The 72089-nt window shown below is 44.3% G+C and overlaps 1 long non-coding RNA gene, 1 other non-coding gene and 2 pseudogenes across 2 annotated transcripts in view; 3 read left to right on the forward strand and 1 right to left on the reverse strand.

Annotated features, from left to right (window-relative positions):
• The window catches only part of LOC142456329 (uncharacterized), a 14272-nt gene extending 3804 nt beyond the window's left edge, over positions 1-10468 (forward strand). The window contains exons 2-3 of the long non-coding RNA XR_012786064.1: positions 7782-8298; positions 9503-10468. This is a non-coding gene — a long non-coding RNA (uncharacterized LOC142456329). The remainder of the gene's footprint in view (positions 1-7781; positions 8299-9502) is intronic.
• LOC142456967 (AP-2 complex subunit beta pseudogene) lies at positions 987-5042 on the forward strand (annotated as a pseudogene).
• Positions 10469-14567: 4099 nt separating the features above from the next.
• On the reverse strand, positions 14568-15180 carry LOC142456330 (tubulin delta chain pseudogene; annotated as a pseudogene).
• Positions 15181-39641: 24461 nt separating this feature from the next.
• Positions 39642-39832, forward strand: LOC142457421 (U2 spliceosomal RNA). The gene has a single exon (XR_012786168.1). It is a non-coding gene; the product is annotated as a U2 spliceosomal RNA (small nuclear RNA).
• Positions 39833-72089: the final 32257 nt, after the last annotated feature.

Consider the following 72089-nt stretch of genomic DNA (forward strand, 5'->3'; position numbering starts at 1 on the left):
ATGCAAGGGGGTTTCTCCAGAAGCATGCTTCTCTTGGGGTCCCACTGCTACAACCCTCTCTGTAGGATGCTTCTGCAGGCAGATTCAGAGGGAGCCCCACAAAAGCATCCTGATGGGGTCCTACTCCTACACCCCCTCCCCAGAACATGCTTCTGGTGAGGGGTCCTAGGGGGGCTCCTCAGTAGCAGGCTTTTAGCAGGGTCCCACCCCAACATCCCTTCTCCAGATCCTGCTTCTGGCGGTGGGTGCTGGGGGGGAGCCCCCCAGATACATGCTTCTGGCAGGATTCCACTCCTACAATCCCCCTAGAGGATGTTTCTGGTGTGTGTGGGGCAACGAGAGCCCTCAGAAGCATTCTCCTGGTGCGGTTCCATTTATACCTTCTTCAGAGCCTGCTTCTGACTGGGACCGACTCTTATACCTGCCCCAACTATGTTTCTGGGGAAGGTGCCAGGGGAAGCTCCACAAAAGCAGGCTTCTGATGGGTTCCCATTCCCACATGGCCCACCAGAGACATATCTCTCATGAGGGGCTGCCAGGGAGAGCCCCCCAGAAGCATGCTTTGGTGGTGTACCCCTGCCACCACCCCCCAGAGCCTGCTTCTGGTAGGGGTTGGGGGCAGGAGGAGCCCCTCTCAGAAGCACGCTTCTGCCTGGGTGCCACTCCTACATACCCCCAGAGCCTGCTTGGTGGGGTGGGGGTGGGATGGGAGGGGGAGAAGGGGGGTATCCCTTCAGAAACATGCTTCTGTCAGGATACCACTCCTACACCTCCCTACAGACTGCTTTTGATGGGGGTGCCAGGGGGAGCTCCCCAGAGCTTGTTTCTGGTGGGGTTCCACTCCTACCCCACCCTGCTGAGCATGCTTTTTTCAGGAGGTGCTAGAGGGAGACCCCAGAATCATACTTCTGGTGGTGTCCAACTTCTACAGCCGCCCCCAAGCATGCTCCCAGTGGGGGGGGGGTGCCAGGGGTCCCCCAAGAAGCATGATTCTGGTGGGGCCCCACTCCTACAGCACCCCAGAGTATGCTACTGGCAGGGGTGGGGTAAGGGAGAGCCCCTAGAACAGACTTTCTCACAGGCCCAGATCTTCAAGAATTAACAGGTGTCAATTTACAATAGAATTTACTAATGAATTTACTGTAGAGCTGGTTTATCCTTATTGTTAGGTGCCATCAAGATGGTTCCAGCCCATAGCAACCCTATGCACAACAGAATGAAACATTACATTGTCCTGCGCCAACCTCACAATTGTTCCTATGTCTAAGCTCATCGTTGCAGCCACCGTATCAATACATCTCTCTGAGGCCTTCCTCTTTTTTGCTGCCCCCGCACTTTACCAAGCCCGATGCCCTTCTCCAGGAATTATCTCCTGACAATCTGTCCAGAGTGTGCAAGACAAAGTCTTGCCATCCTTGCCTCACAGAAGCACTCTGGCCTCACTCCTTCCAACACACACTGGTTTGTACTGTTAGGCCAGGGTATTTTCATGACCTTCTCCAGCACCACAATTCAAACGCAGTGGTTCTCTTTCGGTCTTCCTTATTCAGTGTCCAACTTTCACATGCAAATGAGGCAATGGGAAATGCCTTTTAACAAACTAAATCTCAATTAAATATGGTACATTTACAGAGTTGATCAACAGCCGACAGTCTTCCACTTCCCTCTATCAACATGGATTTAATTTGTTCCAACTGTCCCATTGAGTTGCAGACAGTAGTAGAGCTAATTTCCTAATTCTTTCTCATTTTGTACCAAAATGTGTTAGTCCAGGTGGACTAGAGAAACAAATCCAGAGACACTTATATGTGTATCAGAAAGAGCTTTATGTACAAGAGCAATTTTACATTAAGAAAGCAGCCCAGTCCAGTCCAAATCCGTGTGTCTGATATTAGCCCATATGTCCAGTACCAGTCTATAAATTTCTCTTCAGACTCACGCAACACATGCAATGATGCTGAATGTAGGAAGACCACAGGCTGGTGGGGGGAAAGTCTTGTGGATCCAGTGGTGGAGGAGGCATCTCAGTGCTGGCAGGGTTCTCCACGTTGTTCCTTCACCTCTGAGGCTTTGACTTCCATCAGTCAGTCTCCATGTGGCTTGTCAACAAGAATGTCTCTCTGGGAGTGGCCTGTTTCCTGCCTCCAAAATGTGGTCATCAAACTGCATCATGCTTGACAGGCTAAACTCCACTCCCTCACTCTTAATTCTCTCAAATTGACAACAGATTATGTTACTACCACCCCGAATCATCATGTCACCACGTCTCTGAGTTCAGTGGGTATTTCTGATCCATGGCACAGTGCTACTTCCACTAACTTTCTGCTTCTTGTCACCAGTCTCCCAGTCTCCAAGTGATATGATGTGACTTGGAACTTTGCTTCTGATTTTTTCTCCCTATAATTCTGAAAACCTCCAATATCATTGGTAATTCAAATGCCTTGTAATTACAGGAAAGAGTAAAGTTTTAAAATTAATATCTCATGGACCATTTATTAATGTGAGAAAAGCATCGTGATACATTTTCAGGGGACAAGAACATACAATTCCATAGATGTATAGATTTTTACTTCACTACACCTGTGGATTTGTTTAGGTAAGATGTATGTTTGGTGTGTGTTGGACATGTAAAAAGAGAAAATAGTATTAGAACGATGTTTTCTGTGCATGAAAAGGGAATCAACGAATTCTAGAAAGTTCGGCAACCGAGGACTCTGGTAACCCTGAACTTTGCAACTGGGGCTACATTCACTGGTACCTTCTGTCAACAGATTCCGTCACTGCCAAAGAAGTAGTCTTGTCTGAGAAACCACTGATCTCCAAGGAAACAGACCTTATTGAGCCAACCTTGTTAGATGAACTAATCTGTCACACTGACTCTGTAGCCTCTGTGTACCATCAGCTTCCCAATGCGTTTGTAGAAGGAAGTCTTAGGATCCATAACAAACACCCATTCAATATGGAAGCACTGATTCTGGTGACAACCCTGTTGGCACGATCACTGCAACCAACTTGGAACAACCTCAGCTTCTTTACTCAGGCAACCTTTTGATTCCTCAAGGAGATCTTTTGAATCTTGATCTTAGTCTCCCAGTCAATGAGCCACAGGTGTCTTCCATGCAAATGGGAGCAGTGGATCTCTTGGCAGGGGAACTAGATAGTCTGGCTGGGCAGTCCTGCATCCCATCTTCAGTGCCTGCAAAATTTGCTCTTCCACCTACTACTGCTGACCACCTACTACTGCTGAATGACCTTTTTGAATTTTCCACAGAAACAGGAGAATATGTGACTGCAGCAAAGTTTAAAGGCTTGGAGATTTCAGGAACATTCACTTACCATCAAGGCGACATCTATATGGAAATGAACTTCACCCACACAGGTTTGCAGCACATGACAGACTTTGCCATCCAGTTAAACAAGAATAACTTTGGTGCCATGCCCAGCACACCTCTGACCATCTATACACCACTGATGCCAAACCAGAGCATTGACATCTCCCTTCTTCTCAACACCTTAGACCCAGTCATGAAGATGGAACTTCTGCAGGTGGTTGTGAAAAATAATATGGATGTCGTGGTAGTTATATAACAGTCAATTTAAGGATTAAGCGTGTAGGGGTGGAGTCCAGCCTGTCAATCAGGTCATAACCAATGAGGCTTCTGTGTGGGCATAGCCTTCCCCTAAGGATTCTGGGAATTCCACTATTTCCTCCTTGGAGGTGGGAGACTCTGCTCACACCCTGGGAGACAAGCAGCTGCCACAACACATGGACCCACCCTGATGCAGCCCTAGGTGCTGGAGAAGCCATGCAGAGACCTCCCAGCACTGAGATGTTTCCAATGCCACTGGATCCAAAGACTTTCTACCCACTCGCCTGTGATCTTCTACATTCGGTGCCATTGCATGTGTTTCGTGAGTCTGAAGAGGACTTTATAGATTGGTTTTGGACATATGGGCTAATATTGGACTTATGGACTTGATCTTGACTGGGCTGGGATGTTTTCTCAATGTCCAATTGCTCATACATAAATCTCTTTCTTATACCCATATGTGTGTCCATGGATTTGTTTCTCTAGTCTACCCAGACTAACACAGATGTTTTCTACTTCAGCTACCTCATTCCATTCAATATGCTTTTTGTAGAAGATGGCAAAATGGAATGCCAGATCTTCTTTGCAACATGGAAGGATATTCCTAATGAAAATGAACTTCAGTTTCAGATGAAGAAATGTCATTTAAATGCCAACACTGTTTCCGGAAAATTGCAAAACAGCAATGTTTATATTGTTGCCAAGCAAAATATGGAAGAGCAGAACATACTGTACCAATCGCTGAAGCTCATGGGAAATGGATTTTGGCCAAACTTTTTATCCAGTCAGGAAACCCAATTATATATTGTCACTGAAGTGCAGAGCTTCTGAAGTCTCTCAGTACATCTATCAGATTTATGACAGCATCTTAAGAAACTAATGGACGGGTCCAGTGCCCTCCAGCAACCCTGTGTTTCGTGTAAGCCATGAGCTCTTCACTGGAGGAAATTGCTTTGATGTACAGAATCTAAACACAAACACACTGAGGGTACCCACTAAAGTAGTGACTGATGTAACCTGTACTAACAGTAGGGCATCACCTGCCGCATATTTTGAGCTTCGTGTGAACCTGTATAACCACTGCTTCAATCGCTTCCCATTTGTCACCTGCTGCTGCTATCTGGTCCTTACTTGTGGCCTTCTCCATGCTATGCCAATGATTGGTGTTGTCTACATCTGCTTTTGAGTGTCATTTGATATTTTGAAACCAACCACTCCTTTCAAAAGCAGAAAAGAGGGAAAAGTAAAGTAAGGAAGTGTTCCTGAAAAAAAAAGTTTCATTTTGTACTTTAAGTTTTATTTCATCGGTCGATATGGGGTCCCTGCTGAATCAAATGAATAAGCCCTGCTCTTCTCTTTTAACACAAGAGAAGCAGTTTTACTCTGAGCCAGAATCACCTCTACACAAACTAAAACAACACCTGGTTGGTTTTTATTCTGTTTTTTAATACAGTGAGGATACAGAAATCCTGGTGGCACTGTGATTAGAGCACTGGCCATCGAAACTCCAGTTTCTAAGGAGAACTATTACATTACCTGTCCATAAAGATCTACAGTCCAGAAAACCCTATATAAAGTCCCTGTGAGTTGGAATAGACTCAATGACAGAGTATGATTGTATGATTGGAGTCAGAAAGCATGTTCTCTCCCATTTTGTGGAATGAGTTTAATGGCCCAGAACTGAAAGTAGTTAACAGGAAGTGAAAGTTTCCTGTTTTACAAAGTTGTATTCAGCAAGTCAATTCAAGTCTGCAAACAAATTGCCCCAGTCCCTGCCCCCGTCCAGCACAGCCACCTTCTGCTGTGGGTCTCGGACATTTTCAGGATGCGACTTTTCTCTGTTTCTTGCATGGTCATCGGTGTCAGTGTCCTCAGACGGCAGGCTCTTAATCTGAAAACAGGCTGTGCTGACTGAAAGGACCATGGAAAGGAAAGACATTTCCTTTGCGAAGTCCTCAGGAGATCGATTGATGCAGTGGCTGTTGGAACACTGGGCTCCAATATAGCAAATATTGTTAAGACAGTGTGGTGGTGTTAGGTGCCTTGGAGTCAGTCCTGACTCCTTGAGAGCCTGCATGCAGTAGAAGGAAATACTGCCTGGCCCTGTACCCTCCTCACAGTGCTGATATTGGAGCCCAATTTTCCCAGCCATGTGTCACTTTATCTCCATGACAGTCTTCTCTCTTCTCCTCTTCCCTCTCCTCCTCCTTTGGTTTAAAGGACAGTGTAGGATTAAGCAGTGTTTCCTTCTGCTGTCCAACACAATGGGATACTTAGATTTTATAGATCTGCAGTGAGGTTGAGTGCATATATCACTGGAAATTTTGTAAATTACATGGTAGCATTTTTCACTTTGGAGGTCTTACAAAGAATTTATGTGTTTTCCTTTTAAGATACTCCTTGTTATACAGCTTGGAAATAATCAAATTACTTTTCATAATTATTTCATGATTATTTTCTTGGTTTAGTTTCATTATGGTTTAGATTCTGCATAATCAGACAGGCTTACAATATACTATACATATCCGGTAACACTCTCATCCTTTCCATTACTGACCCAAATAAAATTTATCATCTGAAAAAATTCATTGATTAAATTACTCATTGATTTTAATCCCTCAAGTTATTTTACTGAATGCTTTTAGAAAATTATAAGGTCCATCTGAGCGAAGGGGCAGCTCTCAGCCATAGCCAGCGTCTCTAACCCTTTCTCCACCCCCATGAGGTAGCTCCATACTGTGACACCTCGTCTTCTCAAAATAGTCTCACAGAGACCTTGCCCCCTCTCTTCACCATTCCCCTGGTGCCACAGGCAATGTGGGGAATAGTAGACTCCTTTTAGACATAATGATTTATTTCTGCCCCCAAAGATTATTAACATGGGATTCCTTTGTTCTCTCTCTCTCTGACTTTCTGCACCTTCTCCTGTGGCCGCAAGTCCCTCAGTCTCTTCCTCTCTCTAGCTCTCCCTTCTTCCTGTCAGATATTCTCTCTCTACTGTCTTCCAAACTTCCTTTAACCTGCCCTCTTTACTCTCATTCCAATCTAAACACCCTGGCAGTTCGTTAACTCTACTAAAACCTGTTAATTAAAATCTATTATCTGGCTCTGCTTTTCCTTTATTCCCGTTCCAACATAATGGTGCTGAAACTCTAGAGAGGTATTTGTGGCCAGGACTGTTGAGACATTAGCCTCTCTAATACTGATTCTCTGGTGGCCTCTTCCCGGACCCATCACAGCAGTCTTGTATGTCTGCGGTTAGAGACATTCCAATTCGAAAGGATCTGTGAGTGTAAAATCCAAAGCTCCCCACTCCAGGGTCATCTGCAGTCAGATGTCCTTCTCAGCCAGTGGCTCCTCTCACGAGCTCAATTTTTCACTCATTCAGCCTTTGATTATAGGATGTACTGTGAATGCAACCTGGAACTGCTGGGTATCCAACTGATTATAGAAAATCTAGCGACTACAAATTAATCCTCACAATTTGAAATGTCCACTAGATGGCACTCCTGACTTAAAAATTCTAATGATTACTGCAAATCAAATTCTTTTTTTCAACAACCATACTTGCAAGCATTCTATAGTCTCCGCTCTCATCCCCATCTCTATCAGGATTGCCTTCCTCCTCAATTCCTGCAAGCCCAGGGTAAAATTGCCCTTCTAGTTTTTCAGATCACGTTAAGCCTCAGTCAGCCTCTTCCTTTAGTGCTGTTTCACCCCCTCCTCAAGAACGTCTTCTTCCTTTGTTCTAAACCCCTCCCACTCCCACCTCCACCACCTTCTCCTCCACCACCTTCTGACATTCTGTAATCCCATCTCCTCCACCTCCATCTCCTCCACCACCTTCTGACATTCTGTAAACCCATACCCCCTACCCTGTTATCTATACAACTTCTGCAGTCATTTCTCCCTCCCCACACCACAAGTTTCTCCCCTCACTCCTTCTGTGTCAGAGTGCCCTCCCATCAGCACCATCTTCTGAGCAATCTGACATCTCTCCCCTGCTGCTGGCATCATTCCTTCCTCTCACCAGTTTTTGTTCAACTCTTCCCTGCACAGAAGCAGCTTCTTTGAATCCAGAGTCCATCCTCAAACCCTGCCTCCTTCCTTCCTCTCCGAGAAGTCATGGGAGCAGAAGGGCTGGTAAAAATGCATATTCTTTTCTCAAATTTATGGTTTATTTTTTTCTAGGAAGATGTCTGGAAACTTTTGCCTCTGACGTAGACATTTATGCCAGAAAGTTTAAAATATCACTCAGTCTTATAATCTTACCTGGAAAGATATTCATATTATTCATATAACTACTCTGGCTCCTAAAGCTTGAAGATAAACAAGCGGCCACCTAGCTGAGAACCATCAAAGCCTACATGGAAGAAGCAAACCAGCCTGTCTGACCCCAAGGTGCAGAAGGGACCAGTTATCAGATATCAAAGAGCTAAAAACCATATCAGTGGGTGCCCAGCTCCCTGATATGATCAATGAAGCCAAACGTGTGCATAAGCAAATGTGGTGAAGAAAGCTGATGGTGCCAGGCTATCAAAAGAGATAGTGTCTGGTGTCTTAAAGGCTCGAAGATAAACAAGCGGCCATATAGCTCAGAAGCAACAAAGCCCACATGGAAGAACACAACAGCCTGTGTGACCATGAGCTGTCGAAGGGATGAGGTATCAAGCATCAAGGAACAAAACACCATTCATTGAAAATGTGGGTGAGTGCAGAGTGGAGACCCAAAGCCCAATGGTAGCCAACTGGACACCCCTTGCTGAGGGGTTGGGGGGAGGAGATGAACCAGGCAGGGTGCAGGGTAGCAATGATGAAACATATAAATTTCCTCTAGTTCTTAAATACTTCCTCCTCCCCACTCTCATGATCCCAATTCTACCTTGCAAAACTGGCTAGAACAGAAGGTGTACATTGGTACAGAGAGCAACTGGAAACACAGGGAATCCAGGACAGATGACTCCTCCAGAAACAGTGATGAGAGTAGTGATGCCTGGAGGGTGGAGAGACTGTGGGGTAGAAAGGGGGAACTGATTACAGGAATCTACATATAGCCTCCTCCCTGGGGGAGGGACAGCAGAGAAGAGGGCAGGGGGAGATGTCAGACAGTGTAATATATGACAAAATAGTAATATATGAATGACGAAGGGTGCACGAGGTAGGGGAGAAGTGGGGAGGGAGGGGGAAAATGAGCAGCAGATATTAAGGCTCAAGTAGAAGGCAAATGTTTTGAGAATGATGATGGCAACCAATGTACATATGTTCTTGACAATGGATGTATGTATGGACTGTGATAAGAATTGTATGAGATATAAACAATACCCTCCCCTTGGGTGGATTAATGCCCCATGACCCCACTACCCTTTTCTTCCTTGTATTCATCCTTTTGTTTTCCTTTCCCCGCTTCCTCCACCATTGTCTACCATGTACATCCCTGGTTTTGGTCTGGTCTCTTCCATACTACACAGTCTTCACCCCTAAAATGTTTGTATATATGGCGGGAAAAAATGTTTGTATACAGTAGTTTTTTTCCCTATGCCACTTTTGCTTTTTTAAAAATGTTTTAATTCTTACCTCAGCGGGCTCATGTTGTACTTGTCCTTTTGTGCCTGACTTACCTCGCTTAGCATGATTTCCTCTAGTTCTTCCCATGCCGCTATGTGCCTCATACGTTCATCACTGCTTTTTAGTGATGCCTAGTACTCCATTGTATGTATATACCACAGTTTTTTAATCCAATCGTCAGTTGATGGAAATTTGGGTTGCTTCCAACTCCTTGCAATTCTGAACTGTGCCGCAATGAACACTGGAGCACAGATGTCTGGTCTTGGTTTGTTTCTTGCCTCTTCTGGGTATATGCCCAGTAGGGGGATTGCTGGGTCATATGGTAACTCTATTTCCATCTGTTTTAGGTATCGCTAGATTGATTTCCATAGTGGCTGTACGTACTTACAGTCCCACCAGCAGTGGATGAGAGTTCCTGTCTCCCCTCAGCCCCTCCAACACTTGTTGCTTTCTGATTTTTTGAATTGGGCTACCTTTGAGGGTGTCAGGTGGTACCTCATTGTTGTTTTAATTTGCATTTCTCTTATGGCTAAAGATCGGGAACATTTTCTCATATGTTTGTTGGCCATTCGGATTTCTGCGCCTGTGAAACTTCTGTTCAAGTACTTTGCCCACCTTTCAAGTGGGCTATTGGTTTTTTCTTTTTGGAAGCTAGCAAAGTGGGTGAACAAGTAAATGTGGTGAAGAAAGCTGATGGTGCCCGGCTATCAAAAGAGATAGTGACTGGGGTCTTAAAGGCTTGAAGATAAACAAGCGGCCATCTAGCTCAGAAGCAACAAAGTCCACATGGAAGAACACACCAGCCTGTGTGATCGAGTGGTCCTGAAGGGATCAGTTACCAGGCATCAAAGAACAAAAAATCATATCATTGACTGCACACCTCCATGATAGGATCGCTGAAGACAAATGGGTGCATAAGCAAATGTGGTGAAGAAAGCTGATGGTGCCCAGCTATCAAAAGAGATAGTGTCTGGGGTCTTAAAGGCTTGAAGGTGAACAAGCGGCCATCTAGCTCAGAAGCAAAAAAGCCCACATGGAAGAAGCACACCGGCCAGTGCTATCACGAGGTGCCAAGGGACCAGGTATAAGGCATCATGCAAAAAAAACAACAACGATATAAGTGTGTGTATATATGTGTATATGTATATGTATATATATACACCATATTAAATGAAGGGGGAAGTGCAGAGTGGAGACCCAAGGCCCAAGTGTCGGCCAATGGAGATCCCCTCATAGAGGGGTTTAGGAGAGGAGATGGGTTAATTAGGGTGCGAGGTAGTACCGATGAAGAACACAGCTTTCCCCCAGATCCTGGATGCTTCCTCCCCCCAACTACCATGATCCGAATTCTAGCTTGCAGGGCTGGATAGGACAGAGGCTGTACACTGGTACATATGAGGGCTGGAGGTACAGGGAATCCAGGGTGGATGATACCTTCAGGACCAAGGGTGTGAGGGACGATGCTGGGAGAGTGGAGGGTGAGTGGGTTGGAAGGGGGGAACTGATTACAAGGATCCACATGTGACCTCTTCCCTGGGAGAGGGACAGCAGAGAAGGGGGGAAGGGAGACTCCGGATAGGGCAAGATATGACACAATAACGATGTATAAATTACCAAGGGCACATGAGGGAGGGGGGAAAGGGGAGGGAAGGGGAAAAAAAAAGAGGACCTGATGCAAGGGGCTTAAGTGGAGAGCAAATGCTTTGAGAATGATTGGGGCAGGGAATGTATGGATGTGCTTTATACAATTGATGTATGTATATGTATGGATTGTGATAAGAGTTGTATGAGTCCCTAATAAAATGTAAAAAAAAAAAGAGGAGAAAAAAATGATTAGGGCAAAGACTGTACAGATGTGCTTTATACAATTGATGTATGTATATGTATGAACTGTGATAAGAATTGTATGAGCCCCAATAAATTGTTAAAAAAAAAAGAATTGTATGAGCCCCCAGTAAAATGATTAAACAAAAAAGACAGGAAGAGTGTCTGGGTAGCAGCATGGTTTGTCTGGGTAGACTAGAAAAACAAATCCAGGGAGACTCATATGTGAATAAGAAAGAGCTTTACATGCAAGAGTAATTGAATATTGAGAAAATGTCCCAGTCTAGTCCAGATCAAATCCATAAGTCCGATATTAGCCATATATCTGATTCCAGTGTATAAATTCCTCTTCAGACTCACACAACACATGCAATGATGCCAAATGCAGAAATATCACAGGCCAGTGTGGGTGCAAAGTCTTATGGATCCAGTGGTGTGTAAGCATCTCAGCACTGGCAGGGGTCTCTACATGGCTCCTCAAGCTCAGGGCATTAGTTTAGCTCCATATGTCTTCTCAGGTGGAATGTCTTTCAGGGAGTCATACTATGTCCTGCCTCCAGTGAGCTATTTATCTCCTTAGCACCTCCAAATAAGGTCATTAAGCTGTGACCTGATTGACAGGCTACACCCCACCCCCTGGCTCTTAATCCTCTCAAATGGACAACAGATTATGTAACTAATATATGGCATTACAGAGAAGCAATAGAAATTCATATCTAGAACCCATGAGAAAATTCAGCACAGTTTTTATATAGCAGTGGTTCTCAACCTTTTTAATGCCGTAACCCTTTAATACAGTTCCTCATGTTGTGGTGACCCCCCCAAGCATAAAATTATTTTCTTTTTTTTTTGCATAAAATTATTTTCATTGCTACTTCATCACTGTAATTTTTCTACTGTTATGAATCAGGCAGCCCCTTTGAAAGGGTCGTTTGATCCCCAAAGGGGTCGTGACCCACAGGTTAAGAACCACTGTCATATAGCCTCTCAAAGACTTTTCATAAATTCACCAGGTTTACTCTTTCAACACTAGGTGGCACTACATTACCTCATCCACATCTTATCTCACATCTCCCAAGGTGAGGAAAGAGCTTATACATTTGCTGGCCTTTACCCTTCAAAGCACAATGGGTATATCTGAACCAGTTAACACTCAACCACAAGTGGGTAAGCCACTTGGACCCTGATTTCCGCCAGAACCTGTCCTAGAATACAATCAAAAGGGGACTCTAGGATGCTGATTGCCTTTTCTGCCAGAAAGTGGGAAGGATCACCTCTTCCATAATGTCTCTGGAGCAACCTCCTCAAAATGCCTCACCATCAGGGCTCGTAGGCTCAGCAATCAAGAACTGGGTCCAGGGTCTGAGGCCCACGGAGACCACCCACCTCATGCCCAGGGTAACTACTGTCATCTCTGGTAAGCCCATTTCTTTCCTCTCTGCATAGTCTACATTACTTACACACGTAGGACACACTTCTTTAGCACCAGCCACTATTCCAGCAGTCACAAGTGTAGTATCAGAGTCACTCATTACACGAACACTTTCATATCACTGGTATAATGTGCAGTTCTCACACAAGCTTCTACCCATTCCATATTGCCCATCCCCGTACTCAATTCAAAACAGGAATATCTATACAATTGACAGAAGCCTCACAGCCTCCCAACCTATTACTTCTCTTACAATGCTACCTGCCTTCACTTCCTCCCAAAATAGCTCTAGTGTCCTGGTACCTCCCTGTCAATTCCCTCCTTTACTACCTGCTCTGGTTAACCCACGGGTGAGGTATATCATTTAAATGCTGTTACTTTGCGTCACTAACCTGTTTACATCAGGTTAAATGACACCTTGACATTTCCTAATGTGCCTCAGTCCCCTATCACTTTTGACACTTAAAAGCCTGAAACCTATAATGTCAAAACCCCTGAAGGAGGGCCTATTAAGGCCCACTCACTCTCCATACAACTTACCAATTCTGCCAGTCATTAAACCAGTAGCAACTACAGACTAGTTCAAGATCTTAAAGCATCATCAACTTTGCTGTCTTGCCGATTCATCCCATTGTTCCCAACCCTTACACTCTGTTCTCCACTATTCTGCCCAATACGCAATTGGGCAGGTTTAAAAGTTATGTTAACTGCAAAAATCATAGATGCCAAGAAGTGAAGTTCCAATGCCAGCTAGGGGAAAAGATTCGGTAAGCTGAAGAAGGAAGAAGAACGTGAATTTTACGTCTGTGCCAGAAGATGAAAGAGGGCAAAGCGCAGCTTGAGAGTATGCAGTAAGTTGGAGAAGGATTGAGGAAAGGTGAACTGTATTTGTCAGGGTTTGCAATACCTGCAAACAATGAGGATGTAAGAAGGTTAAAGAAAGTAGCTTTGGGGGGACAGGCTACAGAAAAGTGGCTGAAGGGAGATATTGGACAGTGTAAAACATGAAAAAAGTAATTTCTAAATTATCAAGGTTTCCTGAAGGAGGGATGGTGGGGGAGGGAGGGGAAATGAGCTGATACCAAGGGCACAAGTAGAAAGGAAATGTTTTGAGAATGATGATGGCAACAAATGTACAAATGTGCTTGACACAATGGATGGATGGATTCCGATAAGAGTTGTATGAGCCCTCAATAAAAATGATTACAAAAACAAAAACACAAAAAGAGGAGCTTGTCTTAGGATGTCTGGGTGTACCAGAGGATGGACAGTAGGCTAAACTTGAAGGTATACAGTACATTGTAGAAGGTTTGAGGAAAGTGGATTTTATTTGCCTTGGTTTCTTTAAAAGAAAAGAACATTAAAAACTATTTTGAAATCTTGAGCCCCATGGCTCCTACCACTTCTGGGACTTCTTAGTTTAATATGTATAATTATGTACTTTGGACCCTGCTTCTTTCGCTGTTAAAAAGGCACAACAAGGCATTGAGTGAGATGGAGAAGAAAAGAGGAATCTACGTAGCCCTCCTGATACCCAATTCAGTTTCCACCAGAGAGGACAGCCCTAAGAAATACATGATGTATATTTATTATAAAAATCCTGACATTCATTTCTTAAATAGTTGCTTAAGTGGGAAAAAAATCTTACTTTAAAAAAAACAAAACTTATTTTTATGACTTTTTACTTTTAAATGTTCGTTGTAGCTTTTGACAACAGCTCCCTCTGCTGGCTCAAAGCGTGCACTTCAAAGATAAATACATTTGTATTTACGTACGCAACTGGAATTTCTTAGCTTAACATTTTGCAGCAGAGGTTTACTTTATATTGAATGAATTTTCTTTTTCAGAAAAGACGGAAGATTTAGGAATATGAGGGCAAGTGGAATATTCTTTTTCCTTGGCTACTCCAGACACGAGTCTCAACAGCTCAGCAAGGGTTTCTAATATTCTTTGTAAAAGAACCAATTTTTCCCCTAAAAATGAAAAGTAAGTAGAAGATGTTTTCATTGAAAACATTATTTTGTAATATAAAGATGTCCCTCCTTTCCTTTGGGTCTAGTGTGCACAACGAAACCAGCATTCCACTGTTACTTTAACAAATAAGACGTTGAAACCCTTACAGAAATGATATTAACAATAATTATTTTAGTCCCAAAACACTCTTGTTCAAGATCAGAGGTTACAGTGACTGGAAATGACCTGCTCTAACAAAGAGAAAGTGTCCAAGAAGTCCTCTTCTTCAATTCCAAATTTTGTGTATTGATGGATGTAGGCTTTTGAAGCAAACACATTCCACGCTTTGCCGACAATCAGATCAAGTGGCTTGACTACGAACTGGCTGTTGCTGACCAATGTGGCAGACTTCTCATACTTGTTGAAGGCTCGTTGAGTTTTCCATACATTAAAAGCATCAACAGGTGCTAACCAGGAAGTATAGAGGGCTGGATCTTTCAATCCCCCCAGATCTGCACTTTGCACATCTTTGCCACGAAGGATGACCAAGTTAGCAATAGAAGTGTTCAAATGAAGCTCCCTGGTGAAAGGTGTTTTGCCAAGAGGAGGCAGTCCTGATACAGGTGGCCGTACTTGCCAGTTGATACCTTCTTCCACGTTTGCATTAGAAATGAGCATCTGTCTCAAATGCTTGAGGAGGCCTGCCCAAGTAAATGTGCTGTATGCCAGTGGGTTCTCAGACATCTGAGGAATGGTCCGCACACCCAGCATCTTGAATTCAGGGTGGGGAACAAGATTCTCCATTAAGTCTCCCATTTTTTTTTCCGGCTGACAGATGTTTATTACCGCCTTGGCACAGTCACTGATGGACGGGGACACACAGACAAGGCGGGCAAGGGCACCCGACCCTCCCCCCCCCCTCAGCCCCCAGGGTGCTTGCACTCAGGCTGAGTGGGGGTGGGGACTCACAGGAGGGACAGCCCTCTGAGGGACCCAATCAACCAAGGAAGTCGTTGGCAGGGTCAGAACACCCACACAGTCAGATGAGGCACAGTTTACAGAGCAGCAAGTTCAAAGCCAACCAGCGCAAAGAGGAGTCCCTCTCTGATCCTGGCTTAGCCACCACAAACATTTGCTGGCCAGGCGCCTCTCCACACAGCGGCAGCAGCGGCTCACCTCGCCTCCAGACTGTCCCTGGCCACCAGGTGTGGCTCAAGAACTGATGCCTCGGCCAGCTGGGGTAGGACAATCTCACAGCAGGTGACCGGGCAGGTCACCTGGGAGACTTGTGTAAGTGGAGAGCTGAACTTGGTCTGCACCCTCACGGACTCCCGGGTGGACACACTGAGTAGCAAGCACCAAGGTGACAGCACAAGAATTCCCTGGGGGCTTTGGGGGTGTGGACATCGCAGCACTAGGGAATATCCCAGGCCAGCTGTCATCTCGGGAACAGGTGAAGTGGGGGAGGGGAAGGGGACCAGCCATCAGGGCTCTTGCTGGACCAGGGGATCTGATATAGGATGAACCACCGCCGTCGGTAGCCATCAGAGGCAGGCAGAGGGAGCTGGAGGTGCCAATTGTCTGAGGGGCCCTGATCTAATCGCTATGACAATTTAATTCTCTACCAGAAGAGGGGCTCTGTAGTGAAGCGTTTGGCTACCAACCAAAAGGGGGCTGGCTGGAGCCCACCCAGCGGCAATCAGCTTCCATAAAGATTTGAGCCAAGAAAACCCTAGGGGGCAACTCTGTCCCAAGGGGCCACTAGGGGTCAGAATCATCTGGACAGCATCTAAGAACAGGAACACGATGGACAGGGGTGTACCTGCATGTTAATTCCTATAAACGAACAGGAAACAGTAAAGCTTGATGAACACCTTCCTGGCCTGTAGAGCACCCAGCATGACATCCTTTCAACAAAACTCTAATTGGGTGACCGAATATCCCTTGTTATCGGATGTATACATAACCTTCTCCCTGGGGAACGGACAACAGAAAAGTGGGTGAAGGGAGACATCAGACAGTGTAAGACATGACAAAATAATAATTTATAAATTATCAAGGGTTCATGGGGGAGGGGGGATGGGCAGGGAGGGGAAAATGAGCTGATGCCAGGGGCTTAGCAAATGTTTTGAGAATGATGAGGGTAATGAACGTACAGATGTGCTTGACACAACTGATATATAGATGGATTATGATAAGAGTTGTATGAACCCCTAATAAAATGATTTTTAAAAAGAAAGGAAGAAAGGTTTGAAATCGCCAGTCACTGCGAGGGAGACAGAGGAAGCCTTCTATGCCCGTAAAGAGTCTTGTCTTACAGGGTCGCGGCGAGTCAGAGTTGACCAGATAGCAGTTACTGAGACTGGGTGCAAGAACAAGCTGGCTGGGAGAAAGTGACAAATCCTGAAAAAAGAATCCCTGCCTGGTCCATGTTGGAAAACATTTCCTTCTATTGAGATAGAAGAGAAGGGGCGGGGGGTGGGGGGTGGGGAGGAATCAGCCTAAAATGAAACACATTGATCTAATTCCACCATGTGAAATTTTAAAATGTGAAGTGTAAAATAAACTTTCTCAAAATATGTACCCCTGGACACATTGTCTGATCAAATACATTTGGAATTTCTGGATTAAAAAAGACTTAATTGATCCATGGGTCCTGCTGCTCCTAGGATGCCTCATTTTAATATGTATGTATATTTTGTTTCATTGTTTTCCTTTTTTTTCTTGCAGAAAAGTATACATATCTTCACCAAGCATCCAGCAGGAAGAAATTACAGAAGACAAAGAGCTTTGCCCATATTCCATATTATTAAAAGGCAGGAATTTAAGGTTTATTGAGTGAAGGGGTCTTGATGCCAGCCTCTGTAACTTCTTCTCAGTACCTGCTGAGCATAACGTAACCCCTCACCTTCTCAAAACCTCTCACAGACACCTTTCCTTTTATTCCCGTTGTAACAAAAATCCTCCTTTATAAAATACAGTTAGCCTAAGGGCGCTTCCTTAGGGTCTCTATGAAACTTTTGTAACTTGCTACATTGCTCAGAAGTAGGCAGGTTGCACGTGGATGGCCAAGTAAAAGGGTCCATAATACTGGGAGTTTTCTCTTAGTTACCAGACTATGAGTGATTAAAATGTAGACCCTGCTACCTAGTTAGTCAATGAAGACTTCCCAAGACTGGCCCAGGGCTCACAGGACCCTCTTGCTCTGTATGTTTTCTCCTGGGCAACAGTTGTTTCACGTGAATGACCTGAAACCCCAGGCAATATAAAGTATCTACATGCGACTCCTCAAAGTGTAAATTCCAAAGCCAAAAGTATGTATGAGGGGTATCCCCAAGAAAAAACCAACAGTACACATCCCATTAACCCCCTCGTCTCCCAACCCCCTCCCTCTGGCTCCTGTGAGCAACTCCTTCTGAATTAGTACAGGCACTGGCCTCACCTGGGAAGGTTCTCACTGGTCACAGTGAATTTTTTCTCTAAAAGCAGTTTCACTTGAACTTCATTTTTTTGTGATGGCCAATTTAAGAGAACAGCATGCAGCTCTGAAATCCCCTCCCCCCCCCCCCCCCCGCTGAGGAAAAATGCCACAGAAACTGTTGTGATGTTGAACACAGCTTACAAGGACAGCGCTATGGGTGTGTGTGTGAAGTGTACAAGTGGTTTTCTCATTTCAAAAAAGATGAAATGTCCATTGATAACAAACCTTGTTTGGAAGGCCTGTCACCTTCCCCAACGGACAAAAATGTAGACTCCTGGTGCATTTGGAGTTCATTCCACCAGGTCAGACTGTTAATTAAGCTTTCTATGGGGGAAAAGATTGTGTAACAGTGCAACAAAAAAAGTCCTGATTTGTGACAGACGGGGGCTGGTTTTGCAACCATGACAATGCACCTGCTCAGGTAGCTATCTCAGTGCACCAGTTTGTGGAAAAAGCCAGCATGCCTCTCTTGCCCCACGGACCTTAATCACCTGACCTTGCTCTGTGTGACTTCTTTTTGTTTCCATGAATGAAGACGAACATGAAAAGCCAGTGACTTGATGAACGTAGACATGAAGAGAAAAACGAGGGAGGTGCTGTTAGCCATCTAAACAGTTGAGTTTGAAAAATGTTTCCAAGAATGGAATTGCAGATTTGACAAATGTATTAAGTGTAAGCTTGTTTTGTTAAAAAATTTAAATACAGAGTTTGAAAATAATTTTTTGTTTTGTTTTTGCATACCCTCTTATATTCTCTCTGTATTCTGATTTCAAGCATAATACCACAAAGACATTCTATTTTGGACTGCTGTGGTTTCCTCACTGGGATACATTTGAAATCAAAACTTTCCTTTCTTCCTTTGACTTGGAGAGGGTAAATTGGCTGCACCCCTGCAGGAGAAAAACAACAACAACAACAACACACCAGCATTTCCGGTTGCATTCCTTTGACTGCTGTAAGACAGAAAAGTTTTTCCTATTATAATACAACTTTTGAATTCCCAGATATCAGGAGTAAACAGAATTAAGAAAATAGAACTACCTTAGGGAAGCTGTGAGATATATATGAATCAGAAACCACAAAATGAAACCTGCTCTGAAGCCATCTGCACCTGCTTCAGTATCTAAATCCTGGGTGGTCCTGTGCACCCCTTGCTGCCCAGCCATCCTCCCTGCAGGGTGGGTTGGTGTCTGGCTCTCAGACTTCCTCTCACTATGTACCTTGCACAGTAACACATGACCATGTCCTCAGCAGTCATGGAGCTCAGCTTCAGGAATAACTGAGTATTTGATGTGTCTGTAGTGATGGAGAGTTGGTTTTTGAAGGGCAGGTTATAATTTGTATTACCATCATAGCATATGAGTCCCACCCACTGAAGTCCCTTCCCAAAAGTGGCAGATGCAGGGCCAGCAGTGACTACTGGTGATGGAGAACCCAGAGACACTGCAGGTGGATTTGTACCCTAGTGCCTGAAGAATAAGTTGCATGTGAGTGATCCTTGCCATTATAAATAGAGAGGGACTGAAGTCAATCTCCCTGGTTTCTTCTGAGGCCACTGTAGAGTAATTATTTTGAATTTATCTGCCTGTTAGTCTGTGATGGAGAAAACCTGATCTCAGCGGTGTGAGGAAAATGTAAAAGGAAAGCAAAGTATGTCTAAGCCCAAAGTTCTCTTGTGTCAGCCCTTCATTGCTCTTTACCTGTCTTGGGCTCCAGAATATTCTGTTGTCTGTAAGTTAACAGGATGTAATTCTCTGAAAGGATCAGGGAATTTTCATTCCCTCACACTTTCCAAAATTCTTTTTTTCCTTTATCTTCAGACACCCTTTAAGCTACATCCTTAAATTCCTTGTGTTGCACGGTGGTAACAGAGAGGCCCCATATTGCACTGTCACTGTTGCCAGGTTACAGAAACAGGTGGATTCGAAAGATTCTAAATTTTATTTTCACATATGTGGGAAAGGAGACTGCGGGAGATAGTCATGGGGGTGTCTCTCTAAATGTTAGCCTCCTTGTCCCTTTGTGTATATAACATATATACACATGCTGGTGGGATAGCTCTTCAGTCAGACACAAATCATAGAATGACGGGCACAAACTGAGTGTGATAGTTAGGTTTATTGTGCAGACTAGGCCTCTGTAGGAACATGTGGATGGAGTTTAATCAGGTCACAGCTTGATTGGAGGGCGACCGAGATAAATACTTTCCAAGGCTGGCCTCCCGTTTCTCTTTCTCCCTGGTTATTGGACCAGCATGCTGTTGCTTGGGCTAATCCTTTGCCTCAACCATGTGCTGCACTACCTGTGGGCTGAGCCAACCTGTGGATTGTGTCTGTCGCCTGGCTGTGCATTGCTAGAACTTGAGGCTCCTTCGAGACCAGCTTTGCCATTCTACTGGTGGTGTTGCTGTTCAGAAATTCCTGGAGCTTGAGACCCCATTGGGGCCTGCTTCACCATGTTCCCACGCTACTACCTGTGGCGGCCCCACCCTACTGTCTGCTGTCAGTGGGCAAACTCTACCTGTCTTGCCTGAGAGCAGATGCCGCTGTTTGCTTCCTTGACCTTGGACCTGCAGCCCTTGTGAATTGTAGGGCTATCAGTATATTAACTGTTCAAAGAAAGTGAGTTGAACTGAGCCCTCTGTACTGCTGTGTGGGCTAACTAGCTGTTATACTCCCTCTCACTACATAGATCGATCTATCTATCTATCTATCTATCTATCTAATCACAAGTGTCCTGATTTTGTTTCTCTAGAGATCCCTGCCTAACACACTGGGGTAAATAAAATTTTGGTTTAACATGGATCTTGTGTTACAGAGCTGCCATTACATAGGAACCCTACATTTCAGAGGAGACAGGCTTGATTTGTAGGTCCTGGTTCTTAGAGAGAGTGTAATGTGATCACATGAGTTTATATAATCTCCGGCATGCAAACCATGGTAAACACATCCATAGCAGGAAGGGATCGTACTGGAGACATACACGTAATGGGGATGGGGATGAGCTAGGTGTATACACACAATAGGAAAGGGAGGGACTAGAGGTATACATGTGACAGGAAGATACATAGACGGTACATATGTAACAAGATGGATGGACTGTAGTCAAGGTGGCAGCCTAAACTTGGTCGTCTCTGAGCTGGCTTGACCTTAGGTGTCTTTGAGTTTTCCTCCAGGGGAATCATCTATGATCCTTATCAGAAGGGAGTGGGCTGTACTTAGGGTGGGGCAGACAATAGGGTCTGATTGCTCTTGATGACAGACACCCTTCAGGCAGATAGCCTTCAAGCAGTTGACCTGCAAGCACCTAGTAAGTGACCATGTGTTTGCAAACATCTCCTTAAATTTGGCATTATTATGGGAGGACATTGAGGGGAATGACTTACTTTTTAGGAGAATGTTATTGGAACATATCTCCAGTTTACGATTGTGAAGGTTCCCTTCTCAGAAGCCCTGGCCTCGAAGACCCCTTAACATATGAATGTTGAGAATTTGTCCGCATGCACTCTTTCCCAGGTTCTGTTTCCCACACAAGTTCACCTGTGTGGATTCAAAACTTAAATGTCCCTAACACTCATCATAACCCTAGGTCTAAACCGAGCCCTACCATTACCCTTAAACCTAAAGCTACCAGTAACCCTAACCCTAAACTCAAGCAAAGGTCTAATCTTTTTTAAAAAAATCTTTTTATTGGGGCTCATAAGGCTCTTATCACAATCCACACATACATCAATTGTATAAAGCACATCTGTACATTCTTTGCCCTAATCATTTTCAAACCATTTGCTCTCCACTTAAGCCCTTTGCATCAAGTCCTCTTTTTGACCCTCCTTCCCTGCTCCCCCCTCCCTCATGAGCCCTTGATAATTTATAAATTATTATTTTGTCATATCTTGCCCTGTTCGACGTCTCCCTTCACCCCCTTTTCTGTTGTCCGTCCCCCAGGGAGGAGGTCACATGTAGATCCTTGTAATCGGTTCCCTCTTTCCAACCCACTCACCCTCTACCCTCCCCGTATTGCCACTCACACCCCTGGTCTTGAAGGGATCATCCGCTCTGGATTCCCTGTGCCTCCAGCTCCTATCTGCACCAGTGTACAACCTCTGCTCTATCCAGACTTGCAAGGTAGAATTCGGATCATGGTAGTTGGGGGTGAGGAAGCATTTAGGAACTGGAGGAAAGCTGTATTCTTCATCAGTGCTACATCGCACCCTGACTGCCTCATCTCCTCCCCTAGACCCTTCTGTGAGGTGATATCCAGTGACTGACAAATGGGCTTTGGGCCTCCACTCTGCGCTTCCTCCTTCATTCACTGTGGTAAGATTTTTTTTTTTCTGATGATGCCTTATACCTGATCCCTTCCACACCTCGTGATTGCACAGGCTGGTGTGCTTCTTCCATGTGGGCTTTGTTGCTTCTGAGCTAGATGGCTGCTTGTTTACCTTCAAGCCTTTAAGACCCCAGACGCTATCTCTTTTGATAGCCAGGCACCATCAGCTTTCTTCACCACATTTGCTTGTTCACTTGCTTTGGCTTCCGTGGTTGTGTCGGGAGGGTGAGCATCATAGAATGCCAATTTAATAGAAGAAAGTATTCATGCATTGAGGGATGCTTGAGTAGAGGCCCAAGGTCCTTCCACCACTTTAATACTAAACCTATAAATATAGGCACATAGATCTATTTCCCCACCCTCATATATATATTTGCATATGTACATATCTTTGTCTAGACCTCTATAAATGCCCTTTGCCTCCAAGCTCTTTCCTCTACTTCCCTTGACTTTCCTCCTGCCCCACTATCATGCTCCATCTCCACCTGGGTTATAGCTATATCTCTTCGTTGCCTTACCCTTGATCATTCCTTACCAGGCCTCCCCCTCCCACCTCACCACCAATTTGGACCCTTTGTTGTTCCCTTGTCCCTGGGTTTGTTAACCCCACTTCCTTACTCCCACGTCCCCCTATCCCAAGTCCCCCCGGAACTGTCGGTCCTGTTGTTTTTCCTCCTGATACTTCATCCTGCCTATCTTATTTAGACAGACCTGTGGAGATAATAACATGCACAGAAACAGAGGAAAGACAGAGGAAAGCCAAGCAACAGTATACAACAAAACAACAACAACAAACCACTGACAAAGAACAAAACAAAAGACATCAAGAAAGAAAAGCTTGTAGTTAGTTCAAGGATTGCTTGTTGGCCTTTAGGAGTGTTCTCCAGTCCAGTCTGTTGGGGCACCATGCCCTGGCCCCAAAGTCCATTTTCAGCATTCCCTGGGGACCTTGTCGCTCCATTCCCTTGTTGTTCTGCTGCACTCCCCCAGTGCTTTGTCTCGGTGTGGTGGGATCAGTTTTGGCACAATTCCCACACTGTGTCTCCAATGCTATCCCCTGCAGGGCCATGGGTCAGTGAGGGACATCATATCTCATAGTGGGGCTGGCCATGTGGTTGTTCAGTTCTTTTGCTTCATCATTTCTCCTACCGCTTTTGCTTCTTTTGTTCTAAAGCAAGTTTCAGAGATTCTTCTGACATCTGCTTTGATCTTTTCTTTCTTTTTAATGACTTTTCCAGTTCTGTATGTGTGATGGCCTTGATGCCATCTCACAAGTTGTGTGGTCTTCTGTCATTAGTATCCAATGTGTTGAATCCATTCTTGAAATAGTCTTTGATTTAAATAGAATGGATTCAATACTATAATTTGGCTTTCCTGACTTGTTTTGATTTTGTTTAAGTTCAGTGTAAACTTCCATGAATTGTCCATATGGAAGTTCCAACCTAAATTTAGAGACTGTTTCAGGAATAAGTTTGATGTAGTTGGCCCCTGATTTTATTCAGACAGATGATATTGAGCCCTTCCATTGTCTCTTTCCACAGATGTAGTCTACTTGATTCTTGTTTATTCCATCTGGAAGAACCCGCATGCATAGCTGTCATTTATGTTGTTGAACAAAAGTAATCGCAGTGAATAAGTGATTGATCTTATAAAGTTTTATCATGTGCTCTCTGGCATAATTTCTATCATCAAGGCCTTATTTTTAAACCAGACTTGGTGGTGTAGTGGTTATGTGTTGGGGTGCAGTCCACAAGGTTAGCAGTTCAAAACCACTAGCTGTCCCAAACAGCAGCTTTAGGCCTTTCTCTTCTTGTAGAAAGAGTTATAATTTCAGAAACCCACAAGGAGAACTCTACCCTATCCTAAGGGTTACTATGAGTTGGCATTGACTAGATAGAAGTGAGTTTTGAGTTATCCTTCATCTTTGCTTGCCACATTTACATTCCAATAATCAATAATTACCAACATATCTTGATTGCAACTTGGATTAATGTCAGATTTATTAAACCCTTCAGGCATACTTCCTGGTTTCCTGGAGCCCAAACCCCAGTGCTTTCTGAATACCTGCACAGTAAGTTAAAAATTACATAGCTCTTTAACAAATGGAAGCGCACATAAATTCACCCAATCCCTTGTCTTACCTCACCATTTTTTGTGAATATGTATAAATTACCTCTCTGTTTCCCTGTAATTCTGAAAATATCTAGGTATTTAAAGAGCCTAGGAATCTTCTTGGATCCTTGCTCAGGGCTTCTCAACAAAGTTATTTTCTTTCTTTCTTAAAAAAGATAGTATATCTAGAGATTGGATTTCTGTGCACATTATGGGTAGGGACACTTTTTGGTTAATTTACAGCTCAGTAAAACCAACTGACAGACAAGTAGTCTAGTGAGGGTGATAGTGTTGTTATTGTTGGGAGGTGCCATTGAATTGGCTCCTACCCATAGTGACCCTATTCAAAACAGAATTAAATGCTGCATGGCCCTGTACTGTCCTCACAATTGATCCTACGCCTGAGCGCATTGAGACAACTACTGTGACAATACCTTTCCTTGAGGACCTTGCTCTTTTTTGCCATCCCTCCACGTCACTCAACATGATGTCCTTCTCTAGAGCCTGGTCTCTCCTGATAATATGTCCAAAATATGTAAGATGAAGTCCTGCTATCCTTGCTTCTAATGAGCACTCTGGCCTTATTTCTAAGACAGGCCCGTTTTACCTTTTTTTGGCCATAGTGCTTTCAATATTAGTTTCTAGCACCACAATTCAAGTTCATCTATTCTTCTTAGTCCTTCCTTATTCAGTGTCCAACTTCCACATGCATATGATGCAGTGGAGGGTACCATGGCTTGGGTCAGGCACCTTAGTCCTTAAAGAAACATCCTTGCTCTTCAGTACTGTAGCAAGGTTTTGTGCAGCTGATTTAACTACTGTAATACATCGCATTTATCTCTTGCTGCTGCTTCCACGAGCATTTATTGTTGTTCCAAGTAAGACAAAATCCTTGACAATTTCAACCTTTACTCCATTTATCAAGATGTCACCTCCTGGTACAGTTGTGAGGATTTTGGCCTTCTTTACACTGAGTTGCAATCCATACTGAAGGCTGCAATCCTTGATCTTCATCAGCAAGTGCTTCAGTTCCTCCTCACTTTCAGCAAGTAAACGTGTGTCATCTGCTTATCCAGGTTCTTAGTAAGCCTTCCCCCAATTGTGATGCTGCACTCTTCTTCATAAAGGTCAGCTCTCCGGATATTTGCTCAGCATGTAGATTGAACAAGTACGGTGAGAAGAGGCAACCCCGCTGCACAACTGTCCCGATTTTAAACCATGCAATATCCCCTTGACCTGTTTTCACACTGCCTCTTGATCCACGTACAAGTTCCACATGAGCCCAATGAAGTGTTTTAGAATTCCCATTGTTTTCAAGGTTTTCCGCAGCTTATTATGATCCATGAAGTCAAATGCCTTTTCATAGTCAATGGAATGCAAGTAAGCATCTTTCTGGTATTCTCTGCTTTGAGCCAAGATGACCTGACATGAGCAATGTGATCAATATAGAATAATAGTGTACTGAAAATTAAGAAGGATATCCATGCATTACATTGAATAATGTTATGTACATGCAACATGCTTAGTAAGTATGAAATAGTATTTAGGGGCAATGCAAAGCCTGGACAAGTGAAGTTATTCTACGTTTGACAGTGTCCTTTTAAAAACAAATGTCACAGGTTGATGGTCAGCTAGATAAAAATCTAGTGTCAACTGACGTGCTTTATTTGATCCAAAATATTTGAACCAGGCACTTTTATTTGATCTCAACCATAAAATAAAAGATAATCTAGACCAGTCTTGATTTTCAATTTAAAATCTTTGGAGAGTAGACATGAGCTGTGACAGTGCTAGGCTGGAGCCGAGCAGCTATGAACGAATCCACATGCCACAGCCCTTGCACTTGGCATGGCTGCCTCTGAGCGCGTGTCGCTATTGATGCTACTGGTCTGGCCCCTGTGGGCTTTGCGGTTTACAACCTCTGTCTCAAAGCACTGTGTCTAGTTTGGACCTGGGATGTAAAGGAGTTGGAACAGACCAACAATAAGAAAAGACTAAAGGGATCGATACATTTAAATTTAATGGCCTGTTTTTTAAAAATCATTTTATTAGGGGCTCATACAACTCTTATCACAATCCATACCTATACATATATCAGTTGTATAAAGCACATCTGTACATTCTTTGCCCTAATCATTTTCTTCTTTTTTTTTTTTTTACATTTTATTAGGGACTCATACAACTCTCATCACAATCCATACATATACATACATCAATTGTATAAAGCACATCCGTACATTCCCTGCCCCAATCATTCTCAAAGCATTTGCTCTCCACTTAAGCCCTTTGCATCAGGTCCTCTCTTTTTTCCCCTCCCTCCTGCTCCCCCCTCCCTCATGAGCCCTTGATAATTTATAGATTGTTATTTTGTCATATCTTGCCCTATATGGAGTCTCCCTTCCCCCCTTCTCTGCCGTCCATCTCCTAGGGAAGAGGTCACATGTGGATCCTTGTAATCAGTTCCCCCTTTCCAACCCACTCACCCTCCACTCTCCCAGCCTCGCCCCTCACACCCCTGGTCCTGAAGGTATCGTCCACCCTGGAGTCCCTCTGCCTCCAGCTCCCATATGCACCAGTGTACAACCTCTGCCCTATCCAGTCCTGCAAGGTAGCATTCGGATCATGGTAGTTGGGGGAAGGAAGCATCCAGGATCTAGGGGAAAGCTGTGTTCTTCATCAGACTACATCGCAGCCTGACGGACCCATCTCCTCTCCTAAACTCCTCTATGAGGGGATCTCCAGTGTAATGACCTGTTTTAGATAGAAGTAAATGTGATCAGTGGGCTTTGGCTGTGTGCCTTGTTTCCTGGCTGGAGCAACCCTGGAAATAGCTCAGGCTACGAGTGTGCTCACAAAGCCCTGGCTCCTGCTTCTGCTCCCACTGTCAGCTCTGCAGGCCGAGGGTCCCTGTGCATGGCAGGGAGAGAAGGAGGGCTGGCTTCTCTTGGGCACCACATGGGCCCACGCATGGAAGACGCCCGGGCTTCTCCAGGGGCTGCCCAAGGAGCTGGGTAGCATGAGCTGCACCTGTGGGGCAGTTAGCAAGCCAACAGGAGAGACAAAGGCACCAGCAAGTGACATCGTTCCCGGTGGCCATTCTGGATATGTTCCAAGTCAAAGCTTCTTAAGCTGTGGGCTGCAACCCCATCTGGGGATCCCCTAACTGGATGCGGGGTTGTGAACAATTTGGCGAGAGTAAAAGGCTTCTGAATATGCCACGACCAAAAATTAATTCAAAATCAAACTTGTAATGAAGGTGAGGGGTTTCTGGCAGTGCGTGGCAGCCAGCGTTGCAAATTTCTCGGGTGAGAAGCAGTTAAGAGTGAGGAAAGTGTGCGAGTAATCAGGCACGTTTTCTGGTGAAGCTGGGAACAGCTCACACCATTTGGGATATGTTTATGGGGCCCTGGCGGTGCAGCTACGCTGTAGGAGAATGATGTGCTGTTTGCTTTTGTAAATATGGTTGTCTGGAAAGCCCTGTGGGGAAGTGCTAGGCTATTCTCTGGGGTCTCTATGAGCCGATCAATTTTTTAAACAGTTTTATTGGCAAATAATTAAAAAATCACACAATTCAATAATTTACTCATATCAAGAAGAGTTGTACAATCATCACTACAGTCAGTTCTAGAACATTTTCTTCATTTAAAAATCATTTTATTTGGGGCCCATACAGCTCATCATAATCCATACATCCATTGTTTAAAGCACATTTGTACATTCGGTGACCTCATCATTCTCAAAATATTTGCTCTCCACTTAAGCCCCTGGCATCAGCTCCTAATTTTTCCTCCTCCCTCCCAGCTCCCCACTCCCTCATGAACCCTTGATAATTTATTATTTTGTCATATCTTACATTGTCCAACATCGCCCTTCACCCATTTTTCTGTTTTCTATCCCCCAGGGAGGAGGTTATATGTAGATCCTTGTAATCAGTTCCCCCTTTCTATCCCACCTTCGCTCCACCCTCCTGGTATCGCCACTCTCACCACTGATCCTGAGGGGTCCAGAGTGCCCTGGATTCCCTGTGTTTTCAGTTGCTATCTGTACCAGTGTACATGCTCTGGTCTGGCCGGATTTGTAAGGTAGAACTGGGATCATGATAGTTTGGGGGGAGGTGCATTGTCTTCATTCTGGCACTCACCGTTATTAGCTTTCCATTTCCACCCAACCTTCCCTGCCACAGCCTCCAACTGATGGCAATGGGTCTGGATTTCTACACGCACTTTCGCTTTCCCGGGAATGCTCCTCCAGTCAAGTGCGAAGAAACAAACTTTTGCTGCACTCTTTTTTTCTAGGGACACTGACCAAGCGCATATCTTCACTGACAACAAGTGGTAAAATCCCCCAAAACAGAGAACACAATAAAATAAGATCACTCACACTCCTACCGCACAGGGCTCACCACTGTGATTTCAAGGGAGTGTTAGCTGATGAAGCTGCTCCCTCGCTCTCCTGTCTCCTCTCCTCCTTCCTCCCCGCAGCCTTTCTTCTTGGCAGGGGGAGGATTGGGTGAACTGAAACTGAGAAGTCACTTGGGAAGATATGACTGAAAGATGGCTGAAAAGAAGGAGCTTTTGTAATGAAGATGTGGAGTAAGAAGAAAACAAATTAAACCGCAGCAGCACAGGAGAAGTTAGGTACACGAAAAGCTTCAAGGTTGCCTGGAGGGGTCTGCCCTGGGGGCGCCCCACTGGCCTGCAGAAAGCTTGGGCGGAGGGCAGGAAGAACAAGGACCACCGTGGAAGGCCCCTTTCTGGGGAAAGAGACATTAGCTAGGAAATGCAAAGCACCTGGCCATCCCCTCACAGAGAGGTCCCAGGGAAGACATGAGCCAGTACAGCACGGATGAAATACAAACTTTCCTCTGTCTCTTTAATGCTTCCTTCCTCCCACTATCATGACCTCAATTCTACTTTACAAATCAGATTAGACCAGAGAATGCACACTGCTACAGATACGAGCCTGAAACACAGGGAATCCAGGACAGATAAACCCCTCAGGACAAACAAGGAGAGCAGAGATACCAAGAGGATTAGGGGAGGGTGGGGGGAGAAAGGGGGAATTGATCACAAGGATCAATCTAGAACCCCCTCCCAGGGGGATGAATAACAGAAAAGTAGATGAGGGGCTATGGAGGACAATGTAAGATATGAAAATAATAATCCGTAACTTATCAAGGGTTCGTGAGGGAGTGTGGGTCGGGTAGGGAGAGGGAATAAATGGGGGGGATTGATATCAGGGGCTCAAGTGGGAAGAGAATGCTTTGAAAATGATGATGGTGGCATATATGCAAATGTGTTTGACACGCTGGATGAATGTATGGATTGTGATAAGAGATCTAAGAGCCCCCTATAAAAGTATTTAAAAAAAAGAAGAGGGAGAAATAAAAGGGGAGAGAATGCAAATTGAATTGACTGGGTTTACAAAAACTCCTATATGGTTAATTGTACTTTCCATTTTGGTTTGGCAGTGGAAGGAAAGGAATTGTAAATCAATATGAACAATATGTAAATGTGTTTGTAATAATACACCTGTGAGTGTCAAATGATGCCCCTGGTCTGAGGGCATAGTGCTCTATAAGGGGTAAGTGATAAAAGCAAAACAATTCACTGCTAGGCTAAACACTAACTTGTTGGTATGGTTTGTTAATTATTTCTGGAGGTGACTTAGGATGAATGACAATAAAAGTTTGGGAGAATAAGTTTTTGATTGACCCCAAAATGATTTTGCTGCAAAATTCAAATGTGGTGAGCATAATGTGGAGTTTATCCTCCTCTAGAGAACTCTAGGTTTTCCTATCCCATTTGCATCAATAGCAAGATAATTTATCTTGATTACAGGGAGTACTGAAGGGAGTAATTGTCATGTGCTGCTTATTATAGTGCTTCTAAGTAAATCAAAAACTCCAAAGATACAGAGGTTTGAAAGTCAGCCATAGGGCATGCACACTTGCATGTGTTTCGATGATCAATAGTAAATGATCCATGGACTAGAAATGCTTTCTTAGAGTGACCGTAATTGTTTTTATTCCTCTCTTTTCCAGCTCATTTACAATCAGCTTTTAAAAACAAGTCTGAACCTGGGCGCCTTTTCCCCAAAAAGAGGCTCTGGATCCTGACACTGGGCCCAAGGTACCAGGAATCCCTTTGGGAATGAGTCCAGTCTCACAGGTGACCCCATGGTGGCCTCTACATCCAGCTCTCAGGTGCAAACACACACACCTTGCATAGGGTTTGTTTGTTTTATAATTGGAATTCATTGCCAGCATTCAAAAACCAGGAGCTATCACATGAATGAACAGATCTCTCAGGTCTTTTTTAAAAATCAGAAAGCTGGTCACATTGGGTCTTCACTGCCATGTATAGGTAGGAGGGGATAAGAAGCAGAAATGGAGGACAGGTGCCCTCTCTTTCAGTTTGGAGGGCCGGGTCTCTCCCTTAGGTGAAGCACGCATGCACACGTCCTCGCCCCCTGTCCAGTTCCACAGCTTGCTCTCTTTCGGCAGGTGCTCTCCTTGGGTCCCAGCACTTCTCGCTGGGGTTCTGGGCCTCCTCTTAACCAGCCATTTTCCCACGTGGTTTTTCAAACTCCTCCAAAGCGGCCATTTTCAGTTGTGAACTCTCCCCGCACACCATGAGGCCTTCCATACTTTCTAGAGATAGCATGTGTATCTGCATGTAGCACATTCAGATTGTAGTGTATTACCTGAAACTTCCCTTTCCCTCCTAAAAGTTACTTAGATTTACAAAAATGCTTCTGCCCCGTGAATTCTTTCAGCATTGAGAAGCAGGAACAGGGGGAACCCCTCTGAGAAACCTACACCATGACCCTCTCTCCTAAATGGGGTGGGCTCCACAGGCATATTGGTCCCCTCCCTTCTGTCTCATCTCTTCTATCTTCCAGGACACATAGCATTTCAACTTAGGACCTTTACTCTATCCTCCATCATTTTAGTTCCTTGCACTTCCATCTGTCACTATGCTCAGAAAAAATGAAGGCTTCTCTTCATGATCCAGTCATCTGAGAAAGGGCGAGGTTGTCACAAACTTCATCACTGTCATCAGAAACCTCATCCTCATCTAGCCTTGTCTCCCAACCTGTGGCCCTTCCTAAATTCGCTGATGTGCTTTTTGACAGACCATCTACTGAACAACTTCGTATCTTCATCAGCTCTGTTCAACAGGTAGAGAACTTGGAGGGCTTGGGTTAGGATGTCTGCTTTCTGAAGCACTGCCTCTTCTTTTGTGTCCCTCTGGCTGAGAAGAAAGGCTAGAATAAGATGCGGGTAGGTAGTGTGCAGTTACTAAAAGCAGGAACATTCACAGGGACTCTAGTCCTCTGACTCAACCCTCCCAAGAGATCAAACGCAGCCCTCTGGAGGGTCATGAGGCCTGCTGCACATGAGACGATGCATTGTCTAAGTTTATAGACATGGTATTTACCTTCTTAAGACTCTGTTTCCTGATCTGTTTGGGTGGGTAAAGCTTTCAGGAAGGCCGAAAGAATGTGTGGTAGAGACCAAGGTGTCTAATACTTCCACCATATGAACAAGCAACTGGATCACTCTCTAGTTCTCTGTTCCAACTTTCTCTGCACTGTCTAGTGGAAAGGAGTAGCCTGGAGTCCCGTTCGAGGAATCTTCATATGGCTTGAGGGTTCAAGAAGGACCATAGGCCTAGATGCAAAACTGTTCCAAGTAGCAACCTGTGTACCCATTTCCTTCAGTGACATTGGGGAAACTTTACTGCACTCAGTCCAGGAGCAGTAGTAAGAGGTGGTACCGAGAAAGCACCTGCTGTGTAGGCTTACAGTTGATGCATCTGCTGTGTTGGATACCTCTGGCTCCCCTTTGGATCCAAGCATCACTCCCACAAACCTTTCTAGAGGCTTTGACCTGTGTCACATGATAATACCTTTTTTGGAAAAACTCCTCTTCAATGAAGGCTTACGAGAGACACAGGGGGTGGTGACATTGTCTGGGGCTTGTAAGGCTCTGCGGTGCCCTGGTGACCCTGCTCAATTGCCCCTTCTTCCTCCACCAATCCAGGATTCTCATTCAGACTCATTTGGTTTGGCTCCCTTCCAAACCTCATTTCCTTTAGCAGAGCACATTGCCTCGCCTCCTTTGTCTGGTCATGAATCGTATTTGACAGGGGTCCGCAGTCATGCTTTCACTTTTGGTGTCCAAGATCTGGGAGCCAATTCAATGTCTTCCTGTCTTTCTTTGGCACCACACTACAGAAAGGATATGGGTGCGGTTATGGTCATTGTGCTAATTTCAATGTAGTAGTGGGTATAAATGATATCGCACTAAATTTGCAGCAACTGTAATGTGACTCGAAAACACCTGTGGTTTCTATTGATGGCAAAGTCACAGAGACAACTTCATTTCAGTTAGACGTTAGAGAACATCATGACCATTTTCTTCAGCACAGTGAATTATTTAACACGGCATTTCTAGCCATGGTCTTTGTTATTCCCACCAAACCTCTTCCTGATGGGTCTCAGTCAGGGTAGAGACCAAGGGACCATGTGTGGGGAGATGCTGATAGGATTCAGTTATGAGTGACTGCTGATTGTGACTGCCATCTTGTTGGGTATAAAATGAACCATCTCAGAATAAGAAGGTGTTGGGGGAGGATCTTATTAACCTCTGTCCATTGAAAAGAGCCAGAAACGAGTCCTTTGGACCTTGAGATCCCTGTGTATTGAAACTCCTTGATCCAGGAGGGGCAGTCAATGAGTGACAGAGGAATGATGCAGCAGAATCAAGAGTCAAAGAATGAGACATGGCAGTGGACTTCCCAGCCCATGGAGGAAATCAAGCTGAGTGCCATTGGTTGCCTAGTGGAATGAGATTTCGCCAAGCATATAATTAGAGGAGCTAGGTTTGCTGATTCTCAGAGCTAGAGCTGAGTGGCTTTGAACTGAGGCTTGCAGTGGAGTGGCATGCCCTTTTGCATTTATTGTCATCCCTGAAGAACTTTGTCACATTGCATGAGCAGGGTAGAGGCTAAGGGACCCTGTAGCTGAGAGACCAAAGACCAGAGAGAGGCCTGCCTGCAGGCAGTCCCTGCTAAATAATTGTATCCTGAGCATTTGTAGCCTATTAACAACTCCCATAATCTTGAATGTTGTCTGTGAGCTCTGTGTGGCCATGACAGGGAATGACCAGCACAGAGGCTAGAGAGTGCTGTGGGAGGGATGGCTGGTATTCGAAATGACAAGGACAGTTGGAGGGCGGAGGCATGTCAGACCCCGGCCTCCTAGAAGCCGGCTTATAGCAGGTGATGCGGATGGCGGTGATTCTCCATCCCCTCTGTGAAGCCACCAGAGAGGGATGAAACGTTCTACTTCCATAAAGATGTACAGTCTCAGAAATGAACAGGGCCAGTTCTACTTTGTCCCACAGCATTGCCTTCAGTCGGAATTGACAGGATGGCAGTGAGTTGTGAAGCCAGAGGGGTCTTGGTGGTGTAGTGGGTTATATTTTGGGCTGCTAAGCACAAGATCAGCAGTTCAAACCCACCAGTTAGTCCAAGGGAAAATCATGAGGCTTTTTACTCCTATGAAGATTTATAGCCTTGAAGTACAGAGAGCTGAATGAAGGTCGAACATGATAGTGAGACAGGAGGAAAGTAAAAGGAAATAGAGGAAAGAACTAGCAGGCAAAAGATATTTATAGAGGTATAAACATAGGCATGTACATGTATAAATTTATTAATATATAACGACAGGGGTATAGGTCTATGTACATATATTTATAGGTTAGGTATTAGTTGTCCTTCAATGCAAGAACACTTTGTCCTAATCACCTGGCATTCTGTGATGCTCACCTTTCCAACATGATTGATGAAGACAAAATGGGGGTATGAGCTAATGTGGTGAAGAAAGTTATGGTGCCTGGCTATTACAAGATATAGCATTGGGGTCGTAGAGACTTGAACTTAAACAAGCGGCCATCTATCAGGGAATCAACAAAGCCACATGGAAGAAACACATCAGCCTGTTTGATCACAAGGTATTGATGGGATTAGGTATCAGGCATCAGAAGACCCCAAATAAACAACCATTTCTATGTGAATGAGGGGAGTTGGACTGGAGATTCAAAGCCCATCTGTAGACAATTGGACATCCCCTCACAGAAGGGTCACATGGAAGGGATGAGCCAGCCAGGATGCAGTACAGCACCAGCAAAATATACAACATGCCTCTAATTCTTTAATGCTTCCTCCCCCCACTATCATGACCCCAGATCTACCTTACAAATCTGGCTAGACCAGAGAATGTACACCGGTACAGATAAGAGCTCCGAATACATAGAATCCAGGACAGATAAATCGCTCAGGTCAAAAAATAAAAGTAGCGATACAATGAGGGCAGGGGGAAGCTGGGAGAGAAGGGGAGAAAGGAGGAATTGATCACAATGATGGACATACAACAACTGCCCCCTGCCCCGCCCAGCAGGATGAACAACAGAAACATGGGTGAAGGGAGACAGTGGATGGTATAAAATATGAACATGAAAATAATTTGTAAGTTATCAAGGATTCAAGAGGGTGGGAGGGATCGGGGGAGGAAGCAGTCAAAAAAGGAGTTGATACCAAGGGCTCAAGTAGAAAGAAAATGTTTGGAAATGATGATGGGAACCTATGTACAAATGTGCTTGACACAATTGATGCATGGAATGTTATAAGAGCTGTAAGAGCCCTCAATAAAATGATTTATTAAAATTTAAGAAAATAATAAAAATAAAAGATTTACAGCCTCAGAAATAGGGAGACGTTCTACAGGGTTGCTATGGTTGGGATCAACTTGATGGCAATGAGTTCAGACTTGAGTTGTGAAGCCAGAGAACTGACACATCACTTCTTAAAAATTCCCATGGAAGGTTACAGACTCAATGGCTTCTTTCCATGAAAGCCATTCTCGGTGGGGTCTTTGAATTCCAGCTTACCCTCCTTAGTCAGGCTCTACCACCTTCCCATTCCATCTCTTGCCACCCTTCCTCATGGCCTCTGCCCCAGCAGAGTCCTTCTGGCAGTGCCTCCTTGGACATGTCAAACTCTTGCTATGTCAAAGTCTTTATACCTCTTTCCCTAGTGCGTAGAATGTTCATCCCACTCTTTACATCTCAGTTCAAGTGCCACTTCTTCACAATGACCTTTTCTGATGTTTCAGGCTAGATCAGATCTTTCCTGTTATTCTTGCTGTGAAATATAGTTCCTTGATTTGATAATACTTAGCAAAATTTTTAATTAGTCACCAAACAAATAAAAACACAATCACACATCTACCCACACAAACTTTCAGCATCATGGGTATAGGTCCGCATCTGGTTTGTTCTTCACTGTAAACCCAGAACATGGCCGTGTTTGTCACCCAGGAGAAGACCAGTAAATTAATGATTATAAAATGAATGACTCACAGGCTGACAGATCGTCTAATTCATCTTTGTTTGTCAGTGTTTAACGCCATGCTTGGTAGATAGGCAGTGCTCATCTAATGGGAACCGAATGAATTCAAGGCTACCTGATGGGGTAGAAGTTTTTCAGAAGACAGTGATGGAGCTATCAGGGCCTAGCCTAGCCCTGGACCATCTCCCAGAGTTCAACTGCTTAATTCCCTCAATGTTTCTTTTTCTTTAAAAAATTCTGTCCGGGGGGACTTGGGGTGGGGGGGTAGGGGGGTAAGGAAGTGGTGTTAACAAACCCAGGGACAAGGGAAAAACATGGGACCCCAAATGGTAGAGAAGGGGGAGTGGCAGGCATGGTGGGAAATGATCAAGGGTAAGGTTGCTTAGAGAAGAGGTATACTCTAGCCCAGGTGGCAATGAAGCATGGTAGTAGGGCAGGAGGAAAGTCAAGGGAGATGGAGGAAAGAGCTAGGAGTCAAAGGGCATTCATGGAGGTCTAGACAAAGACATGTACATGCAAATATATATAGGAAGATGGGGAAATAGATCTATGTGTCTATATTTATAGGTCAAGTATTAAGGTGGCGGAAGGACCTTGGGCCTCTACTCAAACACTCCCTCAATGCATGAATACCTTCTTTTATTAAATTGGAATTCTATGATGCTCACTCTCCCGACACAACGGCTGGAGCCAAAGTGTGTGAACAAGTAAATGTGGTGAAGAAAGCTGATGGTGCCCGGCTATCAAAAGAGATAGTGACTGGGGTCTTAAAGGCTTGAAGATAAACAAGCGGCCATCTAGCTCAGAAGCAACAAAGTCCACATGGAAGAACACACCAGCCTGTGTGATCGAGTGGTCCCAAAGGGATCAGTTACCAGGCATCAAAGAACAAAAAATCATATCATTGACTGCACACCTCCATGATAGGATCGCTGAAGACAAATGGGTGCATAAGCAAATGTGGTGAAGAAAGCTGATGGTGCCCGGCTATCAAAAGAGATAGTGTCTGGGGTCTTAAAGGCTTGAAGGTGAACAAGCGGCCATCTAGCTCAGAAGCAAAAAAGCCCACATGGAAGAAGCACACCGGCCAGTGCTATCACAAGGTGCCAAGGGACCAGGTATAAGGCATCATGCAAAAAAAAACCAACAACGATATAAGTGTGTGTATATATGTGTATATGTATATGTATATATATACACCATATTAAATGAAGGGGGAAGTGCAGAGTGGAGACCCAAGGCCCAAGTGTCGGCCAATGGAGATCCCCTCATAGAGGGGTTTAGGAGAGGAGATGGGTTAATTAGGGTGCGAGGTAGTACCGATGAAGAACACAGCTTTCCCCCAGATCCTGGATGCTTCCTCCCCCCAACTACCATGATCCGAATTCTACCTTGCAGGACTGGATAGGGCAGAGGCTGTACACTGGTCCATATGAGGGCTGGAGGTACAGGGAATCCAGGGTGGATGATACCTTCAGGACCAAGGGTGTGAGGGGCGATGCTGGGAGAGTGGAGGGTGAGTGGGTTGGAAGGGGGGAACTGATTACAAGGATCCACATGTGACCTCTTCCCTGGGAGAGGGACAGCAGAGAAGGGGGGAAGGGAGACTCCGGATAGGGCAAGATATGACAAAATAACGAGGTATAAATTACCAAGGGCACATGAGGGAGTGGGGAAAGGGGAGGGAGGGGAAAAAAAAGAGGACCTGATGCAAGGGGCTTAAGTGGAGAGCAAATGCTTTGAGAATGATTGGGGCAGGGTATGTATGGATGTGCTTTATACAATTGATGTATGTATATGTATGGATGGTGATAAGAGTTGTATGGGTCCCTAATAAAATGTACAAAAAGAAAAGAGGAGAAAAAAATGATTAGGGCAGGGACTGTACAGATGTGCTTTATACAATCGATGTATGTATATGTATGAACTGTGATAAGAATTGTATGAGCCCCTAATAAATTGTTAAATTAAAAAAAATTCTGTCTCCTTTTCTATCTGTTGAAGGTGCCTGATTTAGGGGGAAGATTTGAGTGTCTGTTAGTTGTAAGAAAACATTCTTGGAGCCATCTTGGCAACAGAGACATCTCTCAGTGGGTTTGGTGTCTTTAGGAACTGCAGCTGGGCTGCCAAGCAGGGCCCTTTGGACAATGCACCACTTCCTTATCGTTTTTTATTCTCCAGTCATCGTGCCATTGGCACATCTTTGCTGTGTCATTCAGTAAGAATCACTTACTGCTCTCTGGGTGGGGCAAAGAGCCCTGACCTGCTCAGTACATGGTCAGTAATTTGCACCCACCAGGTGCTCTGTGGGAGAAAAATGAGGCTGTCTGTTCATGGAAAGATGTAAAGTCTTGGAAATCCCAAAGGGGCAGTTCTACTCGGACCTACAGAGTCGCTATGAGTTAGAATCGACTCCATGGTGATGAGTTTGTTAGTGTGTCTTACAGTTGTTGGCAGATGACACTCGGCTCTTAATGGAAAGTGTGATTTGAGTCCATCCAGAGACTCCTGGGGAGAAAGGGCTGGTGATCTACTTTTAAAAGAAGCTGCCAAAGCAAACCTTGTGGAGCACAGGTCTACTTCGACACACAATGGAGCCACCGGGACTTGAGGTTGACTTGGTAGCTTTTGTCTTGGACAATGAGACTGGGAGGCGAGGTGTTAGCGAGTTTCATTGAGAACCTAGGAGACTGTCAGGGTAAAGAGGTAGATGAAAGATCTAATTCACCTCCTCCATGATAACATCTTTCTGCCCGGAACAGGAGTTTGTTCTGCTGCTTGCTAGTGGCATGAACATGATTGAGTCTTGACTTTTCCCTGCCAAGAAAAAAGTCACGGTAGTGAAATTAAGACAGAAATCTAATATTCATGAAGTACTGGTTACCCACAGATAGGACAGTGTCTTCAAGTATATGGTGTCAGATTTGCAAAGGGTTGTGATAAATATGTATGTTTATGTGCCCAAACAGCATAAAGTCTACTTACTGAATAATTGCACCCGAAGATCAGAAATAGAGCCTGCCACAAGAGCCTGCCACAGCCCATTTGTCATCAGGCATGGAGCTTGGGAGAGCTGTGATTACTCAACATAATTACACATGGCATGCAGCATTCATGAAACCCAGCAGACATCCTTGCCAACTAGGGATAGGGAAGGGCTTTGCTTTGAAGTATGGCAAATCCCCCAATTATTATTTCACTTTTTGTAGTTCAAGTTTGGGCCACTTTTCATAGGTGCTAATTAAGGTGTTCAGAGTACCTTCTGAGGGCTGATTGGGAGTACTGCTGGAATGAAAAGCTTTCCACCCAAATGGCAAATGAACTAAATATTGTTCAATAAAACATTGCAATCTGGGAGTCGGTCAACACTCACACTTAGCTAGCTTTGAGCTTCTCATCTTCCTTAGGTCTTTTGCACCAAGCAAATACTCACATCTTGAACAAATCTAGACTCAGATACTTTCCCCTAGTGAAACCAAAGGTATTCTACCAGTCTGTTCCATTAATTAAAATTAAATCTTCGATGACTGATGGGGAATTTAATCCACAAACATTGGATGAATTTCCTCTGCAGATACCTGTGTGTGATGTTTTTTAAAGCAGCCATCTCATCTGTTCTCAAACACTTTCCTTTGTGTGCTTTTGGCCAAGGGCAAGGAGATTCGTAGTTCCATTCTGAGCCCCACAAACCAATCTGGAAACTGGTGATGTTTAGATTCTTTCACTATTGCTGAAAGGGAGCTCGTTAAATTTGCAGAAATTGAAGGTGAAAACACTTCTCTATCCCCCAAGCCCTGCTACCTACAGTCCAGCAGGGAACTGAAGTGGTCAGGGCATTCCAATTTAATCCCTTCTCACAGACTCCAGCATCTCTCTCCCTTCTATCCTCCACAGAGCTGCCAGATGGAATTCTTTCTTTTTAAAAAAAGCCTTTTTAAATCGCTTCTCAGCCTTTTGGCTAAGATCAAGTGTAGTATCTGTTCTTATCTGTTTAATATCTGATACGTCCTCTATCTGAGGACAATAGATTAAATGGATTTTTGGAGCAGGGAGTTGGAATAGGAGCTTGCTCCGTCCACTCCACGCATCGACCTGGCATTGCAGTACTTTCAGGAACGGTACACCCCTTCGGGGGATTTTAAAAAAGAAAGCTTTTGCTGTGTCATTTTCCCTGCTTAAAATAAAATCCTTCCAAGAGTCTGAATTCCAAAAGTTAGCAACCCTTTCTTTATGTTCCTCTGGAAAATCCCAGTGCTTTCCTCTATAGAAACAGGCCCAGGACCTTGAACTTTCATGGTTCTGCTAAGATCCCCTGACTGCCAGAAGTGGATGGCCACTGCCTCTGTCCAGTCCTAGAGGGTCCGCCCCATGGATGGAGCCCTGCTATGGAATTCATCCCTTATTTATTGCAGTACCTTCCATTCAAAGACCCCCAGAGACAACCACCATGGAAACTGGGTTGTTGTCGGCTGCCTTCAGGTTGCCCGGCTCTGGTGACCTTGGGTACAAGAAAGAAATGCTGCTCAGTCTGTTATCATGTCCAGGTCATTGCTGTAGTTCTTTCGCTAATTCCCCTCACAGGGGGTCTCCCCCTCTCAACACTGCCTCTGCTTCATCAGATGTGATATCTGATCCATCCAGCAATGGATACATCTTAAAGGGTACTGGCTGTGCTCTGTGGGGGGTCCTCCTACAGCTCTCCCTCCAGGTTCCCGCATATGCTTCCTCTTCTCATCTCTGGACTCTCTGACCGCCATCCTACCATCTGTTCTTACTTATGTTGGCTTATATCGGGTCCTCACAGGAACAGATAACCTCAACTTTCTCCTGAGGAGTGGCAGGTGGGTTTGACCCAGCGACTAATGCTTATGTCCCTTCAATTCTCCTTGAGAACCTTATCTACTTCCTGTCTGATTCCAGGTTGTACCAGCATGGATGGAAGTGATCAGGGTTTCAGGGAGGAGAAGCCCCTGGATTGAGGTCTTGCTGCCAGGAAGCAGGGATGCTGGGGCTGGAGTCTCAGTCTCTCGATTCTTAGTTCTGTGACCTTTTCTTTGACCCTCTGATTTAGAGTGGGGTCAGCTTACCTAGAAATCAAGATGGTTTCTAGATCAGTTTTTTCAAACCATGGTGTCATGAATTGATTTAGAAGGTCTTGAGCCATGGTAAAAAGAAAACAGGACAGAAACTATTTGCACTTGCCCCACACAATAATGATAAGTATTGTTTCATTATACATTGGCTTTAGTGGCGTGATTTGCGTAGGGCTGAATATAAAATGCCACAGTCAAATAAATTTGAAAGCAATTAAAAATCATTTTATTGGGGGCTCATACAACTCTTATCACAGTCCACACATACCTCAATTGTGTCAAGCACATTTGTACATTTGTTGCCCTCATCATTCTCAAAATATTTGCTCTCTACTTAAACCCTTGGTATCAGTTCCTCATTTCCCCCCTTCCCTCACCGCTCCCCCCTCTCTCATAAACCCTTGATAATTTATAAATTATTATTATTTTGTCATGTCTTACACTGTCCAATGTCTCCCTTCACCCACTTTTCTGGTGTCTGTCCCCCAGGGAGGAGGTTATATGTAGATCCTTGTTATCGGCTCCCCCTTTCCACACCTGCCTCCCAGTATCGCCACTCTCAGCCCCGGTCCTGAAGGGATCATCTGTCCTGGGAAGCAATTGTTATAAAGAGAGCAGTGAACCCTCTCAGGATCCGGGTTGGAAATGAGCTTGAGCCTTCACAGGGGCTGGCCCAAGGTAGTCGAAAACATCTCAACCCGTGGGTCACGAAAATTTGGCAACAATATAAAGTTTCTGAATGCACCATGACCCAAACTTAATCCAAAATCAAACACGTAATGGGTCTGAGCTGTTTTAGGCAGTGCTAATCCATGTTGTATTGCGGGCTACACTGCAGCCCTGGTTCTGAGCACACAGCACGTTCACTTTGCACGTGTTGTGCCCTCGCGCCAGGCAATGCCACCAAGCGCTGCTACAGGCACCTCGACTCAGAGTCGAGACAGTTTTGTGTTGTGTATTGCAAGGTTTCTTGCAGAGACATAATAGTTTAATAACAGACAGACAGACTTTTAATATTTTTCTACTGTCACTCCTCAGCATATACATATCATATGAGTAGAGTGTATCCCTGGATTGCATCGTGTTGGAATGCAGCATCCTCTTTGTATGCATTTCTCAAAAATCACTTTGACAGAGGAGGCCTCACTTCAGCTGGGGTCAGATGTGCAAGATTGGGCGAGTGGGAGATGACCTTTAATTGCTGACAAACAAAATTATGCTAAGGTCACCCGAAATGAACAGACACTCCTACCAGAAAGATAAGTGATGCTGAGGGGAAAGTCAAGTCAAGACAGGGGAAGGGGACTATGCACATTTTGGAGTAAGCAAGTGCATTTCTGTTGGTAGAAAGCATTAGCAATATTTAGCTATATCTTAAGATAAAATATTTTTATTATGGGTAAGTGGCTAAATTTAGACAGAAGATGGAAAAATACTGATGATACGGCAGCTAAGTCTTCACTAGTGGGTCGAGTGCACCCAAATTAAGAAGAGAAAGGAAACAGGTAGCAGCCTTTTTGCAATATGAATTTACTTCTAATGATAGTGATGGTGTGGAGAAGCCTCTTTGTTTAATTTGTAGTGAAATTTTAGCTGTGGAGAGCATGAAACCAGCAAAATGAAAATTACCTTTTAATAGCAATTATGCAGCACACTACAATAAACCAAAGGAATATTTAAAATGCCTTAAAAATTAAAGAAAAATAATGTGTCAAAATTTTGTTAATGTTAATGGAAACTATTTACTTTCATAATGGAACTTCTTATTTAATTTCTATTTTAAAAAACCTATATGATAGAAGAAAATATTGTGTTACCTGCTGCAATTAAAATGTCAGAAATAGTTCATGGGAAAATGTATGGGAAGAAATTAATGAAATTCCTTTATTGAATGATACTATTTCCAAAAGGATTTCTGAAATTAGTGATGACCAATTGCGTCAGCTTCTTATCAGGTTTAAGGGAAGCCAAAATTTGCAATTCAGTGAGATGAAACAACTAATATAGCACAGCTATTACTTTATGTAAGATATGTCTCTGAAGAAAGCATACACGAAGAATTACTGTCTGGCTGCCCTTTGAAAGGGCACACAAGAAAAGAATATATATAAATATATCTTAAAGTCGAGGAATTTTCCACAAATAAAGGGTTTACATTGGAAAACTTGCATGGGAGTCTGTACAGTGCTGAAGCACGATGCGTGAGAATGTTGGACTTGTAGCAACAGTTAAAGGTCATGGCAATGAACATACTTTTACTCACCACATAATCCAACAGGAGGCATTTGAAATAAAAATTAATCACCAGACTTAGATGTTGTACTTCAAGCTACTATCAAGATTATTAACTTCATTAAGTATCCTTAACAGTTGTTTGTTTTTAAACTTATGCAAAGCCATGGACTCCAATTACGAGTCTTCTTACTGCATGTAGAAGTAAGGTGGCTCTCAAGAGGGCAAAGGTTAAACAGATTAGAGAAGCTAATTATATTTTTGATGGAGCATAAATAAGAATTTGTTAATTTTTATAATGAATTATGACTTTCCAAACTATATTATCTGTTAATTATTTTTGAAAAACTCAATGACATGTTTCTTTGAAGAAAAAAGTATAGCATGTTTATGTTAAAGGATAAAAATTGAAAATTTGACTAAAAGAGTTAGCATTTAGAAGAATAAGGTGGAAAATAGTCCTTCAGAAATGTTTACAGCTACAGATTATTTTAAAATTGAAAATAACCTTCCCAAATATTTAATTGTAAGAGTTAAATTGATCATTAGAAGTCCCTGGAGATACAGTTTCAGAATACTTGACTTCAAATTTTGATTCTAAAAAAATAAATTGGGTTCATTAACCATACTCAGTTGAAATAATAAAACAATGCCAATCATCGGTCATTAAAAGTTCATGAAGAATTTGCCAAATTATTAAGAGACACGGGTTTAAAACTGGAGTTCCCTAAAAGAATTGTTAAATAAATTCTGGCTTGTGACTATAACAGAATTTCTAACAATTTTTGAAATAGCCCTAAACATACTTCTGCAATTTTGTACTACATATTTATATGTTGTTCTCAGCATTGATGATAATAAAATAAAAATATTGCTAAACTGAAAAGTGTTAGAGATGCTCTGTGCCCTGCAATATCAAATAATCCACCAAGATTAAATTCTATATGTAAAAATAAACAAGCACATACATCTCATTACTATGAAAAATTTAGTCTTTGATAAATAGTAAAATAATATGTATACCAAAGAATGTTTTAGAATACATTTATTTCGGACTTATTATTAATTAAGTGTATTGCTGTGATGCTGAAAGCTATGTGACTGATATTTCAAAGACCTGCAGGGTCACCCAAAGTGAACAGGTTTCAGCAGAACTTCCAGACCAAGAACAAACAACAAAGAAGGACTCATTTCCCCATGTCAGAGGAAGGAGCCACTGAAAATCTAGTACACAGCTTAGAAACATTGTCAGAGAGTGAAGGCGTAGTGAATGGAAGCAGAGCATTATGGGAGATTGTTGGGGAATGTGTCCCGCAGGTCAGAGGCATTAGAAAGGTCACTGAGGAAGAGCTGCTTTCTCAGAGTCATTTTCCAGGGCGACCTCGGTTGAGTAAAGGCTGTGTGAGTGGAGTTTTCAGGATCTTCATTTCTGAAAAGGCACGACTCAGGGCAAGGAGAAACAGGTGTAAACATTTGCTAATGATCAGAACTTGAAATGTGTGAAGTTTAGGGAAATTGGAGGTGGTCAAAAATTGAATGGAAGGCATAATGGTCGATATGCTAGGCAGTAGTTAGCTGATGTGGATGGGTGGGTATTCATCATTTTAAATCAGAAAAGTGTGTGGTTTACTATGTCGGGAATAATCCAATCAAGAGGAATGGTGTGACATTCATTGTCAAAAAGGACATGCAATATGGGAGCTGGAGGCACAGAGAATCCAGGGTGGACGATACCTTCAGGAGCAGGGGTGTGCGGGGCGAGGCTGGGAGAGTGGAGGGTGAGTGGGTTGGAAAGGGGGAACTGATTACAAGGATCCACATGTGACCTCCTCCCTGGGAGATGGACGGCAGAGAAGTGGGGGAAGGGAGACTCCGGATAGGGCAAGATATGACAAAATAACAATCTGTAGATTATCAAGGGCTCATGAGGGAGAGGGGAATGGGGAGGGAGGGGGGAAAAAAGAGGACCTGATGCAGAGGGCTTAAGTGGAGAGCAAATGCTTTGAGAGTGTTTAGGGCAAAGAATGTACGGATGTGCTTTATACAATTGATGTATGTATATGTGTGGATTGTGATAAGAGTTGTATGAGCCCCTAATAAAATGTTTAAAAAAAAGGACATGCAAAATCCATCATGAAGTATCTGTGATAGAATTTTATCTATCCACATTCAAGAAAATCCAATCAATACAACTATTATTCAAATTTATGCACCAACCACAAAAGTAAGTGATGAAGAAACTGAAGAATTCTACCAATGATTTCCGTCAGAAACTGATCAAACATACAATCAAGATGCATTAGTAATTATTGGTGATTGGAATGCAAAATATAGAAACAAAACAGAAGGAACATTACATTAGTTGGAAAAGATGGACTTGGGGATAGAAACATAACTGGAAATCACATAATAGAATTTTGCAAAACCAACAACTTGCTCATAGCAAATACCTGTATTCAACAATGCAAAAGGCGACTACACACATGTACTTCTACAGATGGAGTACATAGAAATCAAATTAACTACATCTGTGAGAAGAGATGATGGAGAAGTTCAATATCAGCAGCTAAAATCAGGCTAGGGGCTGAGTTTGGAACATACCATCAATTGCTCATATGTAGGTTCAGGATAAAGCTGAAGAAAATTAAAACAAAACCATGGATCCAACATACAACATTTAGTCTATCCCGCCTGAATTTTGAGAACATCTCAAGAACAGATTTACTGCATTGAACAATAATGACATAAGACCTGATGAACTGTGGGAGGACATCAAGATGGTCATTCATGAAGAAAGCAAAGGGTCATTAAAAAGGCAAGCATTAAAGCAAAGATCAGAGTGGATGTCAGAAGACTCTGAAACTTGTTTTTAATCATAGAATAGCTGAGGCAAATGGAAGAAAGAATGAAGCCAAGGAACTGAACAAAAAATTTCAAAGGGTAACTTGGGAAGACAAAGATAAATAGTATATTAAAATGTACAAGACCTAGGATTAGAAAACCAAAAGGGAAGAACAGTCTTAGCATATCTTAAACTGAAAGACCTCAAGAAAAAAATTTAAGCCTCAAATTGCAATGTTGAAAGATTCTATGGATAAAATATTGAATGATGTGGAATGAATGTAGGTGTTAAAAGAGGATGGAAAAATGCACCAGAGACATTGTACCCCAAAGAACTAGTCAACCTTCTATCATTTTCAGGAGGTAGCATACCAGTAAGACCCCATGGTGCTAAAGGAAGAAGTTCAAGCTGCACTGAAAGTATTAGCCAAAAACAGGCTCCAGGAATTGATGGAATACCAATCCAAATATTTCATTAAGTTGATTAAAAACTTGAATGAGGATTCATCTATGCCAGAAAATTTGGAAGATACTTGGCTAACTGAATGGAAGAGATCCATATCTGTGCCCATTTCAAAGAAAGGAGACCCAGTAGAATGCTCAAATTATAAAACAATATCACTGATACCACATGGCAGTAAAATGTTGCTGAAGATCAATCAACAATAGTTACAGTAGTACATTAACAGGGAACTACCAGAGATTCAGTCTGGATTCATAAAAGGACATGGAACAAGGGATATCACTGCTGATATCATACCTTGGCTCAAAGCAGATAATACCCAAAAGATGTCTACTTGGGTTTCGTTGACTATGCCAAGGCATTTCACTGAGTGTTGACGAGTTCTTTTTGGAACAGTGAATCTGTGTATTCTTTCCAGCTTCTTTGGATGCTTCCTCATCATTCAATATTTTGCTCCAAACACTGTGCAAGAAAAGGGAGGATTCCTTGAAGTACTTGCTGATGTAGACCAAGGATGACAGTCTTCATTATGGATTATAGCTCAATGTAAAAACAACCAAAATCCTTACAAATGGATCAATAGGTAACATCATGCTAAATGGAGAAAAGGTTGAAGTTGTCAAGGAGTTTGTCTTGCTTGGATCCACAATCAATGTTCATGGAAGCAGCAATAAAAAAAAAAAAAGATCAAAAGAAGACTTGCATTAGGTAAATCTACCGCACAAGACTTATTTAGAGTACTGAAAAGCAAGGATGTTACTGTGAAGACTAAGGTGTAGGTGACCCAAGCCATGGTATTTTCAATCGCCTCATATACATATGAAAGTTGGAAAGAAAACAGGAGAACCAATGCATCTGAATTTGGATGCTGAAGAAGACTATGGAAAGTACTATGGACTACTAAATTGACAAACAGACCTGTGTTGGAAGAAGTAAGGTCAGAGTGCTCCTGAGAGGCAAGATTGGGAGACTTCCTTCTACATACTTTGGCCATGTTGTCAGGAGAAACCAGATCCTGGAGGAGGCCATCATGTTTGATCAAGCAGCAGGTCAGTGAAGAAGTCCCTCAAGGAGATGGATTGACAGAATAGTTGCAACAATGGGCTCAAGCACAGGGACACTTGTGAGGATGATGCAGGACTAGGCAATGTTTCCCTCTGTTGTGCTTGGGGTCACTATGGGTTGGAACCAATTTCATGGCACACAACAACTACTACAAGCATTTGATTTGTCTACCTGTTTTACATACCTATATACCTGAGATTGAATATAATTTGCTCAGGCAAGAAGGGGTGTAGAATGGAAAATGTTTAAGAAGTTCTGCTAGGGACCAGCATTTACTGATACCTTCCAGTGGCAAGAGCAACCTGCAGGCAAGCTCACCACCTGGACCCATCATCTTAGTCTAAGCAGCAGACTATGGCTCTGTGTTCTGGGGACTTGCTTTGGGAAATACTGCTTCTAGGTGAATGAATTGGAAAAAGAATGGAACATTCACCCTTGGGTAACCCTGTTTAGACACAAGGAACCTTGGCTGTACAGTGGGTTAAATATGTGGCTGTAATCACAAGATCAATGCTCCAGGAGAGGATGATGAAGTTATTTGCTCCTATATAGATTTATGGTTTCAGAAACGTTCTGGAGAAGTTCTACCAGCCACCCAGGAGTGCTGTGAGTCATAATTGACTTGATGGCAGTGGGTTTGTTTTTTTATTGGGGAGGGGGCATATTTTTTGTATGCTTTTGTCAGTAGGCTGGTCAAAAGGAGCATTAGTACTTGATACTCACCCTCATGATGGAAACCCTCCTGATGAGTGCTATAGCCAAGTGTGGTGAAAAAATTAGATGATGGCAGCTATCAGATAAAATAATGCACGAGATCTTAAAGGCTTGTTTGTAAACAAGCAGCCATTTAAGTGAGATGTCAACTAAGGGCACATGGAAGAAGCACAGCAACATCCATGATTCAAGGATTATAAATCCAAATCTGAAGGAGGGAATAGTATCAGAGCTTAAATTGTGAGATTCTGATGTGCGGAGGTTATGGACGACAGTGGAATCCCAAAATACATTTTCAGGATCTACACAGGAAATAAACCTCATCCAGTAATTTCTCGAACCATAACTGAGGCCTGGGAATCACTTGGTTATCAGACAGAGAGACTAGGAGACAAAAAGACTATATATAGTAGATTAAAATGATAAATCTGACTTTAATGGTTAGAACCTTTCCTCTTGATTTTCCCTCTGATACACTTTGGACTTGATCTGATGTTTAATATTTTCTCTCTATTTTTTCATATTGGGGTTTATCTCTGTTGTCTTTTGACATTGTGGGTAACTTTGACTCGTTTTTTGTTTTTCTATGTTTTTCAGTATATGAAACCCAGGATTGATGAACCTACAGAGACAACTAGAATCAGGGTCCCTGGGAGGTGCAGTAGGGGAGGTGGTGGGTAGGGATAAAGGGGAACTGATATCAAGGAGTTCAAGAAGGGAGAAAATGTTTTAAAATAGATTGTGGTAGTAATTGTACAGTACTGCTTGATATTATTGAACTATAGAATGGTATGATATCTAGATTAGTTCCTGATAAAATGGTTTGGGTTTTAAAAAGAAATCTCATTTTGCTGGGGGCTCATACAGCTCTAATCATGATCTAAACATACACAGAAGGAGAAGGAGTGTTGGCCTGGCAAGTCCTTCTTGTGGTGAGCTCAGCAGCTGCTGGAACTGCCTTCCAGGATCCTGGTGTCACGGGCACTCTTCCCTGTGTCCCCAGGTCCACTCCAGTCTGTGGAAACTCCCAGATATTTGTATATATGAACAAATGAATCTTGTACATTGTCCCTGGTCCCTGCTAAGGAGGCAGCATGTTCCAATAGAAAAAGGATGAGCTTTTGCATCAGGCCCACTCACCAGTTATAGCATTTTAATGTTGTCCCCCTTCTTCCAGCTATAGTTGCTTCGTGGGCACAGTGCAAATGACAAGATCTTCCTCAGCACTATGGTGGGTATTAAATGAAGTAACAGATACAAAGTTCAAACGGAGTGCCTGACACGTAATTGACACTGGAGCAAAGTTCTTCGTCTTCTTTCAATTCCTTTTATAGTTTTTTCACCCATTTATGATCTATTAGCTGTTTGCATGTCCCCTGGGCCAAGGAGATCACCACCTTCCATGTCGATTCATTCTGTGCCTGAGCACTCTGTTCCAAAGTTTTTAGGCTACAGTCTGTCTTCTTGTGATCAGTGTTCACTGTCCCTGATTTTGTCCATCTGCCCGAGTCTGAGCCCAATTGTTTTCCAGCTTTCTCCTCTTTTAGTGGAACACACAGCCGAGACCTGTACCATTTATGGTGAGAGACTTTGCATCATAACGTTGCATGTTTCTGAGAAATGGAGAACTTATTTGAGAATAACATGAACAGTGACAATTTTTATGTTCAATCTTTTCTTCCCCCCGAGAGAATGGAAAAGCACCCTTAAACATTTACTGAGTATGGGTCTCGGGACTGTAGAGGAATTTGGGGTCTACAAGAACCAAGTAGTGAATATTTCGGTGGGAATGAATGACTAAGGACCTGGAGCAGGGGAGAAGCATTAGGCAAGACCAGGGGTTGGCAAGCCTTTGAGATGGAAGAGCTAATCCTGTCCCTAACAAGCATTTAAAAAGAATTCTGGAGCCATAAATATATTTTTTTCTAGACAAATGAAATCCTCGTTATCTGAATAACATCCTTTAGAAATTTTCATTTTACTTCAGAGCCACCTGTACATGCTCAAAGTGCTGCATACGTCTTTGGGCTGCATTTGCTGATCCCTGCTAGTCCAACAAGTGCATGTTATTAAGTTCTGACGCCTAGTGAACCTATGCGCAACAGAGCCAAACACTGCCTAGTACGGTGCCGTCCTCAGAATTGGGTTGGGTTTAGCCCATTGAAGCAGCCACTTTGTTCATCCATCTCCGTAAGAGTCTTCCTCTTTTTCAAGCCCCTCCACTTTAACAAGCTCGATGTCCTTGTCCAAGGAGTGCGCTCACCTGATAACATGCCCAAAGTAGGTGCGATGACGTGTTTCCATTCTTGGCCTCTAAGCAGCATGCTAAATGCATGTCTTCCAAGAGAGATTTATTTGTTTTGCTGGCAGTCCACAGTACTTTTCAAGATTCTTTATCAACGCCGGAGTTCAACTACATAAATTCTTCCTCAATCTCCCTGACTCATTAACCAACTTTCACATGTACACGAGGTGATTGAAATGCCATGGCTTGAGTCAGGTCCACTTTAGTCTTCAAGGTGCTGTTCTTGGCCCTCGACACTTTGACGAGGTCATACGCAACAGAGTTACCCAATGCAATATTTTGTATAACATGTGCATGAACATCATTGTGGATGTGAGACAAATGGACGCCTTGACAACTGTAATCTTTCTCCATCTGTCATGATGTTCCCTATTTTCTGTGGATTGTGCTATTCTTGAAATGGAGTTGCGAGCATATTGGTGTTCTTTACACTGAAGGCTGCAATCTTTGGTTGTCATCAGAAATGAATTCAAGTCATCCTTGCTTTTAGCAAGCGAGGTGGTGTCATCTGAATATCACAAGTTATTAAATACGCCTTCCTCTAATCCTGATGCCATGTTCTTTTTCACATAGACCAGCTTCTTGTATTAATTACTCAGCATACGGATGGAATAAGAACAGTGAAAGGATACAGCCCTGATGCACACCTTTTCTGATTTTAAACCATGCAGTATCACCTTGTCCCGTTCACAGTCTCACCTTGTCCTATCTCTTGGTCTATGTGTAAGCTCCATATCAGTACAATGAAGTGTTCTGTAATTCCCATTCTTTTCAATGGTATCCCCAAGACCCACCTCCTTCCACTTGTGGTTTCCAGTACGTGGGGTTGCGGTTGGATAGTCTCATGGCAAGATCAGATCAGGAATGGAGCTGAGCCAGGAGCAGCTTTATTTGCTTGCTCCAGGGAAAGTCTGCCAATGTGACTAAAGCTCAGGGGCTTTCTTTCAAAGGCAAATCCTTCTCTCATTACCCACTGATCATCTTTGAGCCTCTTGCTCTCATATCTCTGTACAGACCTCTACCATTAGATGGACAATTTGGTAATGTCTGAACACTTTTCTGATGTTGAGGCTGGGAGCAATTAATAGCTGAGTAACTATTGATTGAAAGATGGTGAGTGGAAGAAAATAGGTTTGCCAGTTCCAGGTTGTGATGGAGATGAGAGTGTTACCAAATCCCGCTGTCCCCATGGTGGGCTTGCTGTGTTGTGCCCAGTCCTGAAAGTCTGAGCCAGGGGTTTTAGCGTGGCCCCTTTCAGAACATATAAGTGGAATTCTTGGACCATGCCCTGTCCATAAAGTGTGGCTTTACCAAGGAGATGTCAGCCCTGGACTGAAACAACCCAAGAACCTAGATCTTTGTGAAGGTGTTGGTAAGGATGCAGTGGGAATCATAAACTTGACTCAAAGCAAAGGAAGCTTTTCCTTCATGTGTCTGCAGCTGGACGAAGTGGTGCTGGAGCACACCCTCCTATGTGATTAATCTTGTTCTTTTTATGAGCTGCTCCCTGGCCTGTGCTCTCCCGTAAATCTAGAAGCTCTTTGCTGGTGGGGGCAATTGTCATATCCTCCCCCCAGATCCAGATGTCAATGCGCAATCCTTGTTTGCCAGATGAGTGGGGCATCTAAAGGCAGGCAGGGTTCACATACTTTTTCTAGACTTTCTAGAAGGACCAGAGCTAAACATCTTGCAGCCCTTTCCATGTCCTCTTTCTTTTCTGTATTTATTTTCCAGGAAAGAGGAGCAGAAACACGATAGCATCTACTGACAGCAAATCAAATGCCGTCGTGTGTGTTCGCAGGGCAGGCTCTTTCTCATTTGCCTAAATCATCAGTCCCATCATGCCATGTCCATGTTAGATTGTTTACGGAAACAGGTGACATATGTTATGATGTTAAATAAGTGGAAACAGTGCCAGGATGGAGACAGAAGGTGTTTGTTTGTTTTTCAATGAAGCACAACATTCTAGTGACTTATTGTGGTGGGGAAGGAGGGCACCGAGGGCAACAAGGCATGGTTGTGGCAGTGGTCTAGGAATTAAGACAAATCGTTGCTTCTGCAGCAGAGATGAGCTGCCTCTGACCTGTCAGTTACTTGAAGGGAGACTCTGCATTTGGTCAGACAAGCCTTAGTTTCCAGATGGTACCAGCTTTCCTCCTGAGCCTCTGCGGTTCCCATTGGACTACCTAGGCCCGAATCGCTTTTAGCTGAGCAGCAGCAAATGGTAACGCAGACTTGCCATATTGCTCTTTTGCATACACTCTTTAAAAATTGTAGTAAATATACATGAATCAAAACACTTGACACTTCCACACTCTACAAGATTATAATTAAGTGGCATTCTGCAAGTTGTTCAAATATCATCCTTACCCATTCCAAAATTATGCCATCACCCTTATGGAAGCTCAGTATCGTCTCAGGGCTGGCACTTCCCCTCCAGGCCCTACTGGGTTAGGCTGGGTTGACTAGAGAAATAAATCCAAGGACACTCATATAGGTGTAAGGAAGACTCCACCCCACTTATTTATCCAATTGACATGAAATTATGTAACAACCATATTTACCTTCCTACCTATCCCTGGAAGCAATTGATAGATGTTTGTCTCTATTCATTTTCCTAGTCTAGATATTTCATGTAAGTGGAATTAAACAAAATCTGTCCCTTTTTAAGCTGATTTATTTCACTCAGCATAATGTTTATGAGATTCATTCCTCTTGTAGCCTGTGTCAGGACTTCATTTCTCTTTATGGCTGAGTAGCAGTCCATTGTATATACCGTAGGCAACATGTTTTACTTATCCATTCATCTACTGATGGGTATTTAGACTGTTTACACATTTGCAAGATTGGGAATGATGTTGCAAGGGACATCTGTGTATTTGTATCTATTTATGCTCTTGGTTTTAATTACTTATACCCTTCATTTCCTTTTCTTTCCTTGTTAGACCCAGTATGATCCCTTCTGCTCATCCTCTAGCCTCACACCCTCTACTTTGTGTCTGATGTACCAGGATCTCACCAGGAGCCTTACCACCAAGATTCTGAGCCCTGACTGAGCATTCTGATCATGCAGGGAATTGAATATTCCGGAGCACACAGAGGATAAAGACATAAAAACTCCTTAAGCATAACCAAACAACTGGAGGGAGTGCTTTACTGGGCTTGGGGGCTGGGGATTATAGTTGTAAGGGACACCAAGGTCAATTGTCATAATCTAGACGGTAAAGACAATGTTCGACATCCACGCTGGTGAGTAGCAGCTGGATCTTAGAAGCTCACAAGTGGCCATTAGTGGGCAAGTATTGTCACTCTCACCCTGGAGGAAAGAAGAGCGGTGAATGGGCCACATGAACAGTAGACTTCATGACTCTGAGCACAGAATAACTAGATGATCTCCAACTATCAATTCCAACTTCTTTGAAAGAGATCACATCAAAAGGTCCTAGATAGTGAAGCAAAATTCACAGTCACAAAAGAGACCAGGTTTATTGGCTGGATAGGGACTAACAGAACCTCTGAAATGATGGTCCTTATTCACTAAGTCTGAAAATGAACCCATACCTGTGGTTCAATATTCAGCCAAAGAATAGATCGGTCTACAATGGGAGCAATAACACAAGTGAGGTACACAAACCTTAAAACAGCAAACCATTTGATCTCAAAAGGGCAGGATTAATCCAAGGCCCAAGTTCAGAAGGGTAGGAAGGGAGGAGGAATGGAAATGGAAGGCACAAGTAGGAAGTGGAACAAGTGATATTATATTGTGGAGATTGCATTAAGTGGCATAAAACACAATGTGTATGAACTGTTGAATAGAAAACTGATGATCTTGGTAAACCTTCACCCAATTCACAATAAAAACTTAAGAGAGAGAGAAAAAAATCCAAGCACCTGGGCTGCATTCCAGGCCAATAAAATCAGACTCCATGGAGATGGGACAAAGATATCTCTTGGAAAGCTCTCTGGCGATCCCAATGAGCACACAGGCTGATACCCACCATCTGGAAACTATGGGGTAGCTGCTTCTCCGGTAATGCCTCGGGGGAGCGCTTGGGTCTGTCAAAGAATATAGGGTTTATAGAAGGCGCAAAGGTCATCAAACCTCACCCACAGCTTTACACTGGGGGGCTGCTCTATGAGGAATCTGGGAAGGGTCCACATGCATGCTGTCTCTGTGCAGCAGATCCAACAGACTCAACACCTTTCCAAAGCTGGCAAGAAAGTCCAAGAGACTAGATGTGGGCACCAAGCTGTGAGTTTCCCAGAAGGCACGAGACAGAGCAAGAGTCACGGGAACACAGACTCCTCCGGATATGCCGCCATGGGCAGAACATGCACCTCTAATTTCATTTCAAACTGACTCAAGAAAACCCAGCTTCTCATTACAATAACCGTTTTTAAATGACAGTCTTCTGTTGAGCAAGTCTAAGAAATAACCTTTCTTTATTTTACGTGATATAAAAATTCCGTTTTCCTAGGCCGATGGGCTCTAGGGACAGATTTTTTTTTGTACTAGACACAGCTTTCAAAGTTCTTTAATTGCCTAAATTAATAACAACTTTTTCCTTTGGTTTTTCTAAGGGACAAATACATTTTAATCTTTTTCTAAGGAAGTGAATCTCTAGCTATCGCGTTTGGAAAACTTTCTGCCTTCAGGGTAGAATTTGAAATAATCTGCAAGGTCATACCTTCTTCACCCTGCCCTAGCAGCCCAGCCTCTTTCTTCCTTCCAGCTTCCAGCCACCGGGGTTTGGTTGGGAAAGGAGATGCAGAAGGGGGTCACTGGGCTTTTCTATCAAAAGGTTGGCCACAACCCTCGGTAGACCAAATGTAGTTCATTAGGGGGGGGGGTTGGTTTTACTACATTAACAGTTATCCTTAGGGAAATTACAAACAAACAGAAACAGGAAGACTTTATATTTCATTATGGAATGTACTGATCAGCCTCGTTATATTTTAAAAGACAAGGTGCAAAAAAAATATCTGGCTCCATTTAAAATGTCCTGACTAGCAGAACTTAAAATACACAAATCTTAAAATGAAAGTCTAAATGAATAAATAAAACAAACAACAAAACAGCTTTCTCAGGAAAAGGCAAAATAAAGAGCTTGACTACTTTTGGAGCTATTTAAGATGCTCATGTTAAAGGGAAAAGAGTATCGTTGTTGACTTTGAAATGTAGAACCATTTGCTTAATTCAGTGATGGAATCTTTGCTAAAATGGGCAGTTTGGCTGAAGGAAGAAATTGACTCATAGCATTTAATGAGCAATTTCATCTTTTGAATACAGAAATGACCAGGCATGCGGACAAGCTTTTTATTCTTTTGAGAACCCTCTAACCAAGAAATCTTTTAAATGATCATTGCACATTGAATGGCTGGAGGCTCTGAAAAATATTTATTTTTGAAATTATTATAAGCTCAAAATGATTCACCAATGCAAAAGAAAACAAGAAAAAGCAATTAAATACTAAGCTGTAAACACTGGAATCTTTTCTGTGCTGAAAATAATTGGACAGAGTTTTTTCGTTTTTTAAGTAAGCGTTCAAAGAGATTTAATGATCTGATTGCTTAAATATATTCCTTATTTTAAATTTGATATTAGAATAGCAAGATTATAGACAATGATACGATGTGACTGGGAGAAGTGTCGTTTCATTAAATTATCAAGTTAAGGCTCAAGGAGCCTGGTGGAATGTGTGTGACCATGAGCCCAGCCAGTTGGAATCGCTGGTGGCGCACAGAGAAAGGTGAGGTTCTCAGCTCCTGTAAAGACTTATGACCTTGGGAGCCTACAGGCACAGTTCTACGTTGTCCTGTAAGGTGTCTCTCTCCTGGCTAGATTCCAACCTCAGTCCTTGGCTCCACACGAGAAAGATTTCACGCCGAAGCCAGGCTGGTTTGATCCAATTGAATTTAATGAGAATTAAAAGAAACTTCAGGTTTTACGCGGCACCCATAGGATTCCTTTGACCATGCGGCCTGGCAGAGACTGCTCCGGGTCACGCAAGGATCTCTCTCCTCCCACGAAGACGACCAGACCAGCCCCTCTCCCTTCCGGTCCCTGCCTTTTCAAGGATTCCCGGGGGAGGCGTGGTGAACGACCTGAGGTTGATCCCATTGGCTGAATTGCAGTCACCTGGCCCAGGTGGGCTGCTCCAGGTGTAACGCCCATCTGCGCCCACTGGCGGGAAAATCCAGCTTTGTCCTTTGCTGGCTCTCCTGGGCATGCGTAAATGGACTTCCCAATTCCCTAGGCTAAGCTGCCTAACAGTCCTTTCAGGGGTCCTCAGACTTTTTAAACAGGAGGCCATTTCATTGTCCCTCAGACCTGTTAGAGGGCCGGATTATAGTTTAAAAATAAAAGTACGCACAAATTCCTATGTGCACTGCACATACCTTATTTTGAAGTAAAAAACAAAATGGGGCAAAACACCCGGCGCGCCGGCTAAATGTCCTCGGAGGGCCATGTGGCCCGTGGCCATAGTTTGAGGATCCCCTCGATTGATATGTCAGAATCGACTTGATAGTTTTAGGTTTCTGGGGTGGTTGCCCTCAGTTCTTGCTTAGCAACACTGAAAGAATTCACATGGCAGAAGCACTTTTGTAAATCCAAGTGAATTTTATGAAGGAAAGTTTCAGGTATCACAGTCTCAAAAAGTACCCGCTCTCTCCCACAAGCACGCTAGGCTGCATGGCAGGGGTGGGGAAAGTTTGCAGCTGAATATGGTGGTTCCATGGGAGGAATACCTGAGCAGGAGTGCAGAACCAGCTGAGGAGCCCCGGCAGGAACCCCCAAGGGCCTCACCCTCCACTTGCAGAGCACGTGAACAAGGGAGGGCGACAAAGAGCCCAGGCCTGCTTGGATCATCTCCCAGCACCACTGGAGGGCATTGGTCGATCTTACTGGCTGATTTAGGCGCATGTGTGTGATGTCATATTCTGTGTGCCTTCTACCTGGGCCTAGATGACTTGGGTCAGGGCATGCTCAGTTCTGAATTTTGCCATAGGTGTCTAATTAGTGTGCCTGCTTTATTTCCAACCCCTTTAGTGTGGCCTGGACAGCTCATTTTCATTTAGTGTTGGCATTTGGGATGACAAGTCCTAATCTAGAAACCTGTCAATAGCAGTAAGTGAATGGAATTAAAACTCAACTCATAGCCATAAATTCAAGTCTGACTCACAGCGACCCGAGAGGACAGGGTAGAATTGCCCCCTGAGGGTTTCTGAGGCTGGAGTTCTTTACAGGAATAGAAAGTCTCATTTTTCTTCCCCCCAGTGGCTCCAAAGGACTGACCTTGCAGGGAGATGTGCAGCGGGTGCCAGCAGGGCTCCTTCATTGAAAATCTCTGCTAGTTTCTGAAGGGGGGGGGATTTTGAGGAGGCCGTCTGTGACAGAGTTAACTCTCCATTAAAGCCAATGAGCTTTTCCACATCTCTCAAAAAACAAACAAACAAAAAAACTAAAGTGACTAGTTCAGATTAATACGCTGTAGGTAGAACCACCTCCCACCAGCAAACCAAACCAAACCAACCAATGAACCAACCAACCAATCAACCAACCAACCAAACAAACAAACAAACAAAAAGCCTGTTGCCTTCAAGTCAGTTCTGACTCATGCTCGCCCCTTGTGGTACAGAGTACAATTGTTGCATGAGGTTGTCTATACTGTACCCTTTATGAAAGCAGATGACCCCTTCCTTTCGTGGTACAGCTAGGTGGGTTTGAACTGATAACCTTTATATAAGCAGCAGTATCCAGCGACCTATGTCAACTAAAGTGTCAAAGCATGCACAGACTGATCTACAACCCCCACTTCTCTCTTCCTCTGCTGTGATGACCTGGAATCCACCTTTTGATCTGGTGGCACCATATATGTGAAGCAGCCCGAATCACTGAGTGACTGTGTGCGGGACAAACACCCTGTGGAACTGCCCTTCCAGCATCAGAATTTGCATGAACAAGAAATAAACTTCTAGATTTTAAGCCACTGAGGTTTCAGGGATAGCTTCTTTCTGCAGAACAGACTAGGCTATCCTGACTGATCATCTCTTCACAGGGTTGTTGTGAAGAGCTACTGGAGCAGCTTGATCCAGGGGAGCTGCCAAAGCAGATACCTACACTTTATCTGGGATTGTGGGTTGTAGTACCAAAGTTTTTATTTGCCAGGGAGGCACTGAGCAAATTTTTTTTTCTTCTGAAAACAGGACAATAGGTACGTAAGTTTGGGGCCATATGTAGCTGGAGCTGAAAGTCCTCTTACCTTGCGGTTTTCTTTGGTAAAGATAGACTTGTTCTTAATGAAACCCATGACTGCAGCCAGTCAGTGTCACTAATGATTTCTGAGGAGAGGCCAAACAGCTACGTCAAGGATCAGCCTACTATTCTCTTAAATGCTGTCTCATGCTCTCATCTGCTCTGACGTGTCTGCTCAGGGGCATGTGGCAGCCACTGGGTGGGACTTACCATTGGCACTGAAAATCATAGTAGGGGATATTAGTGGATTTACATCAAGAAGACCTGACTTCTTGGCCATTGCTCGGGGGCCAAAGTTCCCAAGACAATCAGTGTCAAGGACAAAACAAAATAAAACATGATGAGGCCTCTGGGGCTGGGTTGAGCTGGATATCTAACCGAAGCCCCTTTCTGCCAGAACCTTCCCAAGAAGAGGTTGCTCTTTTCCATATCTGAACAATTTTGTTTAACACACGTTCTGCTAAGGAACCTTCTGGGAAGAAGAAGAAAATAAATCTGTCTTCCTTTGAATTGAAATGGGTTGGGTCCAAGCCCTGTGCAGTGTGTATTCTTATCATAACATCTAAAGGAGTCTGATTTCACCATTCTTAGCTATTAAAAAAAGTTCCAGGCCCATTAATTCAATTAAAAAATCACACACCAGGAGTAGTTCATATTTAATACCCTTTATACAGGTATTACAGGTACAAGGGAAGTACTTGTTAACTGCCAGGTTGCTGGCTTGAACCATCCAGCCACTCCACAGGAGGTATTCTGTTTCTGTGCAGATTTACAACTTTGGAAGTCCACTGGGACTGCTCTCCTCTGTCTTGAGTCTGAAGGTGCTTGACAGCAGTAGCCTTTTGTTTTTATAGAGGTATAAAGCTCTCTAGAACAACAAAAATATTCCTTTTGGAAGTAAGCCAGAGCTAAAACCACAAGTTACATGCTTTAGTTGTTTTTTTTCCTGTCCTGCTGTTGGTAGCCCCCTTTCGATAATTGTGCACACCAGCATGGTGGTGAAGTGGTGAACTCTGGGCTCTCACTCCCCTGGCTTCACACTCGGTCTCCTCACTCATCGTGTGGTTTCACCCAACTCACGGAGCCTCCTGCAGGCTCCTCTCCCTGCGTGTGTAAAAGGGCGAAGGAGACAGATTTCCTCAGAGCTGTGTTTTAGAGAGAACCCTCCTCACATACTCAGCACCGCCTTGAATAGGGCAGCACTGCATACATGACAGCTACTTGATCATTGTTGATGGTGGTGGTGGTGTTTTTGTACGAAAAAAAAAAAGAGCCCTGAATGGTTTATGTTACAAGTAAGGGAATAAATAGATCTTCCTTCATCCACCTGCATCTTTCATTGTTCTACCACTCTCTGATTGCAATATTAGAGGCAAAATGGGTAGAATCCCCACCTCTGAACAAAGTTTGTGCACACGTGTGTACATGTGAGTGTGCCTGTACAATGTGTGTGCACATGTGCACTGGAGCCTGGCAGCAGCAGGGGAGGTTCGCCTGTCTCTTTTCAGCAGTATCTGAAGGCTGCTGCAGGTGTAATGAGAAGTGACTGATGATCTGTTCAGGGAGCTCCTGGGATGGAGTCAGGGAAGGAGCAGCAAATAAGACATAGTCATCTCCCCCGTATTTAGATGAGGTGATGGAGGTGGGCGGTAGAAGAGCAGCTCCTCAGTAATGAGATCACAGGGGAAAGGCCTTGGATGAGGTGCCACACAGCCCTGCTCTCCCAGAGAGGGTGGGGACTGGGAACGAGGCTGCATCCTGCCTCATCAGTTACAGCTGCTCTGTCATTCAGGATGGAGGCAGATGAGGCAGGGAGCTCCTGAAATCTCTCATCTCCAGTCCTTCTAGGTGGATGTGGGAGCAGGGTGTGAGGACGGCCACACTGGAGGGTCAGGGTTGATCGCCTTGCAGTGTGGAGCCCGGCCTGGACCTGCGCTGTGCAGGGTGACCAAGGAGCTTTGGGGGCAGGGGTCCGGGTGGGGGCTTTGTCTACTAAGACCCACAGCCGCACCCTGTATCGCAATGTTGGCATGCAATGTGCAGAGACGTGAGACAACATGAAATGGACCATCCACTTCACTTGGAAAGACCGGAGGGCTGAAAATCAGATTGGGAGATCTCGTTTGCTGCACAGTTGTGAGAAGGAGATATTCGTGGCTTCTCTTACACATTAAACTATATTACTTCTCAGGCATCAAGGAGGTGATATGAATGCATTGATAGCCTAGCATCTGTCAGCTGGGAGGCACAGCATAGTGAGAGTCCTTATTAATCACTTGGAGATTAGCTGAGGGGTGGAGAAGCCAGGCATGAGGCTTTCCAGGGTGGCTCAGCCTGCACAGGAGACCTTTACTGGGTTGGACAGAGGTGCTGCCATCTGAAAGCTCAGATAGAGCAGTTAGAAAATTAACTGACCTGGTACAATATCCATTTACAGATATTAAAAGATCCTGGGTAATAAAAGCTCATGTTTGTGCAGCATGCCACTTTTGTCAAAGGGCTTTCTCATTAATGTCTTACTTGGTCCTCAAACGAAGAGGCCTTTGGGCAGGTATTGCTGTTTAATTTTGGACGTGGTAACAGCTTTGGGTGGAGTACTGCGCTTGGAATCAGACTGTGCAACCCACAGCACGTCACTTAGCTGCTCTGGATCGGCTTTCTTCCTCTACGAAGGTCAGGGCTTGGACTAGACCATTTTCCCAGTGGCAGCACTGCTGACATTTTGGGCAACATCATTGCTGTGGGGCCGTCTTGTTCTCTGCACCGGGATGCTAAGCGAGCATCCCTGGTCTCAAGCCACTAGATGGCAGTGGGACTCCCTTCTGCAGAATGTCTCCAGGCATGGCCAACTGTCCCCTGCAGAGCACGCTGCTGGGCTGGAGCAAGGCAGGATAATGCACTCGATGAGCTGGATTTTAAGTTTTCAGGTACTTTACATGTCTGCACAGAGAGACTACATCAACAATTACCCAGCAGTCAATGGGTCATCACTGACCCTCTCTATAATTCCACCTGAGATCATCAAGCACCGACTGAGTTTCTGAGCTTAGCACCCTGCATATCACAGCTTGTTTAGCACTCAGCTACAAACCAAAAGGTTGGCAGTTCAAACCTATCCTGAGGCCCCTTAAAAATAATCCTGGTGGTCTGTTTCAGAAGAGTTGCAGCCATGAGCACCCCATGGAGTGAAGAGATATAAACATGAATGTGGATGTGACTCTAGGTATAGCTACAACCAGTAACCGTGGAATCAACTACATCATGGAATCAACTTCAACTCCTAGCCCCCTTGTGTGTCCGAGCAGAACTGTGCTCCCCACGATCTTGAAAGGCTGCTTGGTCTGAAGTAGATTGGCAGGCCTTTCTTTCGAGGTGCCGCTGGGTGGACTCAACCTTCCAAGCATGCTATTAAAAGCCAATCCGTCACCTGTGTGCATCACTGAAGACACACAGACACAGGGAGCAGTGCCCTGACTGGGGCACTGGAGCAGCGCTGGTATGCAGTGAGGGCTGCCCAGTTAGCAAACAGGTCTTCCCTTGGTACTTTCTCAGGTCTGTGCGAAGCTTTCTAAGCATCCCGAGTTCTAGGCCTGACTCTGCTGCCAACTTGCAGTGTGACTTAGAGCTAGTCTCTTGCCCTCTCTGGGCTTGATAATAAAAGCCGGGCAGGCCAGCCACAAATATCGTGTGGCTAGCAGGGGAAAGCAGTTGGTGACACAATTGCAGATGGAGCTCATCCTTTTGACTCATCGCCCACCCACCCACCCCCTTTTCAACTGCACTGAAAGGGTTCTAACTTTCCGGCACCAGAAAAGCAGACCTTGCGTTTTTTCCTTTATGGAATGTAGGCCATCCCTGCTTATGTGTCACATTCAGTCCCCGTTCTTCTCCCAACCCCTGTCCCTCCTCCAGTCATCAACAGTAAGTGGCTGCAGGGCGGTTTCCCAGCAGGGCTGTGCTCAAAGGTTCACAATGCTGGGTTTTCCTTCAGTTCTCCACAGTCTTGGGCTTGGAACAATCCAGGCATTACCATATCAACTGCTCATTTGAGGTGGGAAGGGCGGGGAGACTGGAAACACCATATGGGGCTCAATCCTTCTCTGCACGCATGTGAGGGGTTTCCAGGAGTTAGAATGTCAACTTAAGTGATTTATTTTTTGTTTTTTAATTGTGTGCCTGGCACCTGCTGGACATTTCTTCTATAGTGTTTTGTTGTTGTGAACCCCATTTCTAAGATTGGAGATAGAAGGGTCAGGCACAATAGGCAGTTTAATTGACTAAATCTGGGGTGTGCACCTGCTTCTGTCTGATTCCCCATAGCCCTCAGTCATTTTAATGGAGGTGTTGTGAAGGGTGTGGGTTCAGCAGCCGCACACTGCCTCATCTCGCCTCCTGGTTGATGGGTTGTGTAGCCTTACGTGAGTTGTTTAATCTCCTACTAAGCTTGTGAGATCACTACTCTTATTAGCTTCATTTTACCGAGGTTGTGAGAGGTCAGGGGAGCGAAGGCTTACAGATTGTCTGGCATATAATATGCAAATGATAGTCAAGATATATAACTAAGCGTGTCTCTGTTCTTGGTTCTGTCAGTACCTGCTGTGGCCACAAAGGAGAAACCTGGTTTCCTGCTATTTGGAGCATCTAGTGTGAATGGCAGGAGATAAGTCACATGCTAATGAACCCTGGGAGTGTAGTAGTTAAACACCATGGTGCCCGGCTATCAAAAGATATAGCATCTGGGGTCTTTAAGGCTGGAAGATAAACAAGGGGCCATCTACCTAAGAATCAACAAAGCCCACATGGAAGAAGCACACCAGCCTGCCCCGACATGATCACTGAAGACAAAGCGGGTGCATAAGCAAAAGCGGGCATGTTTTCTTGATGTGCACTCACCCTTTACATACAACTCTCTCTTATACATACGAGTTTCTGTGGATTTGTTTCCCTAATGTACCCAGACTAACATAAGCATTTAAGAAGCCTAGAAAAGGGCAGGGCAGGATATTTTGGGGGACTGGATCCAGAAGTAGAGAGGAAGGAGCCCTGGCGGCGAAACGGGCTGCTAGCTCCCTGTCCCAAGGGGGACAATGAGACTGCTGGCTCCCATGAAGATTTACAGTCTTGAAAACTCCATATAGGGTCACTGTGGTTGGAATCTACTGGATGGCAGCGGCCTTTTGGGATTGAAGGTGGAAGCCACCAATGACTTCCTGCCATTGAGCCAAGGAGCCTCTGGGGAGTGTGTGAACTTCTGGAATGCAGGAAATAACCTCCGCACATCTGCTTTTCATGCTGCCCAAGTCATGCATTGGCATTTGCTCAAACACATTCATCCAGAAGTGAAAGACCACAGCTGCTCCCTGGGGAAGCTGGGGGTTGAGCTCTCTGGTTCCACTCCGTGAGCATTTCTGGTCCGGGTACCTGGCCTCTGCCACAGCACAGGCAATGTGCTTTTGGAAACAGTGCTCCCTGGGTAGTGAGTGTGATTTGGCTCCTCTGGCCTAACACGATGAATGCTGAGAGGGGGTGGATACTAGGGGGTTAAGCTCTCTGACCTTTCCCTAGCCCAGGGGAAAACTTACTATTTAAAGTAAGTTTTAGACAGAATCTTTAGAAAGATAAATTGTTTACTAAATGTACACAATTCCTCCCCAACACATCTGTTTTGTGTCTGCTCAACTCAACCTCATAGGCTGTGGATGACCTTGAGCAGGTGCTCAAAGTCACAATGGCTTCTATCAGGATTGAGAGTTCAGCTCTCTCAACTCCAACTGGTTATTAGCACCATAGTCTCATTTCTATGTATTTACTTTGTTTTAGGGGAAAAAGACTCCCAATTCAACTATATTTTTATTTTTTAACAATTTATTGGGGCTCATACAATTCTTATCACTGTTCATACATATACATACATCAATTGTATGAAGCACATCTGTACAGTCCTTGCCCTAAACATTTTTTCCTCCTCTTCTTTTTTTACATTTTATTAGGGACTCATACAACTCTTATCACAATCCATACATATACATACATCAGTTGTGTAAAGCACATCTGTACAGTCTTTGCCCTAATCATTTTTTTCCTCCTCTTTTCTTTTTTTTTACATTTTATTAGGGACTCATACAACTCTTATCACAATCCATACATATACATACATCAATTGCATAAAGCACATCCATACATTCCCTGCCCCAATCATTCTCAAGGCATCTGCTCTCCACTTAAGCCCCTTGCATCAGGTCCTCTTTTTTTTCCCCTCCCTCCCCTTCCCCCCCCTCATGTGCCCTTGGTAATTTATACATCGTTATTTTGTCATATCTTGCCCTATCCAGAGTCTCCCTTCCCCCCTTCTCTGCTGTCCCTCTCCCAGGGAAGAGGTCACATGTGGATCCTTGTAATCAGTTCCCCCTTTCCAACCCACTCACCCTCCACTTTCCCAGCATCGTCCCTCACACCCTTGGTCCTGAAGTATCATCCACCCTTCAACTATATTTTATTAGGAACTCCTTGCTATGTTTTGCACAAGAAAAAGGCAAAAACCGATATTCTGGATGAAGGAGAGCATCTGCATGAGGCCACAATGGTGTCAGAAGGACCCACAGCCATAGTTACATAAATAAAATGACACCCATTCTGTCCTGCTGACTCTGACTCATAGTGACTCTGTGTAGGGATCCTGAAGTTGCTACCTTTACAGGAAGCAATAACCTCATCTTTTTCCTGTGGAATGACTAGTGGCTTTGAACCAGCGACCTTGCTCTTAACATTCCAACACTATCCAGCATTACCACCTGGGCTCCTGAAAACTTAAATAAGACATAGAAAACAAACAACTTTGTCACAAAATTGTGACTGAAGACAGATCAATTCATGGAGTTTCAGGAGGGCCTGTGAGAGCATGAGCGGGACCTTCATTGGGATGTGCACACTACCGTATATCGTTGAGTCTGGCCCGGGGAGTGGACGCAAGCACACTGCCTGAGGGCCAAGCTTTCCACTGCCAGTCAGCAGTAGGAAAGAACTCAATGGCGGCTGAATCTGTGGCCCCTCAAAATGGATGTAGGGTCTCCACATAGACTGTCACTGTGAGCCACAGCCTATAGCTCAAAATTTAAGCTCAAATACGACTTAAACGCCAAACATTCTGTTTCCTTGAACTAGGGTACTGCCAGGATCAGCTAGAGGCCCAGATGACCTATCAGGTGTGAACACCGATCTCAAAACACTTCACATGATCCATTCTACCAGTGATGTCAAGGACAACTAGAGGTCTGCATGAGTGAGCCCAAATAGCCTCCTCACTTACCCATTCCAGAGGCTGTGCCTGTATAACCTGTCGACTAACACATTCCCATATGCCGTGGTTATGAAACCAGCCATCATGCTGGAATAAGGACCAATCATGATGTAAGGGTCAGGGTCAATGGGAAAGCACGATAGGGGCTGAGGGGAGCCAAGAGGGCCCCTTCACTCGATCCCTAAACCTGATCTAATGTCACTAGACTGGGGTCTTCCTCACATCTCAAGGGGACCCGATTCATGATTGAAGTGAATTGTGCTTATTCAGTCTTTGTTCTGCTTGCTGTCCTGCTGTGCTGCCTCCTCTTCTTGCTTTATGTGCATGGCCCTCTCTGTTGTGGTGACAAATGGCTTGAGAGGGACTTGACATAGGGAGAAAGCCCACCCACAACTGTCACCAGAAGCAGACACTAAGTTCATTTCTCTCACCTCACAGAACTATGCGCCCCAGACACTGGTAGAGCTGCCCGGGAGGGGAACCCTTAGTGCAGTGGTTCTCAACCGGTGGGTTGCAACCCCTTTGGGAGTCATATGACCCTTTCACAGGGCTCACCCAATTCATAACTGTAGCAAAATTACAGTGATGAAGTAGCAAGAAAATCATTTAATGGTCGGGGGTCACCACAACAAGAGGACCTGTATCAGGAAGGTTGAGAACCACTGCCTGAGTGTGTTTAGGACTTTGCTGCCCTCAGGGTCACCAGACATTCCTGAAGGCAGACCCACTGGAGGAAGCCCTTCTGGGAAATGCCCTGAAGCCAGGTCTCAACCAACTCCACCCTCACCCTCCTAGATCCTAATCATAGGCTGCATGGAACTGCTCCCTCGCACTTTGAGCACTGTACGTCCATGGGAGCAGAAAGCCTCCTCTCTCTCCCTTGGAGTGGTGGCTGGTGAGTTCAAACTGCTCACCTTCTGGCTAACATAACCCACAGACCAGCTCCCCCTGAGCTCAGTTTGGTTTGCTGCACAGCACACATTGTTTGGAACCTTCTGAAGTAGCTATGCACATGTGCAGGTTGGGGGATTTCACACAAGATGCAGTTTTCCACTCTCTCTTGGCAAAAATAATTTTTGCAAAAGGCTTGTATTTTCTTCTGGATCTGAGTAGCAGCTACTCTCATGAAGTCATAGCACATACATTCATGCTACAGTCCTCCCAACTCCCTAATGTCTTACGCCGAGTCTGCTCCATGCTTTTCTGTGTCCTACATGGCAGCTGTAGGCACCCAAGGCATGGGCTCTGCAGCCCGGGTCCAAATCTCTCCTTCCCACTTCCTCACTGTGTGGTCATAGGCTCATGACTTTATCATCCTGTGCCACTGATTTTTCATCTGTAAAATGAGGCAAGAATAGAGTCCACACATAGACCTGTTGAGTGGAATAATTGAATTAGTATTTACAAAAATATTAAAATGGTTCTTGGCATCTTGCAAATACTGTTAGGTAGCTTAGCATAAGGACTGGGTCATCCATTACATATCCTCAGGTTCAAAAGTCCGGCCAGGAAGGGGTGGTACACCTAGGTGGGCGTTACACCTGGATTGGCCCATCTGGGCCAGGTAAATTCAATCCAGCCAATGGGGTTGACCAGGACCATCAACCATGCCTCCCTATGGAGGAATTGAAAAGGCAGGATCTGGACCTCTCCGATGTCTCCCTTCACCCACTTTTTTGTTGTCCGTCCCCCAGGGAAGAGGTCACATGTAGATACTTGTAATCGGTTCTCTCTTTCCAATCCACCCTCCCTCTACCCTCCCAGCATCACCACTCACAAATTATCAAGGGTTTATGAGGGATGGGGAAGCGGGAAGGGAGGGGGAAAGTGAGGATTTGATGCCAGGGGCTTAAGTGGAGAGCAAATGTTTTGAGAATAATGAGGACAGTGAGTGTACAAATGTGCTTTACACAATTGATGTATATATGGATTGTGATAAGAGTAGTATGAGCCCCTAATAAAATGACTAAATAAAAAGAAGAAAGAAAGAAAGAAAGAAAGAAAGAAAGAAAGAAAGAAAGAAAGAAAGAAAGAAAGAAAAGGAAGGATCCCGGAGCCCACTGAGTGACTTTCTCTCCAGCAGCTTCTAGGTAGGCTGTGCCCCGTGAGGGGCCCTGAGGGGCCTGTGTAAACCTGAAACTTCTCTCAAAAAGCTCACCTGGATCAATATCCAGCCTTTGGAGTGAATTCTTTCTCGTGCGAAGCCAAGGCCTGAGGTATATCTCTCCCACGAGGGATCTAACAATAGTATCTCTTATTATATCATTAGGAGCCCAGGTGGTGTAGTGGACATGCATTAAGCTGCTAATCGCAAGGTCGGGGGTTTGAACTGACTAGCTCATCCATGGGAGAAATATGAGGTTGTCTGTTTCTGTAAGGCAGTGGTTCTCAATCTTCTGAACGCCGCCACCCTTTAATACAGTTCATGTTGTGGTCACCTGCAACCATAAAATTATTTTCATTGCTACTTCATAACTGTAATTTTGCTAATGTTATGAATTAGGTGACTCCTGTGAAAGGGTTATTTGATCCCCAAAGGGGTCGCGACCCACAGGTTGAGAACCGCTGCTGTAAGGATTTTAAAGTCTCAAAACCCCAAAGGGGCAGTTCTTTGTCCTATTGGGCCGGTATGAGTGGGAGTCAATAAAATGGTAGTTAGGTTTTTTTCCTGCATCAGTATCAGATTCTGGTGGCAATCTCAGTCATCCTACATGGTGGTCTGGTTTGAACTCCGGTAGATCTGTGGGAAATGAGTGCCCTGGTTTGAGGTGAGGGCCACGGTGCTTCAGCGGTAGATCTCTCATAGTCTTTCACTGGGAAGATCTGGGTTTGATTTGCAGCCAATGTGCCCCAGACTGTCAGTGAAGGTTTGTGTGTTGCTACGACACTGAGCAGGCTTCAATGGTGTTGCCAGACTGGTTGGCTTCCCCTCCCAGCCCTGGTGGTAGCACAGACTGGCACAGTTTGCTCCGCTGACCATGAGGTGCCCATAAGAGCCTGACTCAACAACCATGGTCAAGATCAACAGCTTGAACTCCTTTCTGGGTCTACGGAAACAAGAACAACCTTCTGAAATGAGGTCGCATTGCTATTTGGGACTGGGAGGAGGCCTCTGTGACAAGGATTGCACTCTGGATCCCAAAGGCGATTTTTAAACACAGCCACACAGCAGCTCCAGAAATTGCCATAGTAGAAGCCAGGTTTTTTTTAAAAAAAGCTTCTACTGACTTGCTCAAAGGAGGCCAGAGGTGGATGGGGGTGGGGTGGGAAACTCCTCTGGAAATGGATAAATTTGTTTCCTTATGTGTCTGTCATGTCTTTTGGTGCTGAAAGAAAAAAAAAAGTGGACGAGAGAAGGAAATGGAGACTGAGAGTCATCTTGTGGGTATTCCCGCAGCATCCCCTCCTTAGGCACTTGCTGCCATCTCATCCAACTCCACTCAGTACATTTTCACCCAGCAATGATGCAGAAATGTCTGTGTATGTCCGTTTGATTGTAGTCGGGCAGCGTTTACGGGTTTGACTTTCAACTGAGCATGGCAGGACGTCTGGAAGCAATTATAACCAGCACCTGCTCTGTCTGTGCGGTGGGCAGGCAGTGACGGATTCCCAGCCTCCGGAACACTAGTGCTCCCTCCCAGCCTAGGATAATGATGGTGATACTCGGCCTCCTTGTTGCCCGGGGGAGCTCTCCTCTGAAACCTCATATTATTGGCATTTCTTTGAGTGAACACATCAAATTAGTGACTCGAAAGGAAGGTGTAGGAGATGATTATTGGTGACAAGACAAGCCTCAACTACCTCCAGAGAGCATGTCTCCTAAGTGTAAAGTATGGAGAGGGAGGAAACAATTGACCACAAATGGAATAGGCTCTGAGTCTCGCCACACAATGTATGTGCATGGTCACTGAGGCGCCAACATTATGGCTGGAGGACGGACACGGTTTGTGCAGCTGTGATTGCCATCCAGAACGTGCCGTGCTATTGTGAAAAATGATTTTTTATTCTGAGCAAATCTCTACTTCCACTTGCTTTAATGCTTCGCCAGAGAGCAGGGGACTCTGGGAGGGGTGGGGGCACACAGGGCTGGGCTGACCTCAGGAACTCATGTGTAAAGGGCTTTTTCTCACTTGGAAGCAGGCTGGGTTCACACCTGTTCTTTCTGGTAAAGCTTGTTTCTGAACCTTGCCACGTCTGAGTCCGAAGAGGGAAATGAAGGTGACAATTGCCGCGAGGAGCCCTGGGCACATCTTGGCTATGGTCCTGCTTAAGTCTGTTTCATTTGAATCCCAGCTTTACCTTTCCTCCTTTCTGGGTTCCGACGCATCAGGTGGGTGCCAAACGCTTCCACGGACAACTAAAGCGGAACAAGGTGGAGGCAGATGAAGAACAACGGGAGGTTGGTGTTTGGGAGACTGAATACTTGGGCTTCCTAGGCCAGTCCAGCTGGTGGTTAGAGCCCTGTTTCAGATTCCACTGAAATCTCCTAGTGTCCAAGGACCAAGTGGCTCCTAAGTCCAGAATTTCTGTTACACGTGTCACCAAGGAGGAGTTGGGCTAAAATGCATGGAAGAATAAAGCAGGAGCTTGGCTTGTGAATCCACTCTCTGATCCAGAAATTCCAAAGGCTCCATGCACAGACATTTCAACACTGAAAGCACAGCAGGGAAAACCAAAGACTTGGGCTTCCTCCTTGTCCCTCTTTTCGGGCTTTTATGGCTTTCCTAGGTGCCTCCCTGAACCGAGTGTTGTATAGGTCAGGTTTAAAGATGTCCTAATTCTTAGGGACTTGCTGTTCTGCTTTCTTTTGCAAGGAGACCCGTTTTCTTGTCTTGTGGCCAAACACAGAGCACAGATGTCTGTGGGCCTCCTCCCTTTCCCCTGACCTTTGCTCTCTTCTCTGGATACACTACTGACCTGTTCTCCTTTACAAGATCTGAACTGCTCACACACTTCGTTGAATTCTCATCCTAGCGAGAAGCATCTGAGCATCTTATTAGAGCCTGGATGAGTTCTGCTCTGGAAGCCTATTTGTGCAACTTCAGGTCTCTGGCATGGACATGTCCATGCCCATAGACCCACACAGGTAATATAAACTCCAACAGTAGTTTAAGGTTTAAGGTGGTAACAGGGAACGCTGGGGCCTGTGGCTCCTGGTGAACCACACAGGCTGTCTAAAGGGGCTAGTTCCATCTCAATGTAGCCATGCAGGAATATAGACCTGTTAGGTAGCAAGACAAGGGGTTGTTCCTCTCCTTGCTTAGGGGGCCCCCTACAGGAGGTTGGAAGCCAATGCGGGCTAAGCCCAAGCCAGGAGAGCTTAATTGACGCCTCCCAGCTGAAAGTCCTTAAAAGGCTGGAATCTGGAGACCACCGCCCCTTCCCTTCAGCTGCTTCTCTGCCTTCCACTCAGCAGGGCTGGGGGTGCAGTGTCATGAGGGTGCCCGTGTTCAGTTTAGTGTAACGCCGAAACCTTCTTCTCTCCTGTATATAAGCCCACTCGGATCACCAACCAGGCTTTGGTGTGAATTTCTTTCCAGTGTGTAGCCCAGGACTGAGACATTTCCCACCCAAGAAACCTAACAGACCTAGATTTACAATAAACCCATATTTTTATTTGTAAGGCAAGAGGTGACCAGGTCTAGCCAAGAGTGGTGAAGAGGGCGCTGGGTTTGAGAAAGATTCTGAAGTAGAATCCATAACCCTTAGAAATGTATTGGCCTTAGGGGAGGGGCAAAGAGTGCTGGATTGAAAAAGTCTCTGGCATCCAGTTCAGACTTGACTTTTGGATCCTGAATCCTTCAGGAGCCATGACCTTGCCCTCCAGCCAGACCTTCCAATAGCCATCTTCTCAGAGCCTTGTTAAGTTCTCATAATACATTACACCTGCCATCCTGTGAGCAGCTACCAAACCCAGGCACTTTTTTAAAAGACAAGCTCGCTCTCTCTACCACTAAGAGCAGGTAGTTTGGGGATGATGGATATGAGATACCACAGAAGGCCAATCTGTTATCTTCCATGGTGCACAAAACATGCTATCACAACCAGGACTCGTGACAATCCCTCAGTTTCCTAAATTGCTTCACTGCTGCTTTTTGACTAAGCCTCATTAGATTGTC

This window comes from Tenrec ecaudatus, chromosome 9 (assembly GCF_050624435.1).
Source record: "Tenrec ecaudatus isolate mTenEca1 chromosome 9, mTenEca1.hap1, whole genome shotgun sequence".
NCBI classification, from domain to species: Eukaryota; Metazoa; Chordata; class Mammalia; order Afrosoricida; family Tenrecidae; genus Tenrec; species Tenrec ecaudatus.